This window comes from Scyliorhinus canicula, chromosome 20, assembly GCF_902713615.1.
Source record: "Scyliorhinus canicula chromosome 20, sScyCan1.1, whole genome shotgun sequence".
Classification (NCBI taxonomy): Eukaryota; Metazoa; Chordata; class Chondrichthyes; order Carcharhiniformes; family Scyliorhinidae; genus Scyliorhinus; species Scyliorhinus canicula.
In genome coordinates, this window is record NC_052165.1 from 84,342,161 (window position 1) to 84,395,059 (window position 52,899).

The window sequence follows — 52,899 nt, forward strand, 5'->3', positions numbered from 1 at the left end:
CTACATCTGAACCTGAGGGGCACCAATATCCTGGGGGGGAGATTTGTTAGTGCTCTTTGGGGGGGGTTTAAACTAATTCAGCAGGGGCATAGGAACCTGGATTGTAGTTTTGGGGTAAGGGAGATTGAGAGTATAGAGGTCAGGAGTACAGATTTGACTTCGCAGGAGGGTGCCAGTGTTCAGGTAGGTGGTTTGAAGTGTGTCTACTTCAATGCCAGGAGTATACGAAATAAGGTAGGGGAACTGGCAGCATGGGTTGGTACCTGGGACTTCGATGTTGTGGCCATTTCAGAGACATGGATAGAGCAGGGACAGGAATGGTTGTTGCAGGTTCCGGGGTTTAGGTGTTTTAGTAAGCTCAGAGAAGGGGGCAAAAGAGGGGGAGGTGTGGCGCTGCTAGTCAAGGACAGTATTACGGTGGCGGAAAGGATGCTAGATGGGGACTCTTCTTCCGAGGTAGTATGGGCTGAGGTTAGAAACAGGAAAGGAGATGTCACCCTGTTGGGAGTTTTCTATAGGCCACCTAATAGTTCTAGGGATGTAGAGGAAAGGATGGCGAAGATGATTCTGGAAAAGAGCGAAAGTAACAGGGTAGTTGTTATGGGAGACTTTAACTTTCCAAATATTGACTGGAAAAGATATAGTTCGAGTACATTAGATGGGTCGTTCTTTGTACAATGTGTGCAGGAGGGTTTCCTGACACAATATGTTGACAGGCCAACAAGAGGCGAGGCCACATTGGATTTGGTTTTGGGTAATGAACCAGGCCAGGTGTTAGATCTGGAGGTAGGTGAGCACTTTGGAAACAGTGACCACAATTCGGTGACCTTTACGTTAGTGATGGAAAGGGATAAGTATACCCCGCAGGGCAAGAGTTATAGCTGGGGTAAGGGCAATTATGATGCCATTAGACATGACTTAGGACGTGTAGGTTGGAGAAGTAGGCTGCAAGGGTTGGGCACACTGGATATGTGGAGCTTGTTCAAGGAACAGCTATTGCATGTTCTTGATAAGTACGTACCAGTCAGGCAGGGAGGAAGGGGTCGAGCGAGGGAACCGTGGTTTACCAAAGAAGTGGAATCTCTTGTTAAGAGGAAGAAGGAGGCCTATGTGAAGATGAGGCGTGAAGTTTCAGTTGGGGCGCTTGATAGTTACAAGGAAGCGAGGAAGGATCTAAAGAGAGAGCTGAGACGAGCAAGGAGGGGACATGAGAAGTCTTTGGCAGGTAGGATCAAGGAAAACCCAAAAGCTTTCTATAGGTATGTCAGGAATAAAAGAATGACTAGGGTAAGAGTAGGGCCAGTCAAGGACAGTGGTGGGAAGTTGTGTGTGGAGGCTGAGGAGATAAGCGAGATACTAAATGAATACTTTTGTCAGTATTCACTCAAGAAAAAGATAATATTGTGGAGGAGAATGCTGAGACCCAGGCTATTAGAATAGATGGCATTGAGGTGCGTAGGGAAGAAGTGTTGGCAATTCTGGACAAGGTGAAAATAGATAAGTCCCCGGGGCCTGATGGGATTTATCCTAGGATTCTCTGGGAAGCCAGGGAAGAGATTGCTGAGCCTTTGGCTTTGATTTTTAGGTCATCATTGGCTACAGGAATAGTGCCAGAGGACTGGAGGATAGCAAATGTGGTCCCTTTGTTCAAGAAGGGGAGTAGAGATAACCCCGGTAACTATAGTCCGGTGAGCCTAACGTCTGTGGTGGGTAAAGTCTTGGAGAGGATTATAAAAGATACGATTTATAATCATCTAGATAGGAATAATATGATTAGGGATAGTCAGCATGGTTTTGTGAAGGGTAGGTCATGCCTCACAAACCTTATCGAGTTCTTTGAGAAGGTGACTGAACAGGTAGACGAGGGTAGAGCAGTTGATGTGGTGTATATGGATTTCAGTAAAGCGTTTGATAAGGTTCCCCACGGTCGGCTATTGCAGAAAATACGGAGGCTGGGGATTGAGGGTGATTTAGAGATGTGGATCAGAAATTGGCTAGTTGAAAGAAGACAGAGAGTGGTAGTTGATGGGAAATATTCAGAATGGAGTTCAGTTACGAGTGGCGTACCACAAGGATCTGTTCTGGGGCCGTTGCTGTTTGTCATTTTTATAAATGACCTAGAGGAGGGCGCAGAAGGATGGGTGAGTAAATTTGCAGACGACACTAAAGTCGGTGGAGTTGTAGACAGTGCGGAAGGATGTTGCAGGTTACAGAGGGACATAGATAAGCTGCAGAGCTGGGCTGAGAGGTGGCAAATGGAGTTTAATGTGGAGAAGTGTGAGGTGATTCACTTTGGAAAGAATAACAGGAATGCAGAATATTTGGCTAATGGTAAAATTCTTGGTAGTGTGGATGAGCAGAGGGATCTCGGTGTCCATGTACATAGATCCCTGAAAGTTGCCACCCAGGTTGATAGGGTTGTGAAGAAGGCCTATGGTGTGTTGGCCTTTATTGGTAGAGGGATTGAGTTCCGGAGCCATGAGGTCATGTTGCAGTTGTACAAAACTCTAGTACGGCCGCATTTGGAGTATTGCGTACAGTTGTGGTCGCCTCATTATAGGAAGGACGTGGAAGCTTTGGAACGGGTGCAGAGGAGATTTACCAGGATGTTGCCTGGTATGGAGGGAAAATCTTATGAGGAAAGGCTGATGGACTTGAGGTTGTTTTCGTTAGAGAGAAGAAGGTTAAGAGGTGACTTAATAGAGGCATACAAAATGATCAGAGGGTAAGATAGGGTGGACAGCGAGAGCCTTCTCCCGCGGATGGAGGTGGCTAGCACGAGGGGACATAGCCTTAAATTGAGGGGTAATAGATATAGGACAGAGGTCAGAGGTGGGTTTTTTACGCAAAGAGTGGTGAGGCCGTGGAATGCCCTACCTGCAACAGTAGTGAACTCGCCAACATTGAGGGCATTTAAAAGTTTATTGGATAAGCATATGGATGATAAGGGCATAGTGTAGGTTAGATGGCCTTTTGTTTTTTTTTTCCATGTTGGTGCAACATCGAGGGCCGAAGGGCCTGTACTGCGCTGTATCGTTCTATGTTCTATGTTCTAATCGAAATGTGGAGCTTTTTCTAGGAACAGCGACTGCGTGTCCTTGATAAGTATGTACCTGTCAGGCAGGGAGGAAATTGTCGAGCAAGGGAACCGTGGTTTACTAAGGAAGTTGAAGCACTTGTCAAGAGGAAGAAGAAGGCTTATGTTAGGATGAGACATGAAGGCTCAGTTAGGGCACTTGAGAGTTACAAGTTAGCCAGGAAGGACCTAAAGGGAGAGTTAAGAAGAGCGAGGAGAGGACACGAAAAGTCGTTGGCGGATAGGATCAAGGAAAACCCTAAGGCTTTCTGTAGGTATATACAAAAGAATGACTAGAGTAAGATTAGGGCCAATCAAGGATAGTAGTGGAAAGTTGTGTGTGGAATCAGAGGAGATAGGGGAAGCGTTAAATGGATATTTTTCGTCAGTGTTTACACTGGAGAAAGACAATGTTGTCGAGGAGAATACTCAGGTTCAGTCGACCAGGCTAGATGGAATTGAGGTGCACAAGGAGGAGGTGTTAGCAATTTTGGAAAGTGTAAAAATAGATAAGTCCCCTGGGCCAGATGGGATTTATCCTAGGATTCTCTGGGAAGCCAGGGAGGAGATTGCAGAGACTTTATGTCGTCTTTGTCGACAGGAATAGTGCCGGAAGACTGGAGGATAGCAAATGTTGTCCCCTTGTTCAAGAAGGGGAGTAGAGACAACCCTGGTAATTATAGACCTGTGAGCCTTACCTGTGTGGGTAAAATGTTGGAAAAGGTTACAAGAGATCGGGTTTATAATCATCTTGAAAAGAACAAGTTGATTAGCGATAGTCAACACGGTTTTGTGAAGGGTAGGTCATGCCTCACAAACCTTATTGAGTTTTTTGAGAAGGTGACCAACCAGGTGGATGAGGGTAAAGCGGTTGATGTGGTGTATATGGATTTCAGTAAGGCGTTTGATAAGGTTCCCCACGGTAGGCTATTGCAGAAAATAAGGAAGTATGGGATTGAAGGTGATTTAGCAGTTTGGATCAGTAATTGGCTAGCTGAAAGAAGACAGAGGGTGGTGGTTGATGGCAAATGTTCATCCTGGAGTTCAGTTACTAGTGGTGTACCGCAAGGATCTGTTTTGGGGCCACTGCTGTTTGTCATTTTTATAAATGACCTGGAAGAGGGTGTAGAAGGATGGGTTAGTAAATTTGCAGATGACACGAAGGTCGGTGGAGTTGTGGATAGTGCTGAAGGATGTTATAGGATACAGAGGGACATAGATAAGCTGCAGAGCTGGGCTGAGAGGTGGCAGATGGAGTTTAATGCGGAAAAGTGTGAGGTGGTTCACTTTGGAAGGAGTAACAGGAATTCAGAGTACTGGGCTAATGGCAAGATTCTTGATAGTGTAGATGAACAGAGAGATCTCGGCATCCAGGTACATAAATCCCTGAAAGTTGCCACCCAGGTTAATAGGGCTGTTAAGAAAGCATATGGTGTGCTAGCCTTTATCAGTAGGGGGATTGAGTTTTGGAGCCACGAGGTCATGCTGCTGCTGTACAAAACTCTGGTGCGGCCGCTCCTGGAGTACTGCGTGCAGTTCTGGTCGTCACATTATAGGAAGGATGTGTAAGGTTTGGAAAGGTTTCAGAGGAGATTTACTAGGATGTTGCCTGATATGGAGGGAAGGTCTTACGAGGAAAGGCTGAGGGACTTGAGGTTGGTTTCGTTAGAGAGGAGAATGCTGAGAGGTGACTTAATAGAGACATATAAGATAGTCAGAGGGTTAGATAGGGTGGACAGTGAGAGTCTTTTTCCTCGGATGGTGATGACCAACACGAGGGGGACATAGCTTTAAATTGAGGGGTGGTAGATATAGGACAGATGTCAGAGGCAGTTTCTTTACTCAGAGAGTAGTAGGGGTGTGGAACGTCCTGCCTGCAACAGTAGTAGACTCGCCAACTTTAAGGGCATTTAAGTGGTCACTGGATAGACATATGGATGAAAATGGAATAGTGTAGCTCACATAGGCTTCAGATGGTTTCACAGGTCGGCGCAACATCGAGGGCCGAAGGGCCCGTACTGCGCTGTAATGTTCTATGTTCTTGAGGGTTCTACCATCCACTGTATATTCCCTACCTGCATTAGACCTTCCAAAAGGCATTACCTCACATTTGTCCGGATTAAACTCCATCTGCCATCTCTCCGCCCAAGTCTACAAACGATCCAAATCCTGCTGTATCCTCTGGCAGTCCTCATCCCTATCCGCAATTCCACCTACCTTTGTGTCGTCTGCAAACTTACTAATCAGACCAGTTACATTTTCCTCCAAATCATAAACCCCATTGAGTTCTTCGAGAAAGTGACCAAACAGGTGGATGAGGGTAAAGCAGTTAATGTGGTGTATATGGATTTCAGTAAAGTGTTTGATAAGGTTCCCCACGGTAGGCTATTGCAGAAAATACGAAGGCATGGGATTCAGGGTGATTTAGCAGTTTGGATCAGAAATTGGCTAGCTGATAGAAGACAAAGGGTGGTGGTTGATGGGAAATGTTCTGACTGGTGTCCAGTTACCAGTGGTGTACCACAAGGATTTGTTTTGGGGCCGCTGCTGTTTGTCATTTTTATAAATTACCTGGAGGAGGGCGTAGAAGGATGGGTGAGTAAATTTGCAGATGACACTGAAGTCGGTGGAGTTGTGGACAGTGCGGAAGGATGTTACAAGTTGCAGAGGGACATAGATAAGCTGCAGAGCTGGGCTGACAGATGGCAAATGGAGTTTAATGCAGAAAAGTGTGAGGTGATTCATTTTGGAAGGAATAACAGGAAGACAGAGCACTGGGCTAATGGTAAGATTCTTGATAGTGTGGGCGAGATCTCGGTGTCCATGTCCATAGATCCTTGAAAGTTGCCACCCAGGTTGAGAGGGTTGCTAAGAAGGAGTACGGTGTGTTAGCTTTTATTGGTAGAGGAATTGAGTTTCGGAGCCATGAGGTCATGTTGCAGTTGTACAAAACTCTGGTGCGGCCGCATTTGGAGTATTGCGTGCAGTTCTGGTCGGCACATTATAGGAAGGATGTGGAAGCATTGGAAAGGGTACAGAGGAGATTTGCAAGGATGTTGCCTGGTATGGAGGGAAGATCTTATGAGGAAAGGCTGAAGGACTTGAGGCTGTTTTCGTTAGAGAGAAGAAGGTTAAGAGGTGACTTAATTGAGGCATACAAGATGATCAGAGGATTAGATAGGGTGGACATTGAGAGCCTTTTTCCTTGGATGGTGATGACCAGTACGAGGGGACATAGCTTTAAACTGAGGGGAGATAGATATAGGACGGATGTCAGAGGTTGATTCTTTCCTTGGAGCGTAGTAAAGGCGTGGAATGCCCTGCCTGCAACAGTAGTGGACTCGCCAACACTAAACGCATTCAAATGGTCATTGGATAGGCATAGGGACGATAAGGGAAAAGTGTAGAGGGACTTTAGAGGGGTTTCACAGGACGGTGCAACATCGAGGGCCGAAGGGCCTGTACTGCGCTGTAATGTTCTATGTTCTATATACTACAAACAGCAAAGGTCCCAGCACTGATCCCTGCGGAACGCCACTAGTCACAGCCCTCCAATTAGAAAAGCACCCTTCCATCGCTACTCTCTGCCTTTTATGACCTAGCCAGTTCTGTATCCACCTTGCCAGCTCACCCCTCATCCTGTGTGACTTCACCTTTTGTACCAGTCTACCATGAGGGTCCTTGTCAAAGGCCTTACTGAAGTCCATATAGACAACATCCACTGCCCTACCTGCATTAATCATGTTTGTCACCTCTTCGAAAAATCAAGTTAGTGAGACACGACCTCCCCTTCACAAAACCATGCGGCCTCTCACTAATACGTCCATTTGCTTCCAAATGGGAGTAGATCCTGTCTCGAAGAATTCTCTCCAGTAATTTCCCTACCACTGACGTAAGGCTCACCGGCCTGTAGTTCCCTGAATTATCCTTGCCACCCTTTTTAAACAAAGGAACAACATTGGCTATTCTCCAGTCCTCCGGGACATCACCTGAAGACAGCGAGGATCCAAAGATTTTTGTCAAGGCCTCGGCAATTTCCTCTCTAGCCTCCTTCAGTATTCTGGGGTAGATCCCATCCGGCCCTACCGTAATATTTTTCAAGACGCCCAACAACTCATCTTCTTGGATCTCAATGTGACCCAGGCTATCTACACACCCTTCTCCAGACTCAACATCCACCAATTCCTTCTTTTTGGTGAATACTGATGCAAAGTATTCATTCAGTACCTCGCCCATTTCCTCTGGCTCCACACATAGATTCCCTTGCCTATCCTTCAGTGGGCCAACCCTTTCCCTGGCTACCCTTTTGCTTTTTATGTTCGTGTAAAAAGCCTTGGGATTTTCCTTAACCCTATTTGCCAATTACTTTTCGTGACCCCTTCTAGCGCTCCTGACTCCTTGCTTAAGTTCCTTCCTACTTTCCTTATATTCCACACTGTTCCCAGCTTTCTAGCCCTGACAAATGCCTCCTTTTTCTTTTTGACGAGGCCTACAATATCTCTCGTTATCCAAGATTCCCGAAATTTTCCGCATTTATCCTTCTTCATCACAGGAACATGCTGGTCCTGAATTCTTTTCATCTGATATTTGAAAGCCTCCCACATGTCAGATGTTGATTTACCCTCAAACATCCGCCCCCAATCTAGTTTCTTCAGTTCCCGCCGAATATTGTTATAATTGGCCTTCCCCCAATTTAGCAAATTCACCCGAGGACCACTCTTATACTTGTCCACCAGCACTTTAAAACTTACTGAATTGTGGTTACTGTTCCCAAAATGCTCTCCCACTGAAACTTCTACCACCTAGCTGGGCTCATTCCCCAATACCAGGTCCAGTACAGTCCCTTCCATAGTTGGACTATCTACATATTGTTTTAAGAAGCCCTCCTGGATGCTCCTTACAAACTGTGCCCCATCTGAGCTCCTCGCACTAAGTGAGTCCCAGTCAATACTGGGGAAGTTGAAGTCTCCCATCACAACGTCCCTGTTGCTTTTACTTGTTTCCAAAATCTGTCTATCTGCTTCTCTATCTCCCGCTGGCTGTTGGGAGGCCTGTAGTAAACCCCCAACATTGTGACTGCACCCTTCTTATTCCTGATCTCTACCCATATAGCCTCGCTGCCCTACATAGAACATAGAACAGTACAGCACAGAACAGGCCCTTCGGCCCTCGATGTTGTGCCGAGCAATGATCACCCTACTCAAGCCCACATATCCACCCTATGCCAGTAACCCAACAACCCCCATTAACCTTATTTTTTAGGACACTACGGGCAATTTAGCATGGCCAATCCACCTAACCCGCACATCTTTGGACTGTGGGAGGAAACCGGAGCACCCGGAGGAAACCCACGCACACACGGGGAGGACGTGCAGACTCCGCACAGACAGTGACCCAGCCGGGAATCGAACCTGGGACCCTGGAGCTGTGAAGCATTGATGCTAACCACCATGCTACCGTGCTACCCCATACTGGCCCTATTCCCCAGTTCTTCCTCAATGCTTTCACCTTCAGGAGTGCTGCACTGTCAGACGGTCAGTACTGAGGGAGTGCTGCACTGTCAGAGGGTCAGTACTGAGGGAGCGCTGCACTGTCGGAGGGTCAGTACTGAGGGAGTGCTGCACTGTCAGACGGTCAGTACTGAGGGAGTGCTGCACTGTCAGAGGGTCGGTACTGAGGGAGCGCTGCACTGTCAAAGGGTCAGTACTGAGGGAGTGCTGCACTGTCAGAGGGTCAGTACTGAGGGAGTGCTGCACTGTCAGAGGGTCAGTACTGAGAGAGTGCCGCACTGTCAGAGGGTCAGTACTGAGGGAGTGCTGCACTGTCAAAGGGTCAGTACTGAGGGAGCGCTGCACTGTCAGTGGGTCAGTACTGAGGGAGTGCTGCACTGTCAGAGGGTCAGTACTGAGGGAGTGCTGCACTGTCAGAGGGTCAGTACTGAGGGAGCTGCACTGTCAGAGGGTCAGTACTGAAGGAGTGCCGCACTGTCAGAGTGTCAGTACTGAGGGAGTGCCGCACTGTCAGAGGGTCAGTACTGAGGGAGTGCCGCACTGTCAGAGGGTCAGTACTGAGGGAGCTGCACTGTCAGAGGGTCAGTACTGAGGGAGTGCCGCACTGTCAGAGTGTCAGTACTGAGGGAGAGCTGCACTGTCAGAGGGTCAGTACTGAGGGAGTGCCGCACTGTCAGAGTGTCAGTACTGAGGGAGTGCCGCACTGTCAGACGGTCAGTACCGACGGAGCACTTCATTGTTTTTTTATAAAAATAATTTTTATTCAAATTTTTCAACAAAAAAATTCTCCCAACAATAAGATAAACAAGGCATAGAAAAAAACAGAAAGAAAAGCCCCCCCCCCCAATACAAAGGAATAAATTAATAACAAAAAAGAAAATAGCAAACATATAGTCGCAAAAACAAACCCCCTTAACAGACCCATAACCCACCCCCCCCCCCGGGTTGCTGCTGAGATTGACCACCCCCCCCCCACCCCCGGGTTGCTGCTGAGATTGACCCCCCCCACCCCCGGGTTTCTGCTGAGATTGACCCCCCCACCCCCGGGTTTCTGCTGAGATTGACCCCCCCACCCCCAGGTTGCTGCTGAGATTGACCACTCCCCCCCCCCCCTCCCCCCACCCCGGGTTGCTGCTGAGATTGACCACTCCCCCCCCCCCCTCCCCCCACCCCGGGTTGCTGCTGAAATTGACCCCCCCCCCCCCCCCCCCCCGGGTTGCTGCTGAGATTGACCCCCACCCCCGGGTTGCTGCTGAGATTGACCCCCCCCCCCGGGTTGCTGCTGAGATTGACCCCCCACCCCCCCTGGGTTGCTGCTGAGATTGACCCCCCCCCCCACCCCCGGGTTGCTGCTGGGATTGACCCCCCCCCCCCCCTCGGGTTGCTGCTGAGATTGACCCCCCCCCACCCCTGGGATGCTGCTGAGATTGACCCCCCCCCACCCCCGGGTTGCTGCTGAGATTGACCACCCCCCCCACCCCCGGGTTACTGCTGACCCTCCCCCACCCCCGGGTTGCTGCTGCGATTGACCCCCCCCCACCCCAACCCGGGTTGCTGCTGAGATTGACGATGCTCTAACACTCCGCCAGGAAATCGAGAAAGGGCTGCCACCGCCGGAAGAACCCTCGCACTGACCCCCTCAGGGCAAACTTAACCCTCTCCAGTTTGATGAACCCGGCCATGTCGTTAATCCAGGATTCCGGGCTCGGGGGCTTCGCGTCCCTCCACTGTAACAGAATCCTACGCCGGGCTACTAGGGACGCAAAGACCAGGATACCGGCCTCTCTCGCCTCCTGCACTCCCGGCTCCGATGCTACCCCAAAGATAGCGAGCCCCCAGCCCGGCTCCACCCTGGAACCGACCACCTTGGACAAGGTCCCCACCCCCCCCTTCCAGAACCTCTCCAACGCCAGACACACCCAGAACATGTGGGTGTGGCTCACCAGGCATCCCGAACACCTCCCGCACCTGTCCTCACCCCCAAAGAACCGTGTCAGCCTGGCCCCAGTCATGTGTGCCCTATGCAGCACCTTCAGCTGAATCAAGCTGAGCCGTGCGCAAGAAGGGGACAAATTCACCCTTTCCAGGGCGTCCGCCCACGTCCCCTCGTCGATCCCCTCCCCTAGCTCCTCCTCCCACTTCGCTTTCAGCTCTTCCACTGAGGCCTCCTACCCCTCCTGCATCACCTGATAATTTGCCGAGATCCTACCCTCACCGACCCACGACCCACCTCCCTTGGCGGCAATAGCGGGAACTCCGCCACCTGCCGCTTGACAAACGCCCTAATCTGCATATACCTGAAAGTATTCCCAGGGGGGAGGCTCCACTTCCCCTCCAACTCCTCTAAAGTCGCAAACTTCCCGTCGAGGAAAAGTTCCCCCATCCGCCTGAAGCCTGCCCTATGCCAACTCAAATACCCACCATCTATTCTCCCTGGTGCAAACCGGTGATTGCCCCGTAACGGGGCCCACACTGAGGCCTTCACTTCCCCCCCATGCCACCTCCACTGCCCCCAAATTTTGAGGGAAGCCACCAGTACCGGACTCGTAGACTACCTTGCCGGGGGGAGTGGGAGCGGGGCCGTCACCAGTGCTTCCAAACTCGTGCCCACGCAGGACGCCACCTCCAACCTCTTCCATGCGGCACCCTCCCCCTCCATCCCCCACCTCGAATCATTGCCATATTCATAACCCAGTAGTACCCGCACAAGTTGGGCAACACCAAACCACCTACCTCCCTGTCTCGCTCCAGCAATACCCGCCTCACTCTCGGGGTATTCCGCGCCCACACGAACCCCAGAATACTCTTATTAACCCTCTTTTTTTTTAAAAAGCCTTCGGAATCAATATGGGGAGGCACTGGAAGAGAAACAAAAACCTCGGGAGCACCGTCATCTTAATCGACTGGACCCTGCCCGCCAAAGAGAGTGGCAGTGCATCCCACCTCCTAAACTCCTCCTCCGTCTGTTCCACCAGCCTCGAAAAGTTTAGCCTATGCAGGGCCCCCCAGCTCCTAGCTATCTGGACCCCAAGACATCTAAAGCTCCTCTCCGCCCTCTTCAACGGGAACTCTCCTATCTCCCTCTCCCGGTCCCCCAGGGGCAGCACAAACAGCTCACTCTTCCCCACATTGAGCTTATAGCCCGAAAGTCCCCAAACTCCCCAAGTATCTTCAGCACCTCTGGCATCCCCCACCCCCCCGCCGGGTCCGCAATGTACAACAGTAAATCATCCGCGTACAGCGACAACCGGTGCCCCCACCCCCGCACAATCACCCTCCAGTTCTTCGAACCCCTTAGCGCCATGGCCAGGGGCTCAATCGCTAACGCGAAGAGCAGGGGAGACAAGGGCCCCCCCCCTGCCTCATCCCCCGGGACAGCCGAAAGTCCTCCAACCTCCTCCCATTCGTCACCACGCTCGCTACCGGGGAGCTATACAGCAGCCTCCCCCAGCTAATGAATCCCTCACCAAACCCAAATCTCCTAAGTACCTCCCACAGGTAGCTCCACTCCACCCTGTCAAAAGGTTTCTCCGCATCCATCGATGCCACTATTTCCGCCTCCCCATCCGCCGACGACATCATCAGAACATTAAGAAGCCGCCGCACATTGACATTCAGCTGCCTCCCCTTCACAAACCCCGCTTGGGCCTCATGGATAACCATCGGGACCACATCCTCCACCCTCCTGGACAGTATCTTGGCCAACAACTTCGCGTCCACATTGAGGAGCAAGATCAGCCTGTAAGACCCACACTGGAGGGTGTCATTATCCCGCTTCAGAATCAGTGAGATTATTGCTCTAGACATCGTCGGGGGCAAAGCCCCCCCCTCCCTCGCCCCATTCAGGGTCCTCACTAACAACGGGCCCAGCAGGTCTGAGAACTTCTTATAACTGGTGCTTTCCCTGTCTGCATGCTCCCCAGCGCCTCCATCAGCTCCTCCAACTCGATTGGGGCCCCCAGACCCTCCACCCGCCCCTCCTCCACTCTTGGCAACTCCAGCTTACCCAGAAAGCGATCCATCCCGCCCTCCTCCCCAGGGGGCACCGACCGGTACAGCCCCTCGTAAAAGGATCTGAACACCCCATTAATGTCCCTACCACTCCACACCAGGTTCCCTCCTGCATCTGTGACTCCCCCTATCTCTCTCGCTGCCTCCTGCTTCCAGAGCTGGAGGGCCAGCATCCGGCTTGCCTTCTCCCAGTACTCATATACCGCCCCCTGTGCCCTCCTCCACTGCGGGAGCACTTCATTGTTGGAGGGTCGTCACTGAGGGAACCTTGCACTGTTGGAGTGTCAATACTGAGGGAGTGCTACACTGTCAGAGGGTCAGTACTGAGGGAGTTCTGCACTGTCAGAGGGTCAGAACTGAGGGAGTGCTGCACTGTCAGAGGGTCAGTACTGAGGGAGTGCCGCACTGTCAGAGAGTCAGTACTGAGGGAGTGCTGCACTGTCAGAGGGTCAGCACTAAGCGAGTGCTGCACTGTCAGAGGGTCAGTGCTGAGGTATTGCTGTACTGTCAGAGATTCAGTACTGAGGGAGAGCTGCACTGTCAGAGGGTCAGTCAGTACTCAGGGAGCGCTGTACTGTCAGAGGGTCAGTGCTCAGGCAATGCTGCATTAACAGAGTGTCAGTACAGAGGGAGTGCTGCAGGTCAGAGAATCAGTACCAAGGGAGCACTTCATTGTTGGAGGGTCGTAACTGAGGGAGCGTCGCACAGTTGCAGCGTCAATACTGAGGGATCGCTACGCTGTCAGACAGTCAGTACTGAGGGAGTGCTGCACTGTCACAAGTTTCGTACTGAGGGAACGCTGCACTGTCAGAGGGTCAGTACTGAGGGAATGCCGCACTGTCAGAGGGTCAGTAGTGACGGAGTGCCGCACTGTCAGAGGGACAGTAGTGAGGGAGTGCCGCACTGTCAGAGGGTCAGTAGTGACGGAGTGCCGCACTGTCAGAGGGACAGTAGTGAGGGAGTGCCGCACTGTCAGAGGGTCAGTACTGAGGGAGTGCTGCACTGTCAGAGGGTCAGTACTGAGGGAGTGCCGCACTGTCAGAGGGTCAGTACTGAGGGAGTGCTGCACTGTCAGAGGGTCGGTACTGAGGGAGCGCTGCACTGTGAAAGGGTCAGTACTGAGGGAGTGCTGCACTGTCAGAGGGTCAGTACTGAGGGAGTGCTGCACTGTCAGAGGGTCAGTACTGAGAGAGTGCCGCACTGTCAGAGGGTCAGTACTGAGGGAGTGCTGCACTGTCAAAGGGTCAGTACTGAGGGAGCGCTGCACTGTCAGTGGGTCAGTACTGAGGGAGTGCTGCACTGTCAGAGGGTCAGTACTGAGGGAGTGCTGCACTGTCAGAGGGTCAGTACTGAGGGAGCTGCACTGTCAGAGGGTCAGTACTGAAGGAGTGCCGCACTGTCAGAGTGTCAGTACTGAGGGAGTGCCGCACTGTCAGAGGGTCAGTACTGAGGGAGTGTCGCACTGTCAGAGGGTCAGTACTGAGGGAGCTGCACTGTCAGAGGGTCAGTACTGAGGGAGTGCCGCACTGTCAGAGTGTCAGTACTGAGGGAGTGCCGCACTGTCAGACGGTCAGTACCGACGGAGCACTTCATTGTTTTTTTATAAAAATAATTTTTATTCAAATTTTTCAACAAAAAAATTCTCCCAACAATAAGATAAACAAGGCATAGAAAAAAACAGAAAGAAAAGCCCCCCCCCCAATACAAAGGAATAAATTAATAACAAAAAAGAAAATAGCAAACATATAGTCGCAAAAACAAACCCCCTTAACAGACCCATAACCCACCCCCCCCCCGGGTTGCTGCTGAGATTGACCACCCCCCCCCCCCCCACCCCCGGGTTGCTGCTGAGATTGACCCCCCCCACCCCCGGGTTTCTGCTGAGATTGACCCCCCCACCCCCAGGTTGCTGCTGAGATTGACCACTCCCCCCCCCCCTCCCCCCACCCCGGGTTGCTGCTGAGATTGACCACTCCCCCCCCCCCCTCCCCTCACCCCGGGTTGCTGCTGAGATTGACCCCCCCCCCCCGGGTTGCTGCTGAGATTGACCACTCCCCCCCCCCCCCCCCTCACCCCGGGTTGCTGCTGAGATTGACCCCCCCCCCCCAGGTTGCTGCTGAGATTGACCACTCCCCCCCCCCCCCCCCCCCCCCCGGGTTGCTGCTGAGATTGACCCCCCCCCCCCCGGGTTGCTGCTGAGATTGACCCCCCACCCCCGGGTTGCTGCTGAGATTGACCCCCCCCCCCCCCCCGGGTTGCTGCTGAGATTGACCCCCCCCCCCCCCCCCGGGTTGCTGCTGAGATTGACCCCCCCCCCCACCCCCCGGGGTTGCTGCTGATGCTGAGATTGACCCCCCCCCCCCCACCTCCGGGTTGCTGCTGAGATTGACCCCCCCCCCCCCCCCCACCCCTGGGATGCTGCTGAGATTGACCCCCCCCCCACCCCCGGGTTGCTGCTGAGATTGACCACCCCCCCCACCCCCGGGTTGCTGCTGACCCTCCCCCACCCCCGGGTTGCTGCTGAGATTGACCACCCCCCCCACCCCCGGGTTGCTGCTGACCCTCCCCCACCCCCGGGTTGCTGCTGAGATTGACCACCCTCCCCCACCCCCGGGTTGCTGCTGAGATTGACGATGCTCTAACACTCCGCCAGGAAATCGAGAAAGGGCTGCCACCGCCGGAAGAACCCTCGCACTGACCCCCTCAGGGCAAACTTAACCCTCTCCAGTTTGATGAACCCGGCCATGTCGATAATCCAGGATTCCGGGCTCGGGGGCTTCGCGTCCCTCCACTGTAACAGATTCCTACGCCGGGCTACTAGGGACGCAAAGACCAGGATACCGGCCTCTCTCGCCTCCTGCACTCCCGGCTCCGATGCTACCCCAAAGATAGCGAGCCCCCAGCCCGGCTCCACCCTGGAACCGACCACCTTGGACAAGGTCCCCACCCCCCCCTTCCAGAACCTCTCCAACGCCAGACACACCCAGAACATGTGGGTGTGGCTCACCAGGCATCCCGAACACCTCCCGCACCTGTCCTCACCCCCAAAGAACCATGTCAGCCTGGCCCCAGTCATGTGTGCCCTATGCAGCACCTTCAGCTGAATCAAGCTGAGCCGTGCGCAAGAAGGGGACAAATTCACCCTTTCCAGGGCGTCCGCCCACGTCCCCTCGTCGATCCCCTCCCCTAGCTCCTCCTCCCACTTCGCTTTCAGCTCTTCCACTGAGGCCTCCTACCCCTCCTGCATCACCTGATAATTTGCCGAGATCCTACCCTCACCGACCCACGACCCACCTCCCTTGGCGGCAATAGCGGGAACTCCGCCACCTGCCGCTTGACAAACGCCCTAATCTGCATATACCTGAAAGTATTCCCAGGGGGGAGACCCCACTTCCCCTCCAACTCCTCTAAAGTCGCAAACTTCCCGTCGAGGAAAAGGTCCCCCATCCGCCTGAAGCCTGCCCTGTGCCAACTCAAATACCCACCGTCTATTCTCCCTGATGCAAACCGGTGATTGCCCCGTATCGGGGCCCACACTGAGGCCTTCACTTCCCCCCTATGCCGCCTCCACTGCCCCCAAATTTTGAGGGAAGCCACCAGTACCGGACTCGTAGACTACCTTGCCGGGGGGAGTGGGAGCGGGGCCGTCACCAGTGCTTCCAAACTCGTGCCCACGCAGGACGCCACCTCCAACCTCTTCCATGCGGCACCCTCCCCCTCCATCCCCCACCTCGAATCATTGCCATATTCATAACCCAGTAGTACCCGCACAAGTTGGGCAACACCAAACCACCTACCTCCCTGTCTCGCTCCAGCAATACCCGCCTCACTCTCGGGGTATTCCGCGCCCACACGAACCCCAGAATACTCTTATTAACCCTCTTTTTTTTTTAAAAAGCCTTCGGAATCAATATGGGGAGGCACTGGAAGAGAAACAAAAACCTCGGGAGCACCGTCATCTTAATCGACTGGACCCTGCCCGCCAAAGAGAGTGGCAGCGCATCCCACCTCCTAAACTCCTCCTCCGTCTGTTCCACCAGCCTCGAAAAGTTTAGCCTATGCAGGGCCCCCCAGCTCCTAGCTATCTGGACCCCAAGACATCTAAAGCTCCTCTCCGCCCTCTTCAACGGGAACTCTCCTATCTCCCTCTCCCGGTCCCCCAGGGGCAGCACAAACAGCTCACTCTTCCCCACATTGAGCTTATAGCCCGAAAGTCCCCAAACTCCCCAAGTATCTTCAGCACCTCTGGCATCCCCCACCCCCCCGCCGGGTCCGCAATGTACAACAGTAAATCATCCGCGTACAGCGACAACCGGTGCCCCCACCCCCGCACAATCACCCTCCAGTTCTTCGAACCCCTTAGCGCCATGGCCAGGGGCTCAATCGCTAACGCGAAGAGCAGGGGAGACAAGGGCCCCCCCCTGCCTCATCCCCCGGGACAGCCGAAAGTCCTCTGACCTCCCATTCGTCACCACGCTCGCTACCGGGGAGCTATACAGCAGCCTCCCCCAGCTAATGAATCCCTCACCAAACCCAAATCTCCTAAGTACCTCCCACAGGTAGCTCCACTCCACCCTGTCAAAAGGTTTCTCCGCATCCATCGATGCCACTATTTCCGCCTCCCCATCCGCCGACGACATCATCAGAACATTAAGAAGCCGCCGCACATTGACATTCAGCTGCCTCCCCTTCACAAACCCCGCTTGGGCCTCATGGATAACCATCGGGACCACATCTTCCACCCTCCTGGACAGTATCTTAGCCAACAACTTCGCGTCCGTGTTGAGGAGCGAGATCGGCCTATAAGACCCACATTGGAGGGGGTCCTTATCCCACTTCAGAATCAGTGAGATTATTGCTCTAGACATCGTCGGGGGCAAAGCCCCCCCCTCCCTCGCCCCATTCAGGGTCCTCACTAACAACGGGCCCAGCAGGTCTGAGAACTTCTTATAACTGGTGCTTTCCCTGTCTGCATGCTCCCCAGCGCCTCCATCAGCTCCTCCAACTCGATTGGGGCCCCCAGACCCTCCACCCGCCCCTCCTCCACTCTTGGCAACTCCAGTTTACCCAGAAAGCGATCCATCCCGCCCTCCTCCCTAGGGGGCAGCGCCCAGTACAGCCCCTCGTAAAAGGATCTGAACACCCCATTAATATCTCTACCACTCCACACCAGGTTCCCTCCTGCATCTGTGACTCCCCCTATCTCTCTCGCTGCCTCCTGCTTCCAGAGCTGGAGGGCCAGCATCCGGCTTGACTTCTCCCAGTACTCATATACCGCCCCCTGTGCCCTCCTCCACTGCGGGAGCACTTCATTGTTGGAGGGTCGTCACTGAGGGAACCTTGCACTGTTGGAGTGTCAATACTGAGGGAGTGCTACACTGTCAGAGGGTCAGTAGTGACGGAGTGCCGCACTGTCAGAGGGACAGTAGTGAGGGAGTGCCGCACTGTCAGAGGGTCAGTACTGAGGGAGTGCTGCACTGTTAGAAGGTCAGTACTGAGGGAGCACTGCACTGCGAGGGTCAGTGCTGAGGGAGCGCTGCACTGTCAGGGGGTCAGTACTGAAGGAGAGCTGCACTGCGAGGGTCAGTGCTGAGGGAGCACTGCACTGCGAGGGTCAGTGCTGAGGGAGCACTGCACTGCGAGGGTCAGTGCTGAGGGAGCGCTGCACTGTCAGAGGGTCAGTACTGAGGGAGCGCTGCACTGTCAGAGGGTCAGTAATGAGGGAGTGCTGCACTGCGAGGGTCAGTGCTGAGGGAGCGCTGCACTGTCAGAGGGTCAGTACTGAGGGAGCGCTGTACTGTCAGAGGGTCAGTACTGAGGGAGCGCTGCACTGTCAGAGGGTCAGTACTGAGGGAGCGCTGCACTGTCAGAGGGTCAGTACTGAGGGAGCGCTGCACTGTCAGAGGGTCAGTACTGAGGGAGCGCTGCACTGTCAGAGGGTCAGTACTGAGGGGGTGCTGCACTGTCAGAGGGTCAGTACTGAGGGAGCGCTGCACAGTCAGAGGGTCAGTACTGAGGGAGCACTGCACTGCGAGGGTCAGTGCTGAGGGAGCGCTGCACTGTCAGAGGGTCAGTACTGATGGAGCGCTGCACTGTGAGGGTCAGTACTGAGGGAGTGCTGCACTGCGAGGGTCAGTGCTGAGGGAGCACTGCACTGTCAGAGGGTCAGTACTGAGGGAGCGCTGCACTGTCAGAGGGTCAGTACTGAGGGAGCGCTGCACTGTCAGAGGGTCAGTGCTGAGGGAGTGCCGCACTGTCAGAGGGTCAGTGCTGAGGGAGCGCTGCACTGTCAGAGGGTCAGTACTGAGGGATTACTGCACTGTCAGAGGGTCAGTACTGAGGGAGTGCAGCACTGTCAGAGGGTCAGTACTGAGGGAGCGCTGCACTGTCAGAGGGTCAGTGCTGAGGTATTGCTGTACTGTCAGAGATTCAGTACTGAGGGAGAGCTGCACTGTCAGAGGGTCAGTCAGTACTCAGGGAGCGCTGTACTGTCAGAGGGTCAGTGCTCAGGCAATGCTGCATTAACAGAGTGTCAGTACAGAGGGAGTGCTGCAGGTCAGAGAATCAGTACCAAGGGAGCACTTCATTGTTGGAGGGTCGTAACTGAGGGAGCGTCGCACAGTTGCAGCGTCAATACTGAGGGATCGCTACGCTGTCAGACAGTCAGTACTGAGGGAGTGCTGCACTGTCACAAGTTTCGTACTGAGGGAACGCTGCACTGTCAGAGGGTCAGTACTGAGGGAGCGCTGCACTGTCAGAGGGTCAGTACTGAGGGAGCGCTGCACTGTCAGAGGGTCAGTACTGAGGGAGCGCTGCACTGTCAGAGGGTCAGTACTGAGGGAGCGCTGCACTGTCAGAGGCTCAGTACTGAGGGGGTGCTGCACTGTCAGAGGGTCAGTACTGAGGGAGCGCTGCACTGTCAGAGGGTCAGTACTGAGGGAGCACTGCACTGCGAGGGTCAGTGCTGAGGGAGCGCTGCACTGTCAGAGGGTCAGTACTGATGGAGCGCTGCATTGTCAGAGGGTCAGTACTGAGGGAGTGCTGCACTGCTAGGGTCAGTGCTGAGGGAGCGCTGCACTGTCAGAGGGTCAGTACTGAGGGAGCGCTGCACTGTCAGAGGGTCAGTACTGAGGGAGGGCTGCACTGTCAGAGGGTCAGTGCTGAGGGAGTGCCGCACTGTCAGAGGGTCAGTGCTGAGGGAGCGCTGCACTGTCAGAGGGTCAGTACTGAGGGATTACTGCACTGTCAGAGGGTCAGTACTGAGGGAGTGCTGCACTGTCAGAGGGTCAGTACTGAGGGAGTGCAGCACTGTCAGAGGGTCAGTACTGAGGGAGCGCTGCACTGTCAGAGGGTCAGTGCTGAGGTATTGCTGTACTGTCAGAGATTCAGTACTGAGGGAGAGCTGCACTGTCAGAGGGTCAGTCAGTACTCAGGGAGCGCTGTACTGTCAGAGGGTCAGTGCTCAGGCAATGCTGCATTAACAGAGTGTCAGTACAGAGGGAGTGCTGCAGGTCAGAGAATCAGTACCAAGGGAGCACTTCATTGTTGGAGGGCGTAACTGAGGGAGCGTCGCAGTTGCAGCGTCAATACTGAGGGATCGCTACGCTGTCAGACAGTCAGTACTGAGGGAGTGCTGCACTGTCACAAGTTTCGTACTGAGGGAACGCTGCACTGTCAGAGGGTCAGTACTGAGGGAATGCCGCACTGTCAGAGGGTCAGTAGTGACGGAGTGCCGCACTGTCAGAGGGACAGTAGTGAGGGAGTGCCGCACTGTCAGAGGGTCAGTACTGAGGGAGTGCTGCACTGTTAGAAGGTCAGTACTGAGGGAGCACTGCACTGTCAGAGGGTCAGTACTGAGGGAGAGCTGCACTGTCAGAGGGTCAGTACTGAGGGAGCGCTGCACTGTCAGAGGGTCAGTACTGAGGGAGAGCTGCACTGTCAGAGGGTCAGTCAGTACTCAGGGAGCGCTGTACTGTCAGAGGGTCAGTGCTCAGGCAATGATGCATTAACAGAGTGTCAGTACAGAGGGAATGCTGCAGGTCAGAGAATCAGTACCAAGGGAGCACTTCATTGTTGGAGGGTCGTAACTGAGGGAGCGTCGCACAGTTGCAGCGTCAATACTGAGGGATCGCTACGCTGTAAGACAGTCAGTACTGAGGGAGTGCTGCACTGTCACAAGTTTCGTATTGAGGGAACGCTGCACTGTCAGAGGGTCAGTACTGAGGGAGCGCTGCACTGTCAGAGGGTCAGTACTGAGGGAGCGCTGCACTGTCAGACGGTCAGTACTGAGGGAGCGCTGCACTGTCAGAGGGTCAGTACTGAGGGAGCGCTGCACTGTCAGAGGGTCAGTACTGAGGGAGCGCTGCACTGTCAGAGGGTCAGTACTGAGGGGGTGCTGCACTGTCAGAGGGTCAGTACTGAGGGAGCGCTGCACTGTCAGAGGGTCAGTACTGAGGGAGCACTGCACTGCGAGGGTCAGTGCTGAGGGAGCGCTGCACTGTCAGAGGGTCAGTACTGATGGAGCGCTGCACTGTCAGAGGGTCAGTGCTGAGGGAGCGCTGCACTGTCAGAGGGTCAGTACTGAGGGAATGCCGCACTGTCAGAGGGTCAGTAGTGACGGAGTGACGTACTGTCAGAGGGTCAGTACTGAGGGAGTGCTGCACTGTTAGAAGGTCAGTACTGAGGGAGCACTGCACTGCGAGGGTCAGTGCTGAGGGAGCGCTGCACTGTCAGGGGGTCAGTACTGAAGGAGAGCTGCACTGCGAGGGTCAGTGCTGAGGGAGCGCTGCACTGTCAGAGGGTCAGTACTGAGGGAGCGCTGTACTGTCAGAGGGTCAGTACTGAGGGAGCGCTGCACTGTCAGAGGGTCAGTACTGAGGGAGCGCTGCACTGTCAGAGGGTCAGTACTGAGGGAGCGCTGCACTGTCAGAGGGTCAGTACTGAGGGAGCGCTGCACTGTCAGAGGGTCAGTACTGAGGGGGTGCTGCACTGTCAGAGGGTCAGTACTGAGGGAGCGCTGCACTGTCAGAGGGTCAGTACTGAGGGAGCACTGCACTGCGAGGGTCAGTGCTGAGGGAGCGCTGCACTGTCAGAGGGTCAGTACTGATGGAGCGCTGCACTGTCAGAGGGTCAGTACTGAGGGAGTGCTGCACTGCGAGGGTCAGTGCTGAGGGAGCGCTGCACTGTCAGAGGGTCAGTACTGAGGGAGCGCTGCACTCTCAGAGGGTCAGTACTGAGGGAGCGCGTGCACTGTCAGAGGGTCAGTGCTGAGGGAGTGCCGCACTGTCAGAGGGTCAGTGCTGAGGGAGCGCTGCACTGTCAGAGGGTCAGTACTGAGGGATTACTGCACTGTCAGAGGGTCAGTACTGAGGGAGTGCAGCACTGTCAGAGGGTCAGTACTGAGGGAGCGCTGCACTGTCAGAGGGTCAGTGCTGAGGGAGTGCCGCACTGTCAGAGGGTCAGTACTGAGGGAGCGCTGCACTGTCAGAGGGTCAGTACTGAGGGAGCACTGCACTGCGAGGGTCAGTACTGAGGGAATGCTGCACTGTCAGAGGGTCAGTACTGAGGGAGCGCTGCTTTGTCAGAGAGTCAGTACTGAGGGAGCGCTGCACTGTCAGAGGGTCAGTACTGAGGGAGCGCTGCACTGTCAGAGGGTCAGTACTGAGGGAGCGCTGCACTGTCAGAGGGTCAGTGCTGAGGGAGCGCCGCACTGTCAGAGGGTCAGTGCTGAGGGAGCGCTGCACTGTCAGAGGGTCAGTGCTGAGGGAGCGCTGCACTGTCAGAGGGTCAGTGCTGAGGGAGCGCTGCACTGTCAGAGGGTCAGTGCTGAGGGAGCGCTGCACTGTCAGAGGGTCAGTGCTGAGGGAGCGCTGCACTGTCAGAGGGTCAGTGCTGAGGGAGCGCTGCACTGTCTAGTCACACAATCTTCATTTTTCGCTGCCACAAACAGTGTTTGACACAAGAACACAAATGAGCCACTAGAGTGTTGATGAATTTAATTGAAACTTCCTCGCAGCCTGAGATACAGCAGTCATCACCTCTCGTCCGGTTTCAATGTATTTGTAACCAGCTGCTATCACTCTGTTGGTCTTTATTTTACAAAACCTTTTTCAGGTAAGTCCCCAGAATTGAGCTGCACCTCAATCAGATGCAGCATTGAGGAGGTTCCAGCGCAGCAATCACTGAGAACCATTAAACCTCCCGTCTCCCATCTCAATCAGCTTCAGTGATGTTCCTGCAGCTTGCTTTAGGAAAAGGATTATGTCGCTCCATAGGCTCTCGTGCTGCAGGATAACCTGTAGAATTCACCAATGATGTGGACAATGTTTCTCAATGTGGTGAACAGGAGCAGGATCTGCTCTCAGTTCTCAGTGTGGCATTGACTGGGCGTGAGTCCAGGTGGAGGGTACTCTGAGAGCTCTCACTAGACAAGTGCAGGCCATTCCTTGCCAACAGCTCTCGAGTCATGAGCATAAAAGCCTCGTCAACGTTCTGAGCCTCTTTGGCTGATGTCTCCAGCGCGGCCAATAGCCCAAACTTCTCTGTTACATTGCAAGCTTCCTCGAATGGAACCTCGCGCCTTTCCTTCAGGTCAGCTTTGTTCCCTAAACAAAGACAGGAAGGAAGATCAGTATCAGGTCAAAACAGTGCAGCGCTCCCTCAGTATTGACCCTCTGACAGTGCGGCACTCCCTCAGTACTGACCCTCTGACAGTGCAGCGCTCCCTCAGTATTGACCCTCTGACACTGCAGCACTCCCTCAGTACTGACCCTCTGACAGTGCAGCACTCTCTCAGTACTGACCCTCTGACAGTGCAGCGCTCCCTCAGTATTGACCCTCTGACACTGCAGCACTCCCTCAGTACTGACCCTCTGACAGTGCAGCACTCTCTCAGTACTGACCCTCTGACAGTGCAGCACTCTCTCAGTACTGACCCTCTGACAGTGCGGCGCTCCCTCAGTACTGACCCTCTGACAGTGCGGCGCTCCCTCAGTACTGACCCTCTGACAGTGCAGCGCTCCCTCAGTACTGACCCTCTGACAGTTCGGCACTCCCTCAGTACTGACCCTCTGACAGTGCGGCACTCCCTACTGACCCTCTGACAGTGCGGCACTCCCTCAGTACTGACCCTCTGACAGTGCAGCGCTCCCTCAGTACTGACCCTCTGACAGTGCAGCGCTCCCTCAGTACTGACCCTCTGACAGTGCAGCGCTCCCTCAGTACTGACCCTCTGACAGTGCAGCGCTCCCTCAGTACTGACCCTCTGACAGTGCAGCGCTCCTTCAGTACTGACCCTCTGACAGTGCAGCGCTCCTTCAGTACTGACCCTCTGACAGTGCAGCGCTCCTTCAGTACTGACCCTCTGACAGTGCGGCACTCCCTACTGACCCTCTGACAGTGCAGCACTCCCTCAGTACTGACCCTCTGACAGTGCAGCGCTCCTTCAGTACTGACCCTCTGACAGTGCGGCACTCCCTACTGACCCTCTGACAGTGCAGCACTCCCTCAGTACTGACCCTCTGACAGTGCAGCACTCCCTCAGTACTAACCCTCTGACAGTACAGCGCTCCCTCAGTACTGACCCCCTGACAGTGCAGCGCTCCTCGGTATTGACCCTCTGACAGTGCAGCACTCCCTCAGTACAGACCCTCTGACAGTACAGCAATACCTCAGTACTGACCCTCTGACAGTGCAGCGCTCCCTCAGTACTAACCCTCTGACAGTACAGCGCTCCCTCAGTACTGACCCCCTGACAGTGCAGCGCTCCTCAGTATTGACCCTCTGACAGTGCGGCACTCCTTCAGTACTAACCCTCTGACAGTGCAGCGCTCCTTCAGTACTGACCCTCTGACAGCGCAGCGCTCCCTCAGTACTGACCCTCTGACAGTGCGGCACTCCCTCAGTACTGACCCTCTGACAGTGCAGCGCTCCTTCAGTACTAACCCTCTGACAGTGCAGCGCTCCCTCAGTACTGACCCTCTGACAGTGCAGCACTCCCTCAGTACTGACCCTCTGACAGTGCGGTACTCCCTCAGTACTGACCCTCTGACAGTGCAGCGCTCCTTCAGTACTGACCCTCTGACAGTGCGGCACTCCCTACTGACCCTCTGACAGTGCAGCACTCCCTCAGTACTGACCCTCTGACAGTGCAGCACTCCCTCAGTACTAACCCTCTGACAGTACAGCGCTCCCTCAGTACTGACCCCCTGACAGTGCAGCGCTCCTCGGTATTGACCCTCTGACAGTGCAGCACTCCCTCAGTACAGACCCTCTGACAGTACAGCAATACCTCAGTACTGACCCTCTGACAGTGCAGCGCTCCCTCAGTACTAACCCTCTGACAGTACAGCGCTCCCTCAGTACTGACCCCCTGACAGTGCAGCGCTCCTCAGTATTGACCCTCTGACAGTGCGGCACTCCTTCAGTACTAACCCTCTGACAGTGCAGCGCTCCTTCAGTACTGACCCTCTGACAGCGCAGCGCTCCCTCAGTACTGACCCTCTGACAGTGCGGCACTCCCTCAGTACTGACCCTCTGACAGTGCAGCGCTCCTTCAGTACTAACCCTCTGACAGTGCAGCACTCCCTGAGAATCAACGGGGATACAATAGAAAGTGAGGCCATTCTGACCATTCTCCAATGTAAAAAAACACAAATTCAAGGTCAGAGGTCACTGCATTTAAAAAAATCTCATCTCCAATCTTTCTCTTTTCCCAGTCAACTTTCACTGTGTCTCATGGTTCCTCACTCTCCGTCACTGGGACATTTTCTGCCCATTTACACCACCATGGGATCATTACAGCACAGAATGAGACCACTTGCTTCATTGAGCCCATACTGTCTATCTGCAGAGTTATCGTGTCAGTCTCATTCCCACCCCACTCTATCCCTGCAAGTTTTATTCCCTCAAGAGTCCATTACATTTCCTTTTGAATTCACTCGTCATCTCTGTTTCCACCACCTCTACTGGCAGCGAGTTCCAGCTCATTACCTCTCACTACGTAAACAATGTTCCTCCTCACAAAATCTGTGTGCTATTTTTAAAGGCTGGGCTTGCAGATCACAAAGGTACAAACAAACAAGAGCTTTGTTGGAAAGGTGTTTTACTCTGGAATCTGTCGCCTGCCCATTTGCCCACTCAAATGGGTAATCAATCAATAGTCATCAATGATCACATGATTAGATTTGTCGGGCAGCCTTGTTCCAACGAGGAACAAACATACATGAACAACACCTTCCTCCCCCTGTGCATTAGAGGTTCCTGCGATGAACATTAACAACCAAAATTTACAATATGAACAATTAACAAACACAACAGTCAATAAGTTAGTTGTTTCAGAGGACGTTGATTCCTGTGTGGATGTCGGTGAACCTCAGGTGTCTGAGTTTCCGTGTTGACTGTAATCTCTTTTTTGGGTTTAGTTTGGACGTTGTGCGTAGTTGTCTCAACCAAAGTGGACGTAGTGTTGGGAGGTTGATTCGGTGTGAAAGTGTCCTCAGCTGGGATACGGTCTTCCACAGTAGTTTCTGGTATTGTCCACTTCGCAAGAATGCCTAGCTCTTCACTTGCAGTTTTTTGCGGACTCTCAGTTGACTCTGTCTCTGGCAACTAATTTTAGTTGCTAAAAGTATTTTTAAAAATATTTTTATTAAAGCATTTATACACACATATATACACACATCAAACACAACCAAAACTCAAAAGAGAACAAAGAGGAAATATAACAAATAAATAACCAACACGCCAGCACCCCTCCCTCCGTGCCGTACCACCACCCACTCTGCCCCTTTTTTAACTCCAAAGTCCTCTCCATCCCTCCCCCTGCTGACTTACCTATCCTGGAAGAAATCGATAAACGGTTTCCATCCCAGGTCAAACCCCTCCACAGACTCTCTTGAGGTGAACTTGATTTATTCCAGCCTAAGGAATTCTGCAAGGTCGCTCACCCACAACCCCGGTTTCTGTGGCTCTGAGTCCTTCCACCCCAACAGGATCCGTCTCCGAGCTACAAGCGAGGCAAAGGCCGGAAAGTCAGCTTCTCTCTACCCCTGGACTCCCGGATGCTCCGACACTATAAACACTGCCAATTCGGGACTCGGGACCACCTTCACCCTCAGTACCTCCGACAACACACCAGCGAACCCCCGCCAAAATCTCTCCTGTCTCGGACAGGCCCAAAACATTTGGACTTGATTCGTGGGTTTCCTCTCCCCCCGCACCTATCGTCCACCCCTCAAAGAACCTACTCATTCATTCTAACCACTGTCATGGACCCATTCACCCTCCTCAGAGCATCCTCCCATAACCCAGCCTCTAACTTTCCCGCAGCTCCCCCTCCCACTTAACCACCCTCCCAATCCATTAATTCTTTATATATCTCTGACACCAACCTCTATTCCCGACAGCACCTTGTCCTGTAACCCCGGGGGGCGGCAGATCAGGAAAGGACAGCACCTGCTTTCTCACATAGTTCCGTCCCTGTAGGTATCTGAACCTGTTTCCGCTGGGCAATTCATACTCCTCCACCAGTCCCTCCAAACTCAAGAAGCTGCCCCCCACGAATAAATCCCCAAACCGTTTGATCCCCACCCGCCACCAACCCTGGAACTTCCCCAGCACCCCCGGAGCGAACATGTGATTCCCACAGATCGGAGTCCAAGCCGGGGCCCCCTGGAGCCTCATGTGCTGCCGCCAGTGTCCCCACACCCTCCGGGCTGCCTCTACTATCGGACTCATGGAGTATCTGACCAGCAAGAATGGCAGAGGCTCCGACAATAACACTCCCAAACTAGTGCCCTTACACGAGGCTGCTTCCATCCGCTCCCAAAATGACCGCTCCCCCACTACCCACTTCCTAACCATGGCTATATTTGCTGCCCAGTAGTTAAATTTGGCAAGGCCAGCCCATCCTCCCCTCGCCCCACTCCAACAGCACCTTCTTTACTCGCCTGGCTTTCCCCGCCCACACAAATCCCGATATCAATGTGTTAACCTTCTTAAAGAAGCCCCTCCTAAAGAAGGCCTTTGAGATAAAAATCGGGAGGTTCTGGAATAGAAACAAAAACCTCAGGAGCCCAGCCATCTTCACGGACTGCACCCGCCCCGCCAGTGATCGCGGAAGCACATCCCACCTCTTAGTAACTTCATTGCAGCGTTAATGTCAGCCTACTTGTGACAGTATTATTAATTAATATTAATAAAATCCCCTTTAAGCTGCTCTTCCAGCCGGGCCAGATTCAATTTGTGTAATTGCTCCCACACCCGCGCCACCTGGATGTCCAGATACCTGAAACTCACCCCCACTACCTTAAACAGCAGCTCGGCCAACCTCCTCTCCTGCCCCTCACCTGAATCGGGAAGACCTCACTCTTCTACATGTTTAACTTATAACCCAAAAACCAGCCGAATCCCACCAAAATGTCCATAATGTTATAAATGAATAAACCCTTTATTGTTACAAGTAGGCTTACATTAACACTACAATGAAGTTACCGTGAAAAGCCCCAAGTCGCCACATTCCGGCGCCTGTTCAGGTACACAGAGGAGGAATTCAGAAGTCTCAGCTGGTACGGGAATTGAACCCGCGCTGCTGGCCTTTTCTGCATCACAAACCAGCTGTCTAGCCCACTGAGCTAACGTAGCCGATCATGCTGCCCACCTAACCTAAAAGCTTTTACACTTCCGGGGTCCATATCCCTCTATTTCCATGCTAATCACGTACTTGTCAAGACGCCCCATAGACGTGATCATCGTACCTGCGTCCACCACCTCCTCCGGCAGCAGGTTCCAGGCACCCACTATTCTCTGTGTAAACAAAGTTCTCTCGCACATCTCCTCTAAACTTTGCCCCTCACACCTTAAACCTTTGTCCTCTTGTAATTGACTCTTCCATCCTGGGGAAAACTTCTGACTATCCACTCTGTCCATTTCCCTCATACTTTTATAGACCTCTGTCAGGTCATCCCTCAACCTCCGTCGTTCCAGTGAGAACAAACCAAATTATTCAACCTCTCCTCATAGCTAATGCCTTCCATACCAGCCAACATACATATAAACCTCTTCAGTACCCTCTCCACATTCTTCTTGTTGTGCGACCAGAATTGAACACTATATTCCAAGTGTGGTCTAACTAAGGTTCCATATAGTTGCAGCATGGCTTGCCAATTTTTTATACTCTATGCCCCAGCCAATGAAGGCAAGCTTGCCATAACTACCTCCTTCACCTGTGTTGCCACTTTCAGTGACATGTGGACCGGTACACCCAGTCTGCCTGTCAATATTCTTAAGGGTTCTGCCATTTACTGTATATTTCGCACCTGTGTCCGACCTTCCAAAATGCATGACCTCACATTTGTCCGGATTAAACTCCATCTGCCATCTCTCCACCCAAGTCTCCAACTGATCTATATCCTGCTGTATCCTCTGACAGTCCTCATCGCTATCCACAATTCCACCAACCTTCGTGTCGTTTGCAAACTTACTAATCAGACCAGTTATATTTTCCTCCAAATCATTTATATATAATACAAACAGCAAAGGTCCCAGCATTAATCCCTGAGGAATGCCATTAGTCACAGCCTTCCAATTAGAAAAGCATCCTTCCATTGCTACTCTCGGACTTCTATGACCGAGCCAGTTCTGTATCCATCTGGTTAATTCACCTCTGATCCTGTCTGACTTCGCCTGCTGTACCAATCTGCCATGAGGAATCTTGTCAAAGACCTTATTGAAGTCCATGTAAAGAACATCCACTGCCCTACCCTCATCAATCATCTTCGTTACTTTCTCCAAAAATTCGATCAAGTTGGTGAGACATGACCTCCCCTTCACAAAACCATGCTGCCTCTCGCTAAAATGTATTTTTGCTTCCAAATGGAAGTAAACCCTGTGTTGAAGAATCCTTTCCAATAATTTCCCTACTACTGACATAAGGCTCAGAGCCTGCTACTTCCTGGATAATCCTTGCTACCCTTCTTAAACAATGGAACAACGTTAGCTATTCTCTAGTCCTCTGGGACCTCACCTGTAGCCAGTGAGGATATGAAGTTCCTGCCAAGCCCCAGCAATTTTCTCCCTAGCTTCCCTCAGTATTCTGGGGTAGGTCCCATCAGGCCCTGGGGAATTATCTACCTTAATGTTTTTCAAGATGCCCAACACCTCGTCTTTTTGATCTCAATGTGACCCAAACTATCGACACACCCTTCTCCAGACTCATCATCCACCAAGCATTTCGCTTTGGAGAATACTGATGCCATGCACTCATTTAATACCTCATCCATCTTGGGTGGGCCAACCCTTTCCCTGGCTACCCTCTTGCTCTTTATATATGTGTAAAAGGTCTTGGGATTTAGTTTAATTCTGTTTGCCAATGACTTTTCGTGACCCCTTTTGCCCTCCTGACTCCTTGTTTAAGTTCGTTCCTACTTTCCTTATATTCCTCACAGGCTTCATCTGTTTCCAATCTTCTTGCCCTGACAAATGCTTCCTTTTCTTGTTGACAATACTCTCGTTATCCAAGGTTCCCGAAACTTGCCATACTTATCCTTCTTCCGCACAGGAACATGCCAGTCCTGAATCACAGTGATGTACCCACACTGCACTGTGCCTTTAATTCAATGGGTTTTATTTTACTCACAATGTTATTTGGCTGCACTTTGTCAAACACATTTCATGAAATAGCCCATGCATCATTGAATTGTGTCTCAGATCCTTGTCCAGTAACACTACGTTGTGCTCATTGAACCTCAATTTGCAGCGTAATAATAATAATCTTTATTGTCACAAGTAGGTGTGAAAATCCCCTAGTCGCCACATTCCGGCGCCTGTTCGGGTCCAACGAGGGAGAATTCAGAATGTCCAATTCACCTAACACCACGTCTTTCGGGACTTGTGCGAGGAAACCGGAGCACCCGGAGAAAACCCACACAGACACGGGGAGAACCTGCAGACTCCACACAGACAGTGACCCAAGCCGGGAATTGAACCCTGGACCCTCCAGCTGTGAAGCAACAGTGCTAACCACTGTACTACCATGCCACCCAGGCATGAGGTTCACAAATAAAAACAAAACACTGTAAATACTCAGTGGGTCAGGAAACATCTGTGGACAGAGAAACAGAGTTAATGTTTCAGGTCTGTGATTCTCACGTTCTAAGTCACAATCAGAGAGGAATTGACAAGGCAAATAATGTCCATCAACCTACCAATCAACATCTGGACCACATTAGCAGCTCCATATCGCTGAATCTCATTGATCCAGTGAGGTACAGAGTTGAAGGACGATAGATTGGTGATATCATAAGCGATCATTGCTCCATGGGCACTGCGATAGTAACTCTGTGTGATGGTCCGAAATCGCTCCTGGCCAGCCGTATCCCACACCTGTACCTTCACACAACAAATACATCATGTTAGATCTTGCCTATCCCTGGCATCCAAACCACGCCCAACAGCATCCAAATTCAGTGGTCAGCAATCAGGGAATATCGAGGGAGAGCGTGGTGACGCAAAGTAGGAGTAACAACTTGAGGGTATGATGTACAAGCCGCAAAAACAACGGCCAATAACCAGAAGTGAGCAAAAGGCAGTGGGGTCGGACTGAGGGTGAGGGACTGGGGATGGGAGTGGGGATGGGAGTGAGGGAGTGGGGATGGGAGTGAGGGAGTGGGGATGGGAGTGAGGGAGTGGGGATGGGAGTGGGGATGGGAGTGAGGGAGTGGGGATGGGAGTGGGGATGGAGTGAGGGAGTGGGGATGGAGTGAGGGGGAGTGAGGGACAGTGGGGATGGGCGTGAGGGACAGTGGGGATGGAATGAGGGAGTGGGGATGGAGTGAGGGAGTGGGGATGGACTGAGGGAGTGGGGATGGACTGAGAGAGTGGGGATGGAGTGAGGGACAGTGGGGATGGACAGAGGGAGTGGGGATGGAGTGAGGGACAGTGGGGATGGAGTTAGGGACAGTGGGGATGGAGTGAGGGAGTGGGGTCGGACTGAGGGTGAGGGACAGGAGTGGGGATGGAGTGAGGGAGTGGGGATGGAGTGAGGGAGTGGGGATGGAGTGGGGGATGGGAGTGAGGGTCTGGGTATGGGAGTGGGGATGGAGTGAGGGAGTGGGGATGGAGTGAGGGAGTGGGGATGGACTGAGGGACAGTGGGGATGGACTGAGGGACAGTGGGGATGGACTGAGGGACAGTGGGGATGGACTGAGGGACAGTGGAGATGGAGTGAGGGACAGTGGAGATGGAGTGAGGGACAGTGGAGATGGAGTGAGGGACAGTGGGGACAGTGACGCAAAGTAGGAGTAACAACTTGAGGGTATGATGTACAAGCCGCAAAAACAACGGCCAATAACCAGAAGTGAGCAAAAGGCAGTGGGGTCGGACTGACGGTGAGGGACTGGGGATGGGAGTGAGGGAGTGGGGATGGGAGTGAGGGAGTGGGGATGGGAGTGAGGGAGTGGGGATGGAGTGGGGATGGGAGTGAGGGAGTGGGGATGGAGTGGGGATGGAGTGAGGGGGAGTGAGGGACAGTGGGGATGGGAGTGAGGGACAGTGGGGATGGAATGAGGGAGTGGGGATGGAGTATGGGAGTGGGGATGGACTGAGGGACAGTGGGGATGGACTGAGGGAGTGGGGATGGAGTGAGAGAGTGGGGATGGAGTGAGAGAGTGGGGATGGAGTGAGGGACAGTGGGGATGGACAGAGGGACAGTGGGGATGGAGTGAGGGACAGTGGGGATGGAGTGAGGGAGTGATTGATAGTGAGGACGGAGTGAGGGAGTGAGAGACACTGTGACAGAGTGAGGGAGTGATTGATAGTGAGGACGGAGTGAGGGAGTGAGAGACAGTGAGGATGGAGTGAGGGAGTGAGGGACACTGTGACAGAGTGAGGGAGTGATTGATAGTGAGGACGGAGTGAGGGAGTGAGAGACACTGACAGAGTGAGGGAGTGATTGATAGTGAGGACGGAGTGATAGTCAATCGGAATGGGTTGCTCCACCTTTACTCTCTTGCCCTCAATGTCCAATGTTTTGACAATGAAGTCGACTCCAATCGTGTTCTGCTGCTTCTCGTTGAATACTCCAGTTCTGAAACGGTGAACCACACAAGTCTTGCCAATGTTTGAATCTCCGATTAGCACGATCTTAAAGAGGTAGTCAAAGACTTCATCTGCACCGGCACCCACCGTATTCATACTGCAATTAAATAACACTTAAATCTATCAACTGGTAATAAAATCTCCATCAAAAGTACTGATATCAATAACAAATATGCTTTCATCACAGAACGGTTACAGCAAGAGGCCATTCACCCCACCCTTTCTGTGCTGTACCTCTGAAGAAGCAATTCCCTCACTCCCTCATCACTGTCTCACTCCCTCACTCCGTCCTCAGTGTCTCTCACTCCCTCACTTCGTCACTCCCTCACTCCGTCCCGTACCAGCCTCCCCGGACAGGCGCCGGAATGTGGCGACTAGGGGCTTTTCACAGTAACTTCATTGAAGCCTACTCGTGACAATCAGCGATTTTCATTTTCATTACTATCACTCCCTCCCTCACACTGTCACTCACTCCATCCTCACGGTCTCTCACCCCCCCCCACTCTATTCTCGCCGTCTCTCAATCCCTCACTCTGTCCTCACTCCCTCTCTCCATCCCCCACATTCTCCATGTAATCCTGCACATTCTTCCTGTTCAGATAATAATCCAATTCTCTTTGGAAATCCTCAGTTGAATCTGCCCCAGCAGATCCGAGAGTGGACAGTTCGATCCGGATCCTAACCGCTCGCTCAGTTAGGAAGTGTCTCCTCACATCTCCATTGCTTCTTTGTCACCTTCAATCTGTGTCCTCCGACTCTCGAGCCTCGACCAATCTGAACAGGTGACCAGGGGACAATTTCAAAGTGGGGCCACGAAACTTGGAAGTATTGTAAACTGTGAAGAGGACAGTGTAGAAGAAGGACATGGACAGGTTGGTTGGGGGGGGGGGGGGGGGGGGGGGGGGGGGGGCAGAGAAGTGTGAGGTGATGTATTTTGGTAGGAAGAACATGGAGAGACAATATTGAATGAGGCGTGTAGGAGCAGAGGGCGTTTATCTGCAAAGATGATTGAAGTTGGGAGGATAGGCGGAGAGAACAGTTCATAAAATATTCTGGGCTTTATTAATGTGGGGCATGGAGTACAAGGAGGTTATGCTGAATTTACACAAGATACTAGTTAGATCTCAGCTGGGATAGTGTGCACAGTTCTGGGCTCCACGTTATAGGAAGAATGAGAACGTGTTGGAGAGAGAGTGTGGAAGAGGTTTACAAGAATGGCTCCAGGGCTGAGGATTGGAGAGATTGGGACTGATCTCCTTGGAGAGAAGAAGGCAAAGACGAGATTTGATAGAGATGCTCAAAATCATGAGGGAGTTCGACAGGATAGATCGGGAGAAACTGTTCCCACTCTTTAAAGGATCAAGAACGAGAGGGCACAGATTTAAAGTGATTTGCACAAAGATGCGATTGTGGTGTGAGAAAAATCTTTTTCACACAGCGAGTGGTTGAGGTCTGGGGCGGAATTCTCCCCTACCCGGCGGGGCGGGGGGTCCCGGCGTAGCTGAGTGGCACCAACCACTCCGACGTCGGGCCTCCCCAAAGGTGCGGAATTCTCCGCACCTTTAAGGGCCAAGCCCTCACATTGAGGGGCTAGGCCCGCACCAGAGCGGTTGGCACCACCCTTTCACGCCCGCCGCCCGGCACCGGCCGAAAGGCCTTCGCCGGTTCGCGCATGCGCCGGTGGTGACGTCAGCGACAGATGCCGCTGACGTCACCACCAGCACATGTGCACTGGGGGATTCTCTTCCGCGTCCGCCATTGTGGAGGCTGTGGTGGCAGCGGAAGGGAAAGAGTGCCCCAAAGGCACTGGCCTACCCGCCGATCGATGGGCCCCGATCGCGGGCCTGGCCACTGTGGGGACACCCCCCGGGGTCCGATCGCCCCGCCCCCCCCCCCCCCAGGACCCTGGGGGCCCGCTCGCACCGCCACCAGAGGTGGTTCAAACCTCGGCGGCGGGAGAGGCCTCCCAGCGGCGGGACTTCGGCCCATCACGGGTTGGAGAATCGCCGCAGGGGGCTCGCCGATCGGTGCGGCGCGTTTCCTGCCCCTGCCAATTCCCGGGTGGCGGAGAATTTCTGCCACAGCAGGGGCGGGATTTTCGGCGGCCCCGGGCGATTCTCCGACCCTGCGGGGGGGTCGGACAATTTCGCCCCTGGAATGCACTGTCTGCCAGTGTGGTGGAGGCAGGTTCAGTTGGGGCATTCAAGAGGGCATTAGATAATTATTTGAATAGAAAACTATGTGCAGGGTACTGTTACGACCTATCGGGTTAGTCCGCGGTAAATTCCAGCCCCACTTGACCCAGAGCCACAACACAATTGAATTAATCAATAATTCTTAGAAAAATACCCAAAGTCTTTGGCCTTTGGCTGCCTAATAATTACAGTCATCAGGTTTGTAAATATAAACACATTTACTGTTTATTCATAACAAGAACTCGAATGAAATATTCAGCAAATACAACTGGTTAACTATTATCCAACTGCTAATCTCCCACTCTAATTTGACCCCACCCTCTGCACACACACAAGACAGACAGACACAGAAGGAAGAGGGGTGAAAATAATAAGTAAAAGGAAAATAGTCTTTGTTTCAGATGGGCTGTCTTTAAGCAGACCTTCCATCAAAGTTTTCAGGTCCACAGAGAGAGATCATGAGACATAGGAGCAGGATTAGGTCATTTTGCTTCACCAATCAATCATGGCTGATATCTCATCCCATTTTCCTTCCTTCTCCCCATAACCACTGATCCCCACAAGCCAATTATTCAAACTGCATCCCACCCCATCTCTTGGACGCCACAAAGTTTGCGTTTTGCTGTCCAAAACTTGTAACTTTTGAATTATTAATTTCCCCCACTTGACTTAAAGATACATGTCCATTAAGAATCAATGGATCAAAATGACAACAGCAAAATAAAGAGGAAAAAAGGGAATCAACAAAAAGGGCCTGACAACACAAGGAAAAGGCAGGAGTATAGCACCAAGTCATGATGCTCGCTTGGAAAGCCAGGGTGCACACACAATGGGCCGAATCGTCTCCTGAGCCGTAACAATTCTGTGATTACCTAAGTTCAGCATAACCCCCTCGCTCTTGTCCTCTGAGCCCCTATTTCTAAAGCCCAGGATGCTACACACTTTATTAACTGCTCTCTCCACCTGTCCTGCCATCTCAATAACCTATCTAATAAACACCCAGGTCCCTCTGCTCCTGCATCCCTTAAGAATTTTGTCCCCCATTTTGTATCGTCTCTCAATGTTCATCCTGCAAAAATGAATCATTTCACATTTCTCTGCATTAAATTTAATCTGCCATTTATCCTTTAGAAATTTTCCTCTACCCTCCTCACTATTCACAAAACCCTCATTCACAGGAAAGATAACACTTGGACCAGCATTTATTGCCCATCTTTAATTGCTCTTCAGAAGCTGCTGGTGAGCTGCCTTCTTGAACCACTGCAGTCCCCGAAGTGTGCTATTAAGGAGGGAGTTCCAGGTTCTTCCCCAGTGACTTTGAAGGAACAGGCGTCGATATATTTCCAAGTCAGAATGGTGAGTGACCACCCTCCAGGTGGTGGGGTTCCCAGGTATCTGTTGCCCTTGTCCTAGATGGGTCATGGGTTTGGAGGATGCTGTGGAAGGAGCCTTGTTGAGTTGCTGCAGAACATTTTGTAGATGGTACACATGGCTGTCACTGTCCGTCAGTGGAGGAGGAAGTGAATTTTTCAAAAAGATATTCATTAAAGTTATTTCATTTTTACACAAAACGCACGATACAAGCAAAAAAAAGATAACTACAGGTGTCAATGTAAAACAGGTACAGTCCAAAACAAGTCATTACCGCGTTAGCAACAAGACTCGAAAATCCCCTCACGGATAAATGGCCAGTCTGCACCCAAACAGGAGACAGGCAACAATTTAGAGCTACATCACATCCATAGCTTCTAAACAGAATGACTGAACAAAATGATACCCAAGAACTCCAGTACGAAGGGAATTCTCTAACTTTTATTGTGCACTTCGATCTCTTTTCCGTATCCAGACTGGAACATAGAACAGTACAGAACAGGCACTTCGGCTCTCGATGTTGTGCCGAGCATTGTCCGAAACCAAGATCAAGCTATCCCACTCCCTGTCATTCTGGTGTGCTCCATGTGCCTATCCAATAACCACTTGAAAGTTCCATTACAGGAAGGATGTGGAAGCATTGGAAAGGGTGCAAAGGAGATTTGCCAGAATGCTGCCTGGTTTGCAGGAGAGGTCTTATGAGGATAGGTTGAGGGAGCTAGGGCTTTTCTCTTTGGAGCGGAGGAGGTTGAGAGGCGACTTGATAGAGGTTTATAAGATGAAGAGGGGGATAGAGTGGATGTTCAGAGACTATTTCCTCGGGAGGATGTAGCTGTTACAAGGGGGCATAACTATAAGATTCAGGGTGGGAGATATAGGAGGGATATCCGAGGTAGGTTCTTTACTCAGAGAGTGGTTAGGGTGTGGAATGGACTGCCTGCTGTGACAGTGGAACAGGAAGCCACCCTCGTGTTCGAGATGGCAAAAGACAATATCAAGGAGAGGACCGGGCACAATAATAATAATAAAATCTTATCAGTCTCACAAGTAGGCTTACATTAACACTGCAGTGAAGTTACTGTGAAAATCCCCTAGTCGCTACACTCCAGCGCTTGTTTGAGTACACAGAGGGTGAATTCAGAATGTCCAATTCACCGAACAAGCACGTCTTTCAACCAGACTCATGTTAACAATCCCCGTTCTTCCACTGAGAAAGTAAACAAGAACAAGAACCATCAGAATTAACCCTTCAGGTCCACCATATTCCAACAACACAAAGACCAGCCAACCAACTGCCTAACTCTCAGGAGGAATTAAACAAGGATAAAGACTGGGTCCTACGCTCATTCCCCCTCGCCAGCCCGAACTTCTCCTCCAGCGCCCTCATGTTCGCGAAGCTCCCTTCCAGGAACAAGTCGCCCATCCTTCCCACCCCCGCCCTCCACCACGCTCAAAACCCGCCATCCACCTTCCCCAGGACAAATCGGTGGTTGTCACATATTGGGGACCAGACCGACGCTTCCACCTCCCCCGCATGCTTCCTCCATTGGCCCCAAATCCGCAGAGCCGCCACCTCTATGGGGCTGGTGGAGTACCTGGCCGGCGAGAGCGGCTGGGGAGCCGTGACCAGGGCTGCCAAGCTGGTGCCCTTGCACAAAGCCGCCTCCACCCGCTCCCAAACCGACCCCGTACCCACCATCCATTTCCTTATCATGGCTATGTTAGCCGCCCAGTAGTAGTTGCTGAGGTTCGGCAATGCCAGCCCCCCCCTCGCTACGGTTCCGTTCCAGCATCCCCCTCTTTACCCGCGGGGACTTCCCTGCTCAAACAAATCCCAGGATCATTTTATTGATTCTTTTAAAGAATGAAAATAGGGAGACACTGAAAAATAAACAGGAATCTCGGGAGGATCGTCATCTTCACCGTCTGTACTCTCCCCGCTAGTGACAGCGGGAGCGCATCCCACCTCCGAAACTCGCTCCTCATTTGCTCCACCAGCCTGGACAAGTTCAACTTATGCATCATATCCCAGTCACGCACCACTTGTATCCCTAAATACCTAAAACTTTCCCCAACCAGCCTAAATGGTAGCTCCCTCCTGACCCCTCGCCTACACCACAAACATCTCGCTTTTCACCATGTTCAACTTGTAGCCCGAAAACCGGCCGAACTCCCCTAGGATTTCCATAATCCCGTCCATCCCTGCCACTGGATCTGACACATACAGAAGCAGGTCGTCCGTGTAGAGCGAGACCTTGTGTTCTATCCCCCCCCCTGACCATTCCCTTCCATCCCCTTGCCGCTCTCAGAGCAATTGCCAGCGGTTCTATGGCCAATGCAAACAGCAGTGGAGAGAGGGGGCATCCCTGTCTTGTCCCGTGGTGTAGTCTAAAATACTCCGATGTCATCCTATTCGTCCTTAAACTAGCCTCCGGGGCCTGATATAGCAGTCTAACCCAGTCCACAAAGCCCTTCTCCAAACCCAAACCGTCCCAGCACCTCCCATAAATAGTCCCACTCCACCCGGTCAAAAGCCTTTTCGGCATCCATTGCCACTACTACCTCCACCTCTCAGCCCATCATAATCGCATTGAGTAGCCTTCTTAGATTGGCTACCAGCTGCCTGCCCTTGACAAACCCCGTTTGGTCCTCCACAATCACGTCCGGTACGCAGTCTTCGATTCTGGACGCCAGGATCTTGGCCAGCAGTTTAGCGGCTTGCCTTTTATTACTCCTCGATAGTTTGGTGCCTATATCCTCCTTGCAAATCTTTTCTACACTGAATAATGTAATTTCTTAAATTTAACCAAATAGATTCTGTCCTTGACTGTTCCAGAACATCCTCTTTCCAGCACTGTAATATTGGGCGGGATTTTCCACAACCACCCGGTGACCAGAAATTCCCGCCCGAGGTCAATGGACCTTTACATGGTCCCCGTCCCGTCCACTGCGATCTGGCTAGAAAATCAAACCCAATGTCTGTAATTCAGACTTACACTTCTCCTATCAGGGAACCCTAAATGCAGAATGAGGCCATTCGGTCCATCAAGTCTGCACCAAGCCTCGGAAAGAGCACCCTACCTAACCTATCCGCTACCCTAGCCCCATGACCCCACCTGGCCCGCACATCTTTGGACTGTGGAAGGAAACGGAGCACCCTGAAGAAACCCACAGGGACTTCTCTTCCAAATCATCAGCCTCGCTACATTTGTACCATCATTGTTTTTCTAATGTGGTCCTTGTTATTGAAACACCGTTGCGAGCGAGGCTGTAGATAGGGCTCCCATGTGATCAAATCTCATTTGTTAACTTGTTTGTGATGTGTGTACGAGATAGGCTGGTTACTGCATAACTGTTATCCAATGGGCAGGTGTCGTGGGGACTGTTGGCAACATGCATAGAACATACAGCAGGTGAGGGTATCACGGTCACAGGAGTGTAGCAGTAAGTGTTTGTCCTCACAGTCAGCAACAGAGGATCCACCACCTCCTCTATTCCGGGTTGCTAATTGCTTCGGTATTCCTGGGGGTGCTGATATACACACTGCCACCTGACATTTCTAGGATCAGGCTGGTGACCTTGAAAGAGATTTCCAGAATTTCCAGTGAAGGGTTATAATCTTCTCTTTGATTGGAGAGAGTGACGCCTTGTTTAATTGGGCTGTGTTTTTAGCTATCAAAGAATCATCTCTGTTGAAATGGATTTGTGATCGGTGTGTCTCCCACTAACACCTGCTGTCCATATTGTTTTGCAATGAGACTTCAATGTTGTGTCCCCTGTGACTTCTCCAACATCTCTATTCATACAAATCCATAGTCAATCATATTCCAAACTTTCCATGTGTATCCCACATGGGACTATTTACTGTTGTGAAATCTTCCTGTAATCCAGCCCGTTCCTTCCCCTCCCGAAGCTGAGAACAGCCCCAGCCAATCACATATACTGCCACCCACTCAACAGACAATACAGCCCCACCCCCCACCAAAGGCAATCACAGAACCCCACCCCCGGACAATGACAGCCCCCCCACCCCAATCCAGAACCTCCCGCACAGGCAATCATAGTCCTTCCCTAACCCTCCCCACACCACACAGACAATAACACACCACCCCCACATCCCCCCTTGGACACACACCACCCCCACATCCCCCCCTCCCTTGTTCACAGACCACCCCCACATCCCCCCCTTGGACACAGACCACCCCCACATCCCCCCTTGGACACACACCACCCCCACATCCCCCCTTGGACACAGACCATCCCCACATCCCCCCTTGGACACAGACCACCCCCACATCCCCCCTTGGACACAGACCATCCCCACATCCCCCCTTGGACACAGACCACCCCCACATCCCCCCTTGGACACACACCACCCCCACATCCCCCCTTGGACACACACCACCCCCACATCCCCCCTTGGACACACACCACCCCCACATCCCCCCTTGGACACACACCACCCCCACATCCCCCCTTGGACACACACCACCCCCACATCCCCCCTTGGACACACACCACCCCCACATCCCCCCTTGGACACAGACCACCCCCACATCACCCCCCCCCTTGGACACAGACCACCCCCACATCCCCCCTTGGCAATCACAGACCACCCCCACACCCCCCCTTGGACACACACCACCCCCACACCCCCCTTGGACACAGACCACCCCCACATCCCCCCCCCCCCTTGGACACAGACCACCCCCCCATCCCCCCTTGGACACACACCACCCGCACATCCCCCCCTTGGACACAGACCACCCCCACATCCCCCCTTGGCAATCACAGACCACCCCCACACCCCCCCTTGGACACACACCACCCCCACATCCCCCCTTGGACACAGACCACCCCCACATCCCCCCTTGGACACAGACCACCCCCACATCCCCCCTTGGCAATCACAGACCCCGCCCTCACTGGCAATCACAGACCCCCCACCGGCAATCACAGACCCCACCCCCACCGGCAATCATAGACCCCGCCCCCACCTCAATCACAGACCCTGCCCCCACTGGCAATCATAGACCCCGCCCCCACTGGCAATCACAGACCACGCCCCCACTGGCAATCGCAGACCCCGTCCCCACTGGCAATCACAGACCCTGCCCCCACTGGCAATCACAGACCCCGCCCCCACTGGCAATCATAGACCCTGCCCCCACTGGCAATCATAGACCCTGCCCCCACTGGCAATCATAGACCCCGCCCCCACTGGCAATCATAGACCCTGCCCCCACCCACTGGCAATCATAGACCCTGCCCCCACTGGCAATCATAGACCCTGCCCCCACTGGCAATCACAGACCCCGCCCCCACTGGCAATCATAGACCCTGCCCCCACTGGCAATCACAGACCCCGCCCCCACTGGCAATCACAGACCCCGCCCCCACTGGCAATCGCAGACCCTGCCCCCACTGGCAATCACAGACCCCGCCCCCACTGGCAATCACAGACCCCGCCCCCACTGGCAATCACAGACCCCGCCCCCACTGGCAATCACAGACCCCGCCCCCACTGGCAATCATAGACCCTGCCCCCACTGGCAATCATAGACCCCGCTCCCACTGGCAATCATAGACCCCGCCCCCACTGGCAATCGCAGACCCCGCCCCCACTGGCAATCGCAGACCCCGTCCCCACTGGCAATCACAGACCCTGCCCCCACTGGCAATCACAGACCCCCCCCACCCCGTCAATCACAAATCCCCCACCCCTACAGGCAGTCGTAGACCCCCACCTCCCCGCTCACAACATTCACAGAACCCCACTACACTGACCCCCCCCCCTCCAACAAGCAGACTCCCAGCACCCCCCCCCACCCCACTGGCAATCCCAGAACCCCCCCCCCATCCCCTTACAAGTAATCACAGAATCCCCCCACAAGCAATCATAAAAAACATGGAATAGATAGAAGCAGGAAAGGCCATTCGGCACTTCAAACCCGCTCCGCCATTCATTATGATCATGGCTGATTATCCAACTCAATAGCTGAATCCCGCTTTCCCCCAATATCGTTTGATCCCCTTCGCCGTAATTAACATAGAACAGCACAGAACAGGCCCTACTCATCCTCGTCCTGGTCATGTGGGCCCTGTGCAGCACCTTGAACTGTATGAGGCTAAGCCTCGCACAGGAAGAGGAGGAATTCACTCTCTCCAGGGCATCCACCCACGTCCCCTCCTCAATCTCCTCACCCAGCTCCTCCTCCCATTTACCCTTCAGCTCCTCCACCGAGGCCTCATCCACCTCCTGCATGACGTGGTGCACGTCCGGAATCCTCCCTCCTCCAACCCACACCCCCGAGAGCACCCTGTCCCGTACCCCACGTGTGGGCAGCAGAGGGAACCCGTCCACCTGCCGCCTGTCAAACGCCCTAACCTGGATGTACCTAAACATGTTCCCCGGGGGGAGCCCAAACTTCCCCTCCAACTCACCCAGGCTCGCAAACCTCCCATCCACAAACAGGTCCCTCAACCTCCTAATACCTACCCTGTGCCAGCCAAGAAACCAGCCATCGACGCTCCCAGGTACAAACCGGTGGTTCCCCCGTATCGGGGACTCCATCAAGCCCCCCACCTCCCCCCTGTGCCGTCTCCATTGCCCCCAAATTTTGAGGGTAGCCGCCACCACCGGGCTCGTGGTATACCTCGTTGGAGGGAGCGGCAACGGCACCGTTACCAGCGCCTCAAGGCTCGTGACCACACAGGATGCCATCTCCAACCTCTTCCATGCTGCCCCTGCCCCGTCCATTACCCACTTACGCACCATCGCTGCGTTGGCAGCACAGTAGTACCCAGAGGGCAGCACGGTAGCATAGTGGTTAGCATAAATGCTTCACAGCTCCAGGGTCCCAGGTTCGGTTCCCGGCTGGGTCACTGTCTGTGTGGAGTCTGCACGTCCTCCCCGTGTGTGCGTGGGTTTCCCCCGGGTGCTCCGGTTTCCTCCCACAGTCCAAAGATGTGCGGGTTAGGTGAATTGGCCATGCTAAATTGCCCGTAGTGTCCTTAAAAGTAAGGTTAAGGGTGTGGGGGTTGTTGGGTTTCGGGTATAGGGTGGATACGTGGGTTTGAGTAGGGTGATCATTGCTCGGCACAACATCGAGGGCCGAAGGGCCTGTTCTGTGCTATACTGTTCTATGTTCTAGAGGTTGGGCAGCGCCAGCCCCCCCTATCCCTGCCCCGCTCCAAGAACACCCTTCTCACCCTCGGAGTCCCATGCGCCATACAAATCCCGTAATACTCCTGTTGACCCTGCTAAAAAAGGCCTTCGGGATAAGGATGGGAAGGCACTGGAACAGAAACAAAAACCTTGGGAGCACCGTCATCTTGAAAATAAAAATTGCTTATTGTCACGAGTAGGCTTCAATGAAGTTACTGTGAAAAGCCCCTAGTCGCCACATTCCGGCGCCTGTCCGGGGAGGCTGGTACGGGAATCGAACAGTGCTGCTGGCCTGCTTGTCTGCTTTAAAAGCCAGCGATTTAGCTGAGTGAGCTAAACCAGCCCCTAATGAGCTAAACCAGCCCCTTGACGGACTGCACCCTGCCCGCCAGCGACAGCGGCAACATGTCCCATCTTTTAAACTCCTCCTCCATTTGCTCCACCAGCCTAGTGAGGTTAAGCTTGTGAAGGGCCCCCCAGCCCCTAGCCACCTGGACTCTCGGGTACCGAAAGCTCCTCCCCGCCCTTTATCAGTGGGAGCCTATCAATCCCCACCTCTTGATCCCCCGGGTGCACGACGAAGAGCTCACTCTTACCCAGGTTGAGCTTGTACCCAGAAAAGCCCCCAAATTCCCTAAGGATCTGCATCACCTCTGGCATTTCCCCCACTGGGTCCGCCACACATAGCAACAGGTCATCTGCGTATAATGACACTCGTGCTCCTCCCCACCCCGCACCAGACCCCTCCACTTCCTCGACTCCCTCAACGCCATGGCCAGGGGCTCAATTGCCAACGCAAAGAGCAAAGGGACAGGGGGCACCCCTGCCTCCTCCCCCGGTACAACCAAAAGTACTCCGATCTCCTCCTATTCGTGGCTACGCTCGCCATCATAGAAACATAGAACAGTACAGCACAGAACAGGCCCTTCGGCCCTCGATGTTGTGCCGAGCAATCATCACCCTACTCAAACCCACGTATCCACCCTATACCCGTAACCCAACAACCCCCCCCCCCCCCAACCTTAGTTTTTTTTTAGGACACTACGGGCAATTTAGCATGGCCAATCCAGCTAACCAGCACATCTTTGGACTGTGGGAGGAAACCGGAGTACCCGGAGGAAACCCACGCAAACAGCTTGGAATCCACACTTAACAGCGAGATCGACCTATATGACCCACACTGCAGAGGGTCCTTGTCCCGTTTAAGGATCAAGGAAATCAGCGCCCGTGACATAGTCGGGGCAAAGCCCCCCCCTCCCTTGCTTCGTTAAAGGTCCAAACCAACAGAGGGTCCAAAAGGTCTGCATACATTCTGTAAAATTCGACCGGAAACCCATCCGGCCCCGGCGCCTTCCCTGACTGCATGCTGCCTATCCCTTTGACCAGCTCATCCAGCTCAAAGGGCGCCCCCAACCCCTCCACCTTCGGAAATCTCAGCCTATCCAAAAAGCGCCCCATTCCCCCTCCCTCCACCGGGGTTTCGGACCGATACAATTCCCCATAAAAGTCCCTGAAGACCCTATTAATGTCCACCCCCCCCCTTCGCACCACATTTCCTCCCCTTTCCGGCACTCCACCAATCTCCCAGGCCGCGTCTCGCTTACGTAGCTGATGCGCCAGCATCCTACTCGCCTTCTCCCCATATTCGTACACCGCTCCCTGTGCCTTCCTCCACTGAGCTTCCGCCTTTCTGGTGATCAGCAAGTCGAACTTGGCCTGAAGGCTACGCCGCTCCCTCAACAGTCCATCCTCCGGAGCTTCCGCGTATCTCCTGTCCACCCTCACCATCTCCCCCACCAACCTCTCCCTCTGCCTTTGCTCTCCCCATGGGCTCAGATGGAAATCAACTCCCCTCTCACTGCCTTCAATGCCTCCCAAACCGTCCCCACCTGGATCTCCCCATTAAAATTGGCCCCTAAGTACCTCTTGATACACCCTCGAACCCGCCCACCCACCTTCTCATCCGCCAGCAGCCCCACCTCCAGGCACCAGAGCGGGCCGCTGGTCCCTCTCCTCCCCCAGCTCAAGGTCCACCCAGTGCGGGGCATGATCTGAAATGACTATGGCCAAATACTCGGCATCCTCTACCCTCGAAATCAGCCCCCTGCTCAGGACAAAAAAAAATCGATCAAATAGGCCTTATGCATGTGGGAAAAAAATGAATACTCCCTGGCCCTCGGCCTCGCGAACCTCCAAGGATCCACCCCTCCCATCTGGTCCATAAACCCCCTCAACACCTTAGCCACTGCAGGCCTCCTGCCCGTCCTGGACATGGATCGATCCAATGGGGGATCCAGCACCGTGTTGAAGTCCCTCCCCCCCCCCCCCCCCCCCAGTATCAGTCTCTAGATCCGGAATGCGGCCCAACATGCGCCGCATAAAACCCGCATCGTCCCAATTTGGGGCATAGACATTCACCAGCACCACCCGCTCCCCTTGCAACTTGCCGCTCACCATCACATACCTCCCGCCACTGTCAGCCACCACCTTTGACGCCTCAAACGACACCCTCTTTCCCACCAGGATCACCACCTCCCGATTTTTTGCATCCAGCCCCGAATGAAATACTTGGCCTACCCATCCCTTCCTCAGTCTAACCTGGTCCGCCACCTTCAGATGTGTCTCCTGGAGCATGGCCACGTCCACCTTCAGCCCCTTCAGGTGCGTAAACGCTCGGGCCCGTTTGACCGGCCCATTCAGCCCCCTCACATTCCAAGTTATCAGTCGGATCAGAGGGCTCCCTGCCCCCCTCCCCTGCCGACTAGCCATAACTTGTCCCCTGCCCGCCCCACGCCAGCGCCCCCCGCTCAGCCCGTTCCCCACGGCGGCAAACCCCCCACCCCGGCCCCCCCTGCATACTCCAGCTCCTTCCTGGCCATTTCAACAGCAACCCGGTACACCCCCCCCCCCCCCCCCCCACAAGGCTAGGACAACTCCCAGCTGCGTTACTCCCTCCATAGCACTCACGTGAGCCAGCTAACTTCTGCTGACCCCGGCGGCTCCCGCCACACCACCGACCCCCCCCCCCCCCCAACGTGGGACGACTTCTCCTCCCCCAGACCGATCAGCAGACCCTCCTCCTCTCCCTCCCGCTCTCACGCGGGGAAAAAAGCCCGTGCTTCTCAGCTCTGACCCCGCCCCCATCCACCCTCAGCGCGGGAAACAGAAGAAACCCCCGCGCTTTCCCCTGCCTGACCCCGCCCACGCAAAAAAAGACAGCACCCCACCCACCCAAGAACCAACACACAACCAGCTTAAAACAGCATAACACAGAGACCCTTCCCACCAAAAGTTAACACAGTTATTTACAAACCCCCGACCCTCAGTCAGAGTCCAACCTCTCGGCCTGCACAAAGGCCCATGCCTCCTCCGGGGACTCAAAATAAAAGTGCCGGTCCTTGTAGGTGACCAACAGACGCGCCGGCTGCAACATGCCAAACTTCACACTCTTTCTGTGGAGTACCGCCTTCGTCCGGTTGTACCCGGCCCTCCGCTTGGCCACCTCCGCACTCCAGTCCTGGTAGATCCACACTACCGTGTTCTCCCACTTGCTGCTCCGCTCCTTCTTGGCCCACCTAAGCACGCACTCTCGGTCAGCGAACCGGTGGAACCGCACCAGCACCGTCCGTGGCGGCTCATTCGGCTTGGGCCTCCTGGCCAGTATTCTGTGGGCCCCCTCCAGCTCCAGGGGCCCCTGGAAGGACCCAGCTCCCATCAGCGAGTTCAGCAAGACGCCCACATAGGCCCCCAGGTCTCTCCCCGCCGGCCCCTCCGTGAGGCCCAGGATCCGCAAATTTTTCCATCTCGACCGGTTCTCCATCTCCTCGAACCGCTCCTGCCACTTCTTATGGAGCGCCTCATGCATCTCCACCTTTACCGCGAGGGCCACGGCCTCATCCTCCCTTTCAGAGGCTTGTTGTCGGAGCTCCCGGATCTCCACCCCCTGGGCTGTCTGCGTCGCCAGCAGCTTGTCCACATTCACCTTCAGCGAGTCCAGCAGCTCCACTTTTAGCTCCCTGAAAACATCGCTGGAGAGTCTCCTGCTGCTCCTGCGCCCACCGCCTCCATTCCTCGAGGCCTCCGCCGGCCGCCATCTTGATTCTCTTCCCCTGCTTTTTCTTAGGCGCTGCCACCGCTATTTTGCTGGCCCCACTCCTGGTCCAGACCATAGACCACTGGGGATCCGCTGCAGACACCTTCCCACATGGGAACCGTCGAGCAAGTACCGCTGGGGGCCCTTAAAAGAGCCCAAATGTCCGTTCCTGGCGGGAGCTGCCGAACGTGCGGCTTAGCTCCGCATAGCCGCAACCGGAAGTCCCGTAAACTATCCTTGATTAACATTGCTACTCCTCCACCTCTTTTACCACCTTCCCTACATTTACTGAAACATCTATACCCCGGAACTTGCAACAACGATTCTTGTCCCTGTTCTAACCATGTCTCCGTACTGGCCACAACATCGTAGTCCCAAGTACCAATCCACGCTCCAAGTTCACCTACCTTATTCCGGATGCTCCTTGCATTGTAGTAGACACACTTCAACCCACCTTTCTGTCTGCCGGTACACTCCTGCGACCTTGATACCCTCCTCAGTACCTCACTCCTCTCAACACTGGCTTCTGACTACAGCTCGTTTTCCCATCCCCCGACAAATTAGTTTAAACCCCCCCGAAGAGCCATAGCAAATTTCCTCCCAGGATATTGGTGCCCCTCTGGTTCAGGTGCAAACCATCCTGTTTGTACAGGTCCCACCTTCCCCAGAATTATCCACGTACCTGAAACCCTCCCACCTGCACCATCCCTGCAGCCACGTGTTTATCTGCACTCTCTCCCTGTTCCTCACCTCACTAGCACGTGGCACTGGCAGCAAACCAGAGATGACAACATGGTTTTTCCTGGCTCTCAGCTTCCACCTTAGCTCCCTAAATTCCTGTTTTAAATCCCCATCCCTTCTCTTACCTATGTCGTTGGTACCGATGTGTACCACGACTTGTGACTGATCCCCCTCCCCCTTAAGGATTCTGAAAACACGGTCCGAGACGTCACGGACCCTGGCGCCCGGGAGGCAACATACCTTCCGTGAGTCTCTTTCACTGCCACAGAACCGTTTATCTGCCCCTCTAACTATCGAGTCCCCAATAACTATTGCTCTCCTGCTCTCCCTCCTTCCCTTCTGAGCCACAGGGACGGACACAGTGCTGGAGATCCGTTCACCGTGGCTTACCCCTGGTAGGTCGTCTCCCTCTCACCGTCACCCATCCATCTTGATTCTTCGGAGTAACTGCATCGCTGAAGCTTCTATCTATGACCACCTCTGCCTCCCGAATGATCTGAAGTTCATCCAACTCCAGCTCCAGTTCCCTAACACGGTTTCTGAGGAGCTGGAGATGGGTGCACTTCCCACAGGTGAAATCAGCAGGGACCCTCACCTCAAACATTCTGCAAGAGGAACACTGCACTGCCTTCCCTGCCATCCCCTCTAGATAAAAAAAGAAAAAGAAAGAAATTGCTACATCTAACTGCTTCCTGAAACCATACAATGTTTTGGACTCAACTAGTTCCTGCGGTAACGAATTCCACAGGCCAACCACTCTCCAAGTGAAGAAATTTCTCCACATTGCTGTCCTAAATGGCCTACCCCGTATCCTCAGGTCCTGGGCACACCCACCATCGGTAACATACTTCCTGCATCTACCCTGCCCAATCCTGTTGGAATTTTATAGGTGTCTATGAGACCCCCCCCCCCCCCATTCTTCTGAACTCCTGCGAGAACAATCCTAACCGCGTGGGATTCTCCTCATACGTCAGTCCCCCCCATCCCAGGAATCAGTCTGATAAACATTCGCTGCACTCCCTCGAGAGCAAGAACATCCTTCCTCAGATAAGGAGACCAAACTGCACACAATATTCTCGGTGTGGCCTCACCAAGGCCCTGTATAACTGCAGCAAAGCATCCCTACTCCTGTACTCAAATTCTCTCGTAACGAAGGCCAACATACCATTCATCTTCTTTACCGCCTGCTATACCTGCATGCTTACCTTCAGTCACTGGTGTATGAGGACACCCAGGTCTTGTTGCACGTTCCCCTCTCTGGCCATTCAGATAACACAAAAACACATTGTTTTTGCTACTAAAGTGGATAACCTCAAATATCTCCAAATTATACTGCATTTGCCCACTCACTCAACTTGCCGAAATCACACTGATCTCTGCATCCTCCCCACGCTCACCCTCCACCCAACTTGGTGTCATCTGCAAATTTGGAGATGTGACATTTTGTCCCCTCATCTAAATCATTAATATATATATATTGTGAATAGCTGGGCTCCCAGCACCGATCCCTGTGGTACCCCACTAGTCACTGCCTGCCAATTTGAAAAAGACCTGTTAATTCCTACTCTTTGTTTCCTCTCTGCCACCCAATTCCATCTCAATACACTGCCTCCAATCCCGTGTGCTTTAATTTTACACACTTATATTTTATGCGGGACTTTGTTAAAAGCCAACTGAAAGTCGAAATATACCACGTCCACTGGCTCCCCCTCATCAACTCTGCTAGATACATCCTCAAAGAATTCCCGTCAAGCATGATTTCCCTTTCATAAATCCATGCTGACTCTGTCTGATCCTGCCGCTGTTTTCTAAGTGCTCTGCTACAAAATCATTGATAATGGATTCTACAATTTTCCCCACTACCGTACATCAGGCTTACTGATCTATAATTCCCTGCTTTCCCTCTACATACTTTTTTAAATAGTTAAGTTACATTAGCCACCCTCCAATCTGCAGGAACTGTTCCGCAGTCTATAGAATCCTGGAATATGACCATCAATGCATCCACTATTTCCAGAACCACCTCCTTCAGTATCCTGGGATGTCGATTATCAGGCCCTGGGGATTCATCAGCCTTCTAGCTCATCAATTTCCCCAAAACCATTTCTCTACTGATATTGATCTCCTTCAGTTCCTCCTTCTCATTGAACCCTGCATTCACCAACATTTATGGTATCTTATTTATGTCCTCATTTGTGAACCCAAGTATATATGTTTAGTTGCTCAGCCATTTATTTGTCCCCTATAATACATTCCCCGGTTTCTGAATGTAAGGGGCCTATATTTGTGTTCATCGATCTTTTTTTCTTCACGTAGAAACTTTTACAGTCAGTTTTTATGTTCTCTGCAAGCTTCCTTTCGTACTCTATTTTCCCCTTCTTAATCAAACCCTTGGTCCTTCTTTGCTGAATTCTAAACAGCTCCCAATGCTCAGGCCTGTTGTTTTTCTTGGCCAATTTGAATGCTCCTTACTTGGAATGAATACTATCCCTAATTTCGCTTGTAAGCCATAGTTTGGCCACTTTTCCCATTTTACTTTTGTGCCAGACAGGAATGAACAGTTGCTGCAGTTCCTCCATGCGTTCCTTGAATGTTTGCTCTTGCCTATCCACTGTCATCCCTTTAAGTAACATTCCCCAATCGATCATAGCCAATTCACATCTCATTTCATCATAGTTTCCTTTATTAGAAATCATGGCCCTAGTCTCAGAATCAACTACTTCACTCTCCATCTTGATGAAAAATTCTATCATATTATGGTCGCCCATCCCCAAGGGGTCTCGTACAGCCAGATTGGCAATGATTCCATTCTCATTACACAGTACCCAGTCTAGTTCTCTACTTGGCTCCTCAACATATTGATCCGGAAAATCATCCTGCATACACTCCAGGAATTCCTCCTCTTTGGTATTGTGGCATGCGTCTCTAATTTTCCTGTTTAATGCCATTCCTAACAATATCACGCAGTTTGGGTATATATGACGCTCACTAATGTTTTTTGCCCCCGTGATGTTTCTCAGTTCTACCCATTCAGATTCCACATTGTCGGAGCTAATATCCTCCTTCACTATTGCGTTCATTTCTTTCTTGACCAGCAGTGCAACCCCACTGCCTTTTACTTTTTGCCTATCTTTCCTAAATACTGAGTACCGCTGGATATTCAGTTCCCACCCCTGGTCAGCCTGCAGCTATGTCTCCGTAATCCTGACTATATCATACCCGTTCACGTCTATCTGTGTGATTATTTAATCTACTTTATAGTGAATGCTGTGTGCTTCTCTTTCAACATTACGAGTCTCGCTCCCAATATTTTTCACTGTGGTCCTGTTTGAATCTGGCCCTTGGTTTCTCTGCCTATCACTTTTCTTATTTCCTTTCCTGTCTTTTGTTTTTGTCCTTGTTTCCTCCTCCTCTGACTCCTTGCCATCTCCCTGCCATATTAATTTAACCCCTCCCAAACCACTCTAGCAAATACTCACCCTTGGATATCAGTTCCAGTCCTGCCCAGGTATAACCCGTCCAGTTTGGGTCTCACCGCCCCCAGAATCGGTCTCAATGCTCCAGGAATCTGAAACCCTCCCCCTAACACCGTCCCTTCAGCCACGTATTTATCCGATATATCCTGCTATTTCTACTCTGACTAGCACGTAGATCACTACCTTACAGGTCTGACTTTTCAACTTTTTTCCTAACTTCCTATATTCTGCCTTTAGGACCTCATCCCTTTATTTACCTATATCGTTGGTACTGAAGTGCACCACGACCACTGGCTGTTCACCCACCCCTACCCTCTCCAGAATGTCCTTGACCCTAGCACCAGGAAGGCAACATACCATCCTGGAGATTTGTTTACCGCCAGGGAAACGCCTGTCTATTTCTCGTACAATTGAATCCCCCATAACTATTGCATTCACACATTTTACTCCTACCCTCTGCAGCAGACCCAACTGTGGTGCAATGATTTTGGCTGACGCTGCTTTCCCCCGAGAGGTCATTCCCCTTAACGGTATCCAAAGCGGTATATCTGCTTTGCAGGGGAATAGCCACAGGAGATTCCTGCGCTGCTCTCTTGTTCTGCCTGGTGGTCACCCTTTCCCTTCCTGCCTGCAGAATCTGAGCCTGCGGTGTAACCACCTCCCTGTACATGCTATCCACAACATCTTTGCAGTCTGGTCCTTCGCTCCACAGTGTCCCCAGCCGCTTCTCCAGCTCTGAAACCCGGGTCCAGGAGCTGTAGCTGGAGACATTGCTGCTCACATGCTGGTCCCGGGCACTGGAAATATTCCTGGCCTCCCACATGAAGCAAGAGGAGCAAACCAAGGCTTTGAAATCTCCTACCATGACGTAACCCTTTAAATTAAACCTTTAGAAGATGCTTAATATCAGATTATGTACAATTCTCTCGGGCCCTTCTTTCCTTGTCCTCATAACTACCAATTATAGCCCTTGCAGATTATGAACCATAAAAGGGATCAAAAAACCATAAAAGTAACAGAAGTTGGGAAGACTTACCGACCTTACCCACTACTTACCAATCAGCTTTCTGTCTTGTTGCCTCTTCTCCCAGTTGAACCTAATTCACTGTTTCCACCCAACTCCGAAAGCATTCTCACTCAGCCAACCAGCACTCAGTACAATGA

General features: G+C 53.0%; 1 protein-coding gene across 1 annotated transcript; it reads right to left on the minus strand.

The window, feature by feature from the left end:
• Window positions 1-22,575: 22,575 nt before the first annotated feature.
• On the minus strand, window positions 22,576-32,787 carry LOC119955157 (ras-related protein Rab-19-like). The gene is made up of 3 exons (XM_038781091.1): window positions 32,593-32,787; window positions 30,801-30,984; window positions 22,576-23,201 (listed from the first exon to the last, which is right to left on the minus strand). The coding sequence occupies exons 1-3, from the start codon at window positions 32,785-32,787 to the stop codon at window positions 22,927-22,929; spliced, it is 654 nt and encodes a 217-aa protein (XP_038637019.1). The 3' UTR covers window positions 22,576-22,926.
• Window positions 32,788-52,899: the final 20,112 nt, after the last annotated feature.

Bases quoted from the DNA above. Each gene is read 5' to 3' on its own strand.
- LOC119955157 (XM_038781091.1), bottom strand. From the start codon at position 32,787: ATGAATACGGTGGGTGCCGGTGCAGATGAAGTCTTTGACTACCTCTTT. The intron at 30,985-32,592 runs GTGGAGCAACCC...TGTTGTGTGAAG, and splicing joins TTGAGGGCAAGAGAGTAAAG to GTACAGGTGTGGGATACGGC. The intron at 23,202-30,800 runs GTAGGTTGATGG...GTCTTTGTTTAG, and splicing joins TGTGGTCCAGATGTTGATTG to GGAACAAAGCTGACCTGAAG.